The following is a 64502-nucleotide window of genomic DNA, read 5'->3' on the forward strand; positions in this document are numbered from 1 at the left end:
TCTTATTTTTTTTGTTGTTGTTGTTGTTTTTCTTGCTGTTCTTGTTCTTGTTGTTCTTGTTGTTCTTGCTGGTCATGTTATTCTTGTTGCTCTTGTTGTTGTTGTTGTTGTTGTTGTTGTCCTTGTTGTTCTTGTTGTTCTTGTTGTTCTTGTTGTTCTTGTTGTTCTTGTTGTTCATGTTGTTCTTGTTGTTCTTGTTGTTCTTGTTGTTCTTGTTGTTCTTGTTGTTCTTGTTGTTCTTGTTGTTGTTATTGTTGTTGTTGTCCTTATTGTTCTTGTTGTTCTTGTTGTTCTTGTTGTTCTTGTTGTTGTTGTTCTTGTTGTACTTGTTGTTCTTGTTGTTCTTGTTGTTCTTGTTGTTTTTGCTGTTCATGTTGTTCTTGTTGTTCTTCTTGTTGTTGTTCTAGTTGTCGTTGTTGTTGTTGTTGTCCTTGTTGTTCTTGTTGTTGTTGTCCTTGTTGTTCTTGTTGTTCTTGTTGTTCTTGTTGGTCTTGTTGCTCTTGTTGATCTTGTTGTTCTTGTTGTTCTTGTTGTTATTGTTGCTCTTGTTGCTCTTGTTGCTCTTGTTGCTGTTGTTGTTCTTGTTGTTCTGGTTGTTGATGTTCTTGTTGTTCTTGTTGTTCTGGTTGTTGATGTTCTTGTTGTTCTTGTTGTTCTTGATGTTCTTGTTGTTCTTGTTGTTCTTGTTGTTCTTGTTGTTCTTGTTGTTCTTGTTCTTCTTGTTGTTCTTGTTGTTCTTGTTGTTCTTGTTCTTCTTGTTGTTCTTGTTGTTCTTGTTGTTCTTACTGTTCATGTTGTTCTTGTTGTTGTTGTTGATGATGTTCTTCTTGTTGTTCTTGTTGTTCTTGTTGTTCTTACTGTTCATGTTGTTCTTCTTGTTGTTGTTGATGATGTTGTCCTTGTTGTTCTTGTTGTTGTTGTCCTTGTTGTTCTTGTTGTGCTTGTTGTTCTTGTTGCTCTTGTTGTTCTCGTTGTTCTTGTTGTTCTTGTTGTTGTTCTTGTTGTTCTTGTTGTTCTCGTTGTTCTCGTTGTTCTCGTTGTTCTCGTTGTTCTTGTTGTTCTCGTTGTTCTTGTTGTTCTTGTTGTTCTTGTTGTTCTTGTTGTTCTTGTTGTTCTTGTTGTTCTTGTTGTTCATGTTGTTCTTGTTGTTCTTCTTGTTGTTGTTCTAGTTGTTCATGTTGTTGTTGTTCTGGTTGTTCTTGTTGTTCTTGTTGTTCCGGTTGTTCTTGTTGTTCTTGTTCTTGTTCTTGTTGTTCTTGTTTTTCTTGCTGTTCATGTTGTCTTGTTGTCCTTGTTGTTCTAGTTGTTCTTGTTGTTCTTGTTGTTCTTGGTGTTCTTGTTGTTCTTGTTGTTGTTGTTCTAGTTGTCCTTGTTGTTGTTGTTCTGGTTGTTCTTGTTGTTCTTGTTGTTCCGGTTGTTCATGTTGTTGTTCTTGTTGTTGTTGTTGTTCTTATTTTTGTTGTTGTTGTTGTTGTTTTTCTTGCTGTTCTTGTTCTTGTTGTTCTTGTTGTTCTTGCTGGTCATGTTATTCTTGTTGCTCTTGTTGTTGTTGTTGTTGTTGTTGTTGTCCTTGTTGTTCTTGTTGTTCTTGTTGTTCTTGTTGGTCTTGTTGCTCTTGTTGATCTTGTTGTTCTTGTTGTTCTTGTTGTTATTGTTGCTCTTGTTGCTCTTGTTGCTCTTGTTGCTGTTGTTGTTCTTGTTGTTCTGGTTGTTGATGTTCTTGTTGTTCTTGTTGTTCTTGATGTTCTTGTTGTTCTTGTTGTTCTTGTTGTTCTTGTTGTTCTTGTTGTTCTTGTTCTTCTTGTTGTTCTTGTTGTTCTTGTTGTTCTTGTTGTTCTTGTTCTTCTTGTTGTTCTTGTTGTTCTTGTTGTTCTTACTGTTCATGTTGTTCTTGTTGTTGTTGTTGATGATGTTCTTCTTGTTGTTCTTGTTGTTCTTGTTGTTCTTACTGTTCATGTTGTTCTTCTTGTTGTTGTTGATGATGTTGTCCTTGTTGTTCTTGTTGTTGTTGTCCTTGTTGTTCTTGTTGTGCTTGTTGTTCTTGTTGTTCTTGTTGTTCTTGTTGTTCTTGTTGTTCTTGTTGTTCTTGTTGTTCTTGTTGTTCTTGTTGTTCTTGTTGTTCTTTTTGTTCTTGTTGTTCTTGTTGTTCTTGTTGATCTTGTTGATCTTGTTGATCTTGTTGATCTTGTTGATCTCGTTGATCTCGTTGTTCTCGTTGTTCTCGTTGTACTCGTTGTTCTCGTTGTTCTCGTTGTTCTCGTTGTTCTCGTTGACCTCGTTGTTCTCGTTGTTCTTGTTGTTCTCGTTGTTCTCGTTATTCTCGTTGTTCTCGTTGTTCTCGTTGTTCTCGTTGTTCTTGTTGTTCTTGTTGTTCTTGTTGTTCTTGTTGTTCTTGTTGTTCTTGTTGTTCTTGTTGTTGTTGCTGTTGTTGTTCCTGTTGTTCTTGTTGTTCTTGTTGCTCTTGTTGCTCTTGTTGTTCTTGTTGTTCTTGTTGTTCTTGTCGCACTTGTTGCTCTTGTTGCTCTTGTTGCTCTGGTTGTTGATGTTCTTGTTGTTAATGTTGTTGTTGTTCTTGCTGTTCTTGTTGTTGTTGTTCTTGTTGTTCTTGTTGTTCTTGTTGATCTTGTTGTCCTTGTTGCTCTCGTTGCTGTTGTAGTTCTTGTTGTTCTGGTTGTTGTTGTTCTTGTTGTTCTTCTTGTTCTTGTTCTAGATGTTCTTGTTGTTGTTGTTCTGGTTTTTCTAGTCGTTCTTGTTGTTCCGGTTGTTCTTGTTGTTCTTGTTGTTCTTTTTGCTTTTGTTGTTCTTGCTGTTCTTGTTGTTCTTGTTGTTCTTGTTGTTCTTGTTGCTCTTGTTGCTCTTGCTGCTCTTGTTGCTCTTGTTGCTGTAGTTGTTCTTTTTGTTCTGGTTGTTGTTGTTCTTGTTGTAGTTGTTGTTTTTGTCCTTGTCCTTGTTGTTCTTGTTGTTGTTGTCCTTGTTGTTCTTGTTGTGCTTGTTGATCTTGTTGTTCTTGTTGTTCTTGTTGTTCTTGTTGCTCTTGTTGCTCTTGTTGCTCTTGTTGCTCTTGTTGCTCTTGTTGTTCTCGTTGTTCTTGTTGTTCTTGTTGTTGTTCTTGTTGCTCTTGTTGCTCTGGTTGTTGATGTTCTTGTTGTTCTCGTTGTTCTCGTTGTTCTCGTTGTTCTCGTTGTTCTCGTTGTTCTTGTTGTTCTTGTTGTTCTTGTTGTTCTTGTTGTTCTTGTTGTTCTTGTTGTTCTTGTTGTTCTTGTTGTTCTTGTTGTTCTTGTTGTTCTTGTTGTTCTTGTTGTTCTTGTTGTTCTTGTTGTTCTTGTTGTTCTTGTTGTTCTTGTTGTTCTTGTTGTTCTTGTTGTTCTTGTTGTTCATGTTGTTCTTGTTGTTCTTCTTGTTGTTGTTCTAGTTGTTCTTGTTGTTGTTGTTCTGGTTGTTCTTGTTGTTCTTGTTGTTCCGGTTGTTCTTGTTGTTCTTGTTCTTGTTCTTGTTGTTCTTGTTTTTCTTGCTGTTCATGTTGTCTTGTTGTCCTTGTTGTTCTAGTTGTTCTTGTTGTTCTTGTTGTTCTTGTTGTTGTTGTTCTAGTTGTCCTTGTTGTTGTTGTTCTGGTTGTTCTTGTTGCTCTTGTTGTTCCGGTTGTTCATGTTGTTGTTCTTGTTGTTGTTGTTCTTATTTTTTGTTGTTGTTGTTGTTGTTTTTGTTGCTGTTCTTGTTCTTGTTGTTCTTGTTGTTCTGGTTGTTCTTGTTGTTCTTGTTGTTCCGGTTGTTCATGTTGTTGTTCTTGTTGTTGTTGTTCTTATTTTTTTTGTTGTTGTTGTTGTTTTTCTTGCTGTTCTTGTTCTTGTTGTTCTTGTTGTTCTTGCTGGTCATGTTATTCTTGTTGCTCTTGTTGTTGTTGTTGTTGTTGTTGTTGTCCTTGTTGTTCTTGTTGTTCTTGTTGTTCTTGTTGTTCTTGTTGTTCTTGTTGTTCATGTTGTTCTTGTTGTTCTTGTTGTTCTTGTTGTTCTTGTTGTTCTTGTTGTTCTTGTTGTTCTTGTTGTTGTTATTGTTGTTGTTGTCCTTATTGTTCTTGTTGTTCTTGTTGTTCTTGTTGTTCTTGTTGTTGTTGTTCTTGTTGTACTTGTTGTTCTTGTTGTTCTTGTTGTTCTTGTTGTTTTTGCTGTTCATGTTGTTCTTGTTGTTCTTCTTGTTGTTGTTCTAGTTGTCGTTGTTGTTGTTGTTGTCCTTGTTGTTCTTGTTGTTGTTGTCCTTGGTGTTCTTGTTGTGCTTGTTGTTCTTGTTGATCTTGTTGTTCTTGTTGCTCTTGTTGCTCTTGTTGTTCTTGTTGCTCTTGTTGTTCTTGTTGTTCTTGTTGTTATTGTTGCTCTTGTTGCTCTTGTTGCTCTTGTTGCTGTTGTTGTTCTTGTTGTTCTGGTTGTTGATGTTCTTGTTGTTCTTGTTGTTCTTGATGTCCTTGTTGTTCTTGTTGTTCTTGTTGTTCTTGTTGTTCTTGTTGTTCTTGTTCTTCTTGTTGTTCTTGTTGTTCTTGTTGTTCTTGTTCTTCTTGTTGTTCTTGTTGTTCTTGTTGTTCTTACTGTTCATGTTGTTCTTGTTGTTGTTGTTGATGATGTTCTTCTTGTTGTTCTTGTTGTTCTTGTTGTTCTTACTGTTCATGTTGTTCTTCTTGTTGTTGTTGATGATGTTGTCCTTGTTGTTCTTGTTGTTGTTGTCCTTGTTGTTCTTGTTGTGCTTGTTGTTCTTGTTGTTCTTGTTGTTCTTGTTGTTCTTGTTGCTCTTGTTGCTCTTGTTGTTCTCGTTGTTCTTGTTGTTCTTGTTGTTGTTCTTGTTGTTCTTGTTGTTCTCGTTGTTCTCGTTGTTCTCGTTGTTCTCGTTGTTCTCGTTGTTCTTGTTGTTCTCGTTGTTCTTGTTGTTCTTGTTGTTCTTGTTGTTCTTGTTGTTCTTGTTGTTCTTGTTGTTCTTGTTGTTCTTGTTGTTCATGTTGTTCTTGTTGTTCTTCTTGTTGTTGTTCTAGTTGTTCATGTTGTTGTTGTTCTGGTTGTTCTTGTTGTTCTTGTTGTTCCGGTTGTTCTTGTTGTTCTTGTTCTTGTTCTTGTTGTTCTTGTTTTTCTTGCTGTTCATGTTGTCTTGTTGTCCTTGTTGTTCTAGTTGTTCTTGTTGTTCTTGTTGTTCTTGGTGTTCTTGTTGTTCTTGTTGTTGTTGTTCTAGTTGTCCTTGTTGTTGTTGTTCTGGTTGTTCTTGTTGTTCTTGTTGTTCCGGTTGTTCATGTTGTTGTTCTTGTTGTTGTTGTTGTTCTTATTTTTGTTGTTGTTGTTGTTGTTTTTCTTGCTGTTCTTGTTCTTGTTGTTCTTGTTGTTCTTGCTGGTCATGTTATTCTTGTTGCTCTTGTTGTTGTTGTTGTTGTTGTTGTTGTCCTTGTTGTTCTTGTTGTTCTTGTTGTTCTTGTTGGTCTTGTTGCTCTTGTTGATCTTGTTGTTCTTGTTGTTCTTGTTGTTATTGTTGCTCTTGTTGCTCTTGTTGCTCTTGTTGCTGTTGTTGTTCTTGTTGTTCTGGTTGTTGATGTTCTTGTTGTTCTTGTTGTTCTGGTTGTTGATGTTCTTGTTGTTCTTGTTGTTCTTGATGTTCTTGTTGTTCTTGTTGTTCTTGTTGTTCTTGTTGTTCTTGTTGTTCTTGTTCTTCTTGTTGTTCTTGTTGTTCTTGTTGTTCTTGTTCTTCTTGTTGTTCTTGTTGTTCTTGTTGTTCTTACTGTTCATGTTGTTCTTGTTGTTGTTGTTGATGATGTTCTTCTTGTTGTTCTTGTTGTTCTTGTTGTTCTTACTGTTCATGTTGTTCTTCTTGTTGTTGTTGATGATGTTGTCCTTGTTGTTCTTGTTGTTGTTGTCCTTGTTGTTCTTGTTGTGCTTGTTGTTCTTGTTGTTCTTGTTGTTCTTGTTGTTCTTGTTGTTCTTGTTGTTCTTGTTGTTCTTGTTGTTCTTTTTGTTCTTGTTGTTCTTGTTGTTCTTGTTGATCTTGTTGATCTTGTTGATCTTGTTGATCTTGTTGATCTCGTTGATCTCGTTGTTCTCGTTGTTCTCGTTGTACTCGTTGTTCTCGTTGTTCTCGTTGTTCTCGTTGTTCTCGTTGACCTCGTTGTTCTCGTTGTTCTTGTTGTTCTCGTTGTTCTCGTTATTCTCGTTGTTCTCGTTGTTCTCGTTGTTCTCGTTGTTCTTGTTGTTCTTGTTGTTCTTGTTGTTCTTGTTGTTCTTGTTGTTGTTGTTGTTCTTGTTGTTGTTGCTGTTGTTGTTCCTGTTGTTCTTGTTGTTCTTGTTGCTCTTGTTGCTCTTGTTGTTCTTGTTGTTCTTGTTGTTCTTGTCGCACTTGTTGCTCTTGTTGCTCTTGTTGCTCTGGTTGTTGATGTTCTTGTTGTTAATGTTGTTGTTGTTCTTGCTGTTCTTGTTGTTGTTGTTCTTGTTGTTCTTGTTGTTCTTGTTGATCTTGTTGTCCTTGTTGCTCTCGTTGCTGTTGTAGTTCTTGTTGTTCTGGTTGTTGTTGTTCTTGTTGTTCTTCTTGTTCTTGTTCTAGATGTTCTTGTTGTTGTTGTTCTGGTTTTTCTAGTCGTTCTTGTTGTTCCGGTTGTTCTTGTTGTTCTTGTTGTTCTTGTTGTTCTTGTTGCTTTTGTTGTTCTTGCTGTTCTTGTTGTTCTTGTTGTTCTTGTTGTTCTTGTTGCTCTTGTTGCTCTTGTTGCTCTTGTTGCTCTTGTTGCTCTTGTTGCTCTTGTTGCTGTAGTTGTTCTTTTTGTTCTGGTTGTTGTTGTTCTTGTTGTAGTTGTTGTTTTTGTCCTTGTCCTTGTTGTTCTTGTTGTTGTTGTCCTTGTTGTTCTTGTTGTGCTTGTTGATCTTGTTGTTCTTGTTGTTCTTGTTGTTCTTGTTGCTCTTGTTGCTCTTGTTGCTCTTGTTGCTCTTGTTGTTCTCGTTGTTCTTGTTGTTCTTGTTGTTGTTCTTGTTGCTCTTGTTGCTCTGGTTGTTGATGTTCTTGTTGTTCTCGTTGTTCTCGTTGTTCTCGTTGTTCTCGTTGTTCTCGTTGTTCTTGTTGTTCTTGTTGTTCTTGTTGTTCTTGTTGTTCTTGTTGTTCTTGTTGTTCTTGTTGTTCTTGTTGTTCTTGTTGCTCTTGTTGTTCTTGTTGTTCTTGTTGTTCTTGTTGTTCTTGTTGTTCTTGTTGTTCTTGTTGTTCTTGTTGTTCTTGTTGTTCTTGTTGTTCTTGTTGTTCTTGTTGTTCTTGTTGTTCTTGTTGTTCTTGTTGTTCATGTTGTTCTTGTTGTTCTTCTTGTTGTTGTTCTAGTTGTTCTTGTTGTTGTTGTTCTGGTTGTTCTTGTTGTTCTTGTTGTTCCGGTTGTTCTTGTTGTTCTTGTTCTTGTTCTTGTTGTTCTTGTTTTTCTTGCTGTTCATGTTGTCTTGTTGTCCTTGTTGTTCTAGTTGTTCTCGTTGTTCTTGTTGTTCTTGTTGTTCTTGTTGTTCTTGTTGTTCTTGTTGTTCTTGTTGTTCTTGTTGTTCTTGTTGTTCTTGTTGTTCTTGTTGTTCTTGTTGTTCTTGTTGTTCTTGTTGTTCTTGTTGTTCTTGTTGTTCTTGTTGTTCTTGTTGTTCTTGTTGTTCTTGTTGTTCTTGTTGTTCATGTTGTTCTTGTTGTTCTTCTTGTTGTTGTTCTAGTTGTTCTTGTTGTTGTTGTTCTGGTTGTTCTTGTTGTTCTTGTTGTTCCGGTTGTTCTTGTTGTTCTTGTTCTTGTTCTTGTTGTTCTTGTTTTTCTTGCTGTTCATGTTGACTCGTTGTCCTTGTTGTTCTAGTTGTTCTTGTTGTTCTTGTTGTTCTTGTTGTTGTTGTTCTAGTTGTCCTTGTTGTTGTTGTTCTGGTTGTTCTTGTTGCTCTTGTTGTTCCGGTTGTTCATGTTGTTGTTCTTGTTGTTGTTGTTCTTATTTTTGTTGTTGTTGTTGTTGTTTTTCTTGCTGTTCTTGTTCTTGTTGTTCTTGCTGGTCATGTTATTCTTGTTGCTCTTGTTGTTGTTGTTGTTGTTGTTGTTGTCCTTGTTGTTCTTGTTGTTCTTGTTGTTCTTGTTGTTCTTGTTGTTCTTGTTGTTCATGTTGTTCTTGTTGTTCTTGTTGTTCTTGTTGTTCTTGTTATTCTTGTTGTTCTTGTTGTTCTTGTTGTTCTTGTTGTTCTTGTTGTTGTTATTGTTGTTGTTGTCCTTATTGTTCTTGTTGTTCTTGTTGTTCTTGTTGTTCTTGTTGTTCTTGTTGTTGTTGTTCTTGTTGTACTTGTTGTTCTTGTTGTTCTTGTTGTTCTTGTTGTTTTTGCTGTTCATGTTGTTCTTGTTGTTCTTCTTCTTGTTGTTCTAGTTGTCGTTGTTGTTGTTGTTGTCCTTGTTGTTCTTGTTGTTGTTGTCCTTGGTGTTCTTGTTGTGCTTGTTGTTCTTGTTGATCTTGTTGTTCTTGTTGTTCTTGTTGCTCTTGTTGCTCTTGTTGCTCTTGTTGCTGTTGTTGTTCTTGTTGTTCTGGTTGTTGATGTTCTTGTTCTTCATGTTGTTGTTATTCTTGTTGTTCTTGTTGTTGTTGTTGTTGCTCTTGCTGTTCTTGTTGTTCTTGTTGTTGTTATTGTTGTTGTTGTCCTTGTTGTTCTTGTTGTTCTTGTTGTTCTTGTTGTTCTCGTTGTTTTTGTTGTTCTTGTTGTTGTTGTTCTTGTCGTTGCGGTTCTTGTTGTTCCTGTTGTTGTTGTTGTTCTTGTTGTTCTTCTTGTTGTTGTTCATGTGGTTCTTGTTCTTGTTGTCCTTGTTGTTCTTTCTGTACTTGTTGTTTTTGTTGTTGTTGTTGTTGTTGTTGTTGTTGTCCTTGCCGTTCTTGTTGTTCTTGTTGTTCTTGTTGGTCTTGTTGCTCTTGTTGATCTTGTTGTTCTTGTTGTTCTTGTTGTTATTGTTGCTCTTGTTGCTCTTGTTGCTCTTGTTGCTCTTGTTGCTGTTGTTGTTCTTGTTGTTCTGGTTGTTGATGTTCTTGTTGTTCTTGTTGTTCTTGATGTTCTTGTTGTTCTTGTTGTTCTTGTTGTTCTTGTTGTTCTTGTTCTTCTTGTTGTTCTTGTTGTTCTTGTTGTTCTTGTTCTTCTTGTTGTTCTTGTTGTTCTTGTTGTTCTTACTGTTCATGTTGTTCTTGTTGTTGTTGTTGATGATGTTCTTCTTGTTGTTCTTGTTGTTCTTGTTGTTCTTACTGTTCATGTTGTTCTTCTTGTTGTTGTTGATGATGTTGTCCTTGTTGTTCTTGTTGTTGTTGTCCTTGTTGTTCTTGTTGTGCTTGTTGTTCTTGTTGTTCTTGTTGTTCTTGTTGTTCTTGTTGTTCTTGTTGTTCTTGTTGTTCTTGTTGTTCTTGTTGTTCTTGTTGTTCTTGTTGTTCTTGTTGTTCTTTTTGTTCTTGTTGTTCTTGTTGTTCTTGTTGATCTTGTTGATCTTGTTGATCTTGTTGATCTTGTTGATCTCGTTGATCTCGTTGTTCTCGTTGTTCTCGTTGTACTCGTTGTTCTCGTTGTTCTCGTTGTTCTCGTTGTTCTCGTTGACCTCGTTGTTCTCGTTGTTCTTGTTGTTCTCGTTGTTCTCGTTGTTCTCGTTGTTCTCGTTGTTCTCGTTGTTCTCGTTGTTCTTGTTGTTCTTGTTGTTCTTGTTGTTCTTGTTGTTCTTGTTGTTGTTGTTGTTCTTGTTGTTGTTGCTGTTGTTGTTCCTGTTGTTCTTGTTGTTCTTGTTGCTCTTGTTGCTCTTGTTGTTCTTGTTGTTCTTGTTGTTCTTGTTGTTCTTGTTGCACTTGTTGCTCTTGTTGCTCTTGTTGCTCTGGTTGTTGATGTTCTTGTTGTTAATGTTGTTGTTGTTCTTGCTGTTCTTGTTGTTGTTGTTCTTGTTGTTCTTGTTGTTCTTGTTGATCTTGTTGTCCTTGTTGCTCTCGTTGCTGTTGTAGTTCTTGTTGTTCTGGTTGTTGTTGTTCTTGTTGTTCTTCTTGTTCTTGTTCTAGATGTTCTTGTTGTTGTTGTTCTGGTTTTTCTTGTCGTTCTTGTTGTTCCGGTTGTCCTGTTGTTCTTGTTGTTCTTGTTGCTTTTGTTGTTCTTGCTGTTCTTGTTGTTCTTGTTGTTCTTGTTGTTCTTGTTGCTCTTGTTGCTCTTGTTGCTCTTGTTGCTTTTGTTGCTCTTGTTGCTGTAGTTGTTCTTTTTGTTCTGGTTGTTGTTGTTCTTGTTGTAGTTGTTGTTTTTGTCCTTGTCCTTGTTGTTCTTGTTGTTGTTGTCCTTGTTGTTCTTGTTGTGCTTGTTGATCTTGTTGTTCTTGTTGTTCTTGTTGTTCTTGTTGCTCTTGTTGCTCTTGTTGCTCTTGTTGCTCTTGTTGTTCTCGTTGTTCTTGTTGTTCTTGTTGTTGTTCTTGTTGTTCTTGTTGTTGTTCTTGTTGTTCTTGTTGTTCTCGTTGTTCTCGTTGTTCTCGTTGTTCTCGTTGTTCTCGTTGTTCTCGTTGTTCTTGTTGTTCTCGTTGTTCTTGTTGTTCTTGTTGTTCTGGTTGTTCTTGTTGTTCTTGTTGTTCCGGTTGTTCATGTTGTTGTTCTTGTTGTTGTTGTTCTTATTTTTGTTGTTGTTGTTGTTGTTTTTCTTGCTGTTCTTGTTCTTGTTGTTCTTGTTGTTCTTGCTGGTCATGTTATTCTTGTTGCTCTTGTTGTTGTTGTTGTTGTTGTTGTTGTCCTTGTTGTTCTTGTTGTTCTTGTTGTTCTTGTTGTTCTTGTTGTTCTTGTTGTTCATGTTGTTCTTGTTGTTCTTGTTGTTCTTGTTGTTCTTGTTGTTCTTGTTGTTCTTGTTGTTGTTATTGTTGTTGTTGTCCTTATTGTTCTTGTTGTTCTTGTTGTTCTTGTTGTTCTTGTTGTTGTTGTTCTTGTTGTACTTGTTGTTCTTGTTGTTCTTGTTGTTCTTGTTGTTTTTGCTGTTCATGTTGTTCTTGTTGTTCTTCTTGTTGTTGTTCTAGTTGTCGTTGTTGTTGTTGTTGTCCTTGTTGTTCTTGTTGTTGTTGTCCTTGGTGTTCTTGTTGTGCTTGTTGTTCTTGTTGATCTTGTTGTTCTTGTTGCTCTTGTTGCTCTTGTTGTTCTTGTTGCTCTTGTTGTTCTTGTTGCTCTTGTTGTTCTTGTTGTTGTTCTTGTTGTTCTTGTTTTTGTTGTTCTTGTTGCTGTTGTTCTTGTCGTTGTGGTTCTTGTTGTTCCTGTTGTTGTTGTTGTTGTTCTTGTTGTTCTTGTTGTTGTTGTTCATGTGGTTCTTGTTGTTGTTGCTCTTGCTGTTCTTGATCTTGTTGTCCTTGTTGTTCTTTCTGTTCTTGTTGTTCTTGTTGTTGTTGTTGTTCTTGCTGTTCTTGTTGTAGTTGTTGTTCTTGTTGCTCTTGTTGTTCTTGTTGTTGTTCTTGTTGTTCTTGTTGTTCCTGTTGCTCTTGTTGCTCTTGTTGCTCTTGTTGCTCCTGTTGCTCTTGTTGGGCTCGTTGTTTTTGTTTTTCTAGTTGTTCTTGTTGTTCTTGTTGTTCTTCTTCTTGTTGTTGTTCTTGGTGTTCTTCTTCTTGTTGTTGTTCTTGTTGTTCTTGTTGTTCTTGTTGTTCTTGTTGTTCTTGTTGTTCTTGTTGTTCTTGTTGTTCATGTTGTTCTTGTTGTTGTTCTAGTTGTTCTTGTTGTTGTTGTTCTGGTTGTTCTTGTTGTTCCGGTTGTTCATGTTGTCGTTCTTGTTGTTGTTGTTGTTCTTATTTTTGTTGTTGTTGTTGTTGTTTTTCTTGCTGTTCTTGTTCTTGTTGTTCTTGTTGTTCTTGCTGGTAATGTTGTTCTTGTTGTTCTTGTTGTTGTTGTTGTCGTTGTCCTTGTTGTTCTTGTTGTTCTTGTTGTTCTTGTTGTTCTTGTTGCTCTTGTTGTTCTTGTTGTTCTTGTTGTTCTTGTTGTTCTTGTTGTTCTTGTTGTACTTGTTGTTCTTGTTGTTCTTGTTGTTCTTGTTGTTCTTGTTGTTCTTGTTGTTCTTGTTGTTCTTGTTGTTTTTGTTGTTCTTGTTGTTGTTGTTGTTGTTCTTGTTGTTGTTCTAGTTGTTCTTGTTGTTGTTGTTCTGGTTGTTCTTGTTGTTCTTGTTGTTCTTGTTGCTCTTGTTGCTCTTGTTGCTCTTGTTGCTGTTGTTGTTCTTGTTGTTCTGGTTGTTGATGTTCTTGTTCTTCATGTTGTTGTTGTTCTTGTTGTTCTTGTTGTTGTTGTTGTTGCTCTTGCTGTTCTTGTTGTTCTTGTTGTTGTTATTGTTGTTGTTGTCCTTGTTGTTCTTGTTGTTCTTGTTGTTCTTGTTGTTCTTGTTGTTCTTGTTGTTCTTACTGTTCATGTTGCTCTTGTTGTTGTTGTTGATGATGTTGCGCTTGTTGTTCGTGTTGTTCTCGTTGTTCTCGTTGTTCTCGTTGTTCTTGTTGTTCTTGTTGTTGTTCTTGTTGTTCTTGTTGTTCTTGTTGTTGTTCTTGTTGTTCTTGTTGTTCTCGTTGTTCTCGTTGTTCTCGTTGCTCTCGTTGCTCTCGTTGTCCTCGTTGTCCTCGTTGTTCTCGTTGTTCTCGTTGGTCTCGTTGTTCTCGTTGTTCTCGTTGTTCTCGTTGTTCTCGTTGTTCTCGTTGTTCTCGTTGTTCTCGTTGTTCTCGTTGTTCTCGTTGTTCTCGTTGTTCTCGTTGTTCTCGTTGTTCTTGTTGTTCTTGTTGTTCTTGTTGTTCTTGTTGTTCTTGTTGTTCTTGTTGTTCTTGTTGTTCTTGTTGTTCTTGTTGTTCTTGCTGTTGTTGTTCTTGTTGTTGTTGTTGATCTTGCTGTTGTTGTTGTTGCACTTGCTGTTCTTGTTGTTCTTGTTGTTGTTGTGCTTGTTGTTCTTGTTGTTCTTGTTGTTCTTGTTGTTCTTGCTGTTCTTGTTGTTCTTGCTGTTCTTGTTGTTCTTATTGTTCTTGTTGCTCTTGTTGTTCTTGTTGTTCTTGTTGTTCCTGTTCTCGTTGTTGTTCTTGTTGTTCTTGTTGCTCTTGTTGTTCTTGTTGTTCTTGTTGTTCTTGTTGCTCTTGTTGTTCTTGTTGTTCTTGTTGTTCTTGTTGTTCTTGTTGTTCTTGTTGTTCTTGTTGTTCTCGTTGTTCTTGATGTTCTCGTTGTTCTCGTTGTTCTCGTTGTTCTCGTTGTTGTTCTCGTTGTTCTCGTTGTTCTCGTTGTTCTCGTTGTTCTCGTTGTTCTCGTTGTTCTCGTTGTTCTCGTTGTTCTCGTTGTTCTCGTTGTTCTCGTTGTTCTCGTTGTTCTCGTTGTTCTCGTTGTTCTCGTTGTTCTCGTTGTTCTCGTTGTTCTCGTTGTTCTCGTTGTTCTCGTTGTTCTCGTTGTTCTCGTTGTTCTCGTTGTTCTCGTTGTTCTCGTTGTTCTCGTTGTTCTCGTTGTTCTCGTTGTTCTCGTTGTTCTCGTTGTTCTCGTTGTTCTCGTTGTTCTCGTTGTTCTCGTTGTTCTTGTTGTTCTTGTTGTTCTTGTTGTTCTTGTTGTTCTTGTTGTTCTTGTTGTTCTTCTTGTTCTTGTTGGCCTTGTTCTTCTTGTTGTTCTATTTGTTTTTGTTGATCTTGTTGCTCTTGTTGTTCTTGTTGTTGTTCTTGTTGATCTTGTTGTTCTTGCTGTTCTTGTTGTTCTTGCTGTTCTTGTTGTTCTCGTTGTTCTCGTTGTTCTCGTTGTTCTCGTTGTTCTCGTTGTTCTCGTTGTTCTCGTTGTTCTCGTTGTTCTCGTTGTTCTTGTTGTTCTTGTTGTTCTTGTTGTTCTTGTTGCTCTTGTTGCTCTTGTTGCTCTTGTTGATCTTGTTGCTCTTGTTGCACTTGTTGCTCTTGTTGCTCTTGTTGCTCTTTTTGCTCTTGTTGGGCTTGTTGTTCTTGTTTTTCTTGTTGTTCTTGTTGTTCTTGTTGTTCTTGTTGTTCTTGTTGTTCTTGTTGTTCTTGTTGTCCTTGTTTTTGTTGTTCTTGTTGTTGTTGTTGTTCTTGCTGTTCTTGTTCTTGTTTTTCTTGCTGTTCATGCTGTTCTTGCTGTTCATGTTGTTATTGTTGTTGTTGTTGTCCTTGTTGTTCTTGTTGTTCTTGTTGTTCTTGTTGTTCTTGTTGTTCTTGTTGTTCTTGTTGTTCTTGTTGTTCTTGTTGTTCTTGTTATTCTTGCTGTTCTTGTTCTTGTTGTTCTTGTTGCTCTTGTTGTTGTTGTTCTACTTGTTCTTGTTGTTGTTGTTGTTCTTGTTGTTCTTGTTGTTCTTGTTCTTCTTGTTGGGCTTGTTGTTCTTGTTGTTCTTGTTGTTCTTGCTGTTGTTGTTCTTGTTGTTGTTGTTGATCTTGTTGTTGTTGTTGTTGCACTTGCTGTTCTTGTTGTTCTTGTTGTTGTTCTTGTTGTTGTTGTGCTTGTTGTTCTTGTTGTTCTTGTTGTTCTTGTTGTTCTTGCTGTTCTTGTTGTTCTTGCTGTTCTTGTTGTTCTTATTGTTCTTGTTGCTCTTGTTGTTCTTGTTGTTCTTGTTGTTCCTGTTCTCGTTGTTGTTCTTGTTGTTCTTGTTGCTCTTGTTGTTCTTGTTGTTCTTGTTGTTCTTGTTGTTCTTGTTGTTCTTGTTGTTCTTGTTGTTCTTGTTGTTCTTGTTGTTCTTGTTGTTCTTGTTGTTCTTGTTGTTCTTGTTGTTCTTGTTGTTCTTGTTGTTCTTGTTGTTCTTGTTGTTCTTGTTGTTCTTGTTGTTCTTGTTGTTCTTGTGGTTGTTGTTGTTGTTGTCCTTGTTGTTCTTGTTGTTCTTGTTATTCTTGTTGTTCTTGTTGTTCTTGTTGTTCTTGTTGTTGTTGTTCTAGTTGTTCTTGTTGTTGTTGTTGTTGTTCTTGTTGTCCTTGTTGTTGTTGTAGTTCTTGTTGTTCTTGTTGTTCTTGTTGTTCTTGTTGTTCTTGTTGTTTTTGTTGATCTTGTTGTTCTTGTTGTTCTTGTTGCTCTTGTTGTTCTTGTTGTTCTTGTTGTTGTTCTTGTTGTTGTTGTTGTTCTTGTTGTTGTTGTTGTTCTTGCTGTTCTTGTTGTAGTTGTTGTTCTTGTCCTTGTTGTTCTTGTGGTTCTTGTTGTTCTTGTTGTTCTTATTGTTCTTGTCGTTCTTGTTGTTCTTGCTGGTCATGTTGATCTTGTTGTTCTTGTTGTTCCTGTTGTTCTTGTTGTTCTAGTTGTTCTTGTTGTTCTTGTTGTTCCGGTTGTTCCGGTTGTTCTTGTTGTTCTTGTTGTTCTTGTTGTTCTTGTTGTTCTCGTTGTTCTCGTTGTTCTCGTTGTTCTTGTTGTTCTTGTTGTTCTTGTTGTTCTTGTTGTTCTTGTTGCTCTTGTTGCTCTTGTTGTTCTTGTTGTTCTTGTTGTTCTTGTTGTTCTTGTTGTTCTTGTTGTTCTTGTTGTTCTTGTTGTTCTTGATGTTCTTGATGTTCTCGTTGTTCTCGTTGTTGTTCTCGTTGTTCTCGTTGTTCTCGTTGTTCTCGTTGTTCTCGTTGTTCTCGTTGTTCTCGTTGTTCTCGTTGTTCTCGTTGTTCTCGTTGTTCTCGTTGTTCTCGTTGTTCTCGTTGTTCTCGTTGTTCTCGTTGTTCTCGTTGTTCTCGTTGTTCTCGTTGTTCTCGTTGTTCTCGTTGTTCTCGTTGTTCTCGTTGTTCTTGTTGTTCTTGTTGTTCTTGTTGTTCTTGTTGTTCTTGTTGTTCTTGTTGTTCTTGTTGTTCTTGTGGTTCTTGTTGTTCTTGTTGTTCTTGTTGTTCTTGTTGTTCTTGTTGTTCTTGTTGTTCTTGTTGTTCTTGTTGTTCTTCTTGTTCTTGTTGGCCTTGTTCTTCTTGTTGTTCTATTTGTTTTTGTTGATCTTGTTGCTCTTGTTGTTCTTGTTGTTGTTCTTGTTGATCTTGTTGTTCTTGCTGTTCTTGTTGTTCTTGCTGTTCTTGTTGTTCTCGTTGTTCTCGTTGTTCTCGTTGTTCTCGTTGTTCTCGTTGTTCTCGTTGTTCTCGTTGTTCTCGTTGTTCTCGTTGTTCTCGTTGTTCTTGTTGTTCTTGTTGTTCTTGTTGTTCTTGTTGCTCTTGTTGCTCTTGTTGCTCTTGTTGATCTTGTTGCTCTTGTTGCACTTGTTGCTCTTGTTGCTCTTGTTGCTCTTTTTGCTCTTGTTGGGCTTGTTGTTCTTGTTTTTCTTGTTGTTCTTGTTGTTCTTGTTGTTCTTGTTGCTCTTGTTGTTCTTGTTGTTCTTGTTGTTCCTGTTGTTCTTGTTGTTCTTGTTGTTCTTGTTGTCCTTGTTTTTGTTGTTCTTGTTGTTGTTGTTGTTCTTGCTGTTCTTGTTCTTGTTTTTCTTGCTGTTCATGCTGTTCTTGCTGTTCATGTTGTTATTGTTGTTGTTGTTGTTGTCCTTGTTGTTCTTGTTGTTCTTGTTGTTCTTATTGTTCTTGTTGTTCTTGTTGTTCTTGTTGTTCTTGTTGTTCTTGTTGTTCTTGTTGTTCTTGTTGTTCTTGTTATTCTTGCTGTTCTTGTTCTTGTTGTTCTTGTTGCTCTTGTTGTTGTTGTTCTACTTGTTCTTGTTGTTGTTGTTGTTCTTGTTGTTCTTGTTGTTCTTGTTCTTCTTGTTGGGCTTGTTGTTCTTGTTGTTCTTGTTGTTCTTGCTGTTGTTGTTCTTGTTGTTGTTGTTGATCTTGTTGTTGTTGTTGTTGCACTTGCTGTTCTTGTTGTTCTTGTTGTTGTTCTTGTTGTTGTTGTGCTTGTTGTTCTTGTTGTTCTTGTTGTTCTTGTTGTTCTTGTTGTTCTTGCTGTTCTTGTTGTTCTTGCTGTTCTTGTTGTTCTTATTGTTCTTGTTGCTCTTGTTGTTCTTGTTGTTCTTGTTGTTCCTGTTCTCGTTGTTGTTCTTGTTGTTCTTGTTGCTCTTGTTGTTCTTGTTGATCTTGTTGTTCTTGTTGTTCTTGTTGTTCTTGTTGTTCTTGTTGTTCTTGTTGTTCTTGTTGTTCTTGTTGTTCTTGTTGTTCTTGTTGTTCTTGTTGTTCTTGTTGTTCTTGTTGTTCTTGTTGTTCTTGTTGTTCTTGTTGTTCTTGTTGTTCTTGTTGTTCTTGTTGTTCTTGTTGTTCTTGTGGTTGTTGTTGTTGTTGTTGTCCTTGTTGTTCTTGTTGTTCTTGTTATTCTTGTTGTTCTTGTTGTTCTTGTTGTTCTTGTTGTTGTTGTTCTAGTTGTTCTTGTTGTTGTTGTTGTTGTTCTTGTTGTCCTTGTTGTTGTTGTAGTTCTTGTTGTTCTTGTTGTTCTTGTTGTTCTTGTTGTTTTTGTTGATCTTGTTGTTCTTGTTGTTCTTGTTGCTCTTGTGTTCTTGTTGTTCTTGTTGTTGTTCTTGTTGTTGTTGTTGTTCTTGTTGTTGTTGTTGTTCTTGCTGTTCTTGTTGTAGTTGTTGTTCTTGTCCTTGTTGTTCTTGTGGTTCTTGTTGTTCTTGTTGTTCTTATTGTTCTTGTTGTTCTTGTTGTTCTTGCTGGTCATGTTGATCTTGTTGTTCTTGTTGTTCCTGTTGTTCTTGTTGTTCTAGTTGTTCTTGTTGTTCTTGTTGTTCCGGTTGTTCTTGTTGTTCTTGTTGTTCTTGTTGTTCTTGTTGTTCTTGTTGTTCTTGTTGTTCTCGTTGTTCTTGTTGTTCTTGTTGTTCTCGTTGCTCTCGTTGTTCTCGTTGTTCTCGTTGCTCTCGTTGTTCTCGTTGTTCTCGTTGTTCTCGTTGTTGTTCTTGTTGTTCTCGTTGTTCTCGTTGTTCTCGTCGTTCTCGTTGTTCTCGTTGTTCTCGTTGTTCCCGTTGTTCTCGTTGTTCTCGTTGTACTCGTTGTTCTCGTTGTTCTCGTTGTTCTCGTTGTTCTCGTTGTTGTTCTTGTTGTTCTCGTTGTTCTCGTTGTTCTCGTCGTTCTCGTTGTTCTCGTTGTTCTCGTTGTTCCCGTTGTTCTCGTTGTTCTCGTTGTTCTCGTGGTTCTCGTTGTTCTCGTTGTTCTCGTTGTTCTCGTTGTTCTCGTTGTTCTCGTTGTTATCGTTGTTCTCTTTGTTCTCGTTGTTCTCGTTGTTCTCGTTGTTCTCGTTGTTCTTGTTGTTCTTGTTGTTCTTGTTGTTCTTGGTGTTCTTGTTGTTCTTGTTGTTCTTGTTGTTCTTGTTGTTCTTGTTGTTTTTGTTGTTCATGTTGTTCTTGTTGTTGTTCTTGTTGTTGTTCTAGTGGTCCTTGTTGTTGTTGTTCTGATTGTTCTTGTTGTTCTTGTTGTTCCGGTTGTTCTTGTTGTTCTTGTTCTTGTTGTTCTTGTTGTTCTTGCTGTTCATGTTGTCTTGTTGTACTTGTTGTTCTAGTTGTTCTTGTTGTTCTTGTTGTTCTTGCTGTTCTTGTTCTTGTTGTTCTTGTTGTTCTTGTTGTTGCGGTTGTTCTTGTTGTTCTTGTTGTTCTAGATGTTCTTGTTGCTCTTGTTGTTCTTCTTGTTCTTCTTGTTCTTCTTGTTCTTCTTGTTCTTGTTGTTCTTGTTGTTGTTATTGTTGTTGTTGTCCTTGTTGTTCTTGTTGTTCTTGTTGTTCTTGTTGTTCTTGTTGTTCTCGTTGTTATTGTTGTTGTTGTCCTTGTTGTTCTTGTTGTTCTTGTTGTTCTTGTTGTTCTTGTTGTTCTTGTTGTTTTTGTTGTTCATGTTGTTCTTGTTGTTGTTCTTGTTGTTGTTCTAGTGGTCCTTGTTGTTGTTGTTCTGATTGTTCTTGTTGTTCTTGTTGTTCCGGTTGTTCTTGTTGTTCTTGTTCTTGTTGTTCTTGTTGTTCTTGCTGTTCATGTTGTCTTGTTGTACTTGTTGTTCTAGTTGTTCTTGTTGTTCTTGTTGTTCTTGCTGTTCTTGTTCTTGTTGTTCTTGTTGTTCTTGTTGTTGCGGTTGTTCTTGTTGTTCTTGTTGTTCTAGATGTTCTTGTTGCTCTTGTTGTTCTTCTTGTTCTTCTTGTTCTTCTTGTTCTTCTTGTTCTTGTTGTTCTTGTTGTTGTTATTGTTGTTGTTGTCCTTGTTGTTCTTGTTGTTCTTGTTGTTCTTGTTGTTCTTGTTGTTCTTGTTGTTCTTGTTGTTCTTGTTGTTCTTGTTGTTCTTGTTGTTCTTGTTGTTCTTGTTGTTCTTGTTGTTCTTGTTGTTCCTGTTGTTCTTGTTGTTCCTGTTGTTCTTGTTGTTCTTGTTGTTCTTGTTGTTCTTGTTGTTCTTGTTGTTCTTGTTGTTCTTGTTGTTTTTGCTGTTCATGTTGTTCTTGTTTTTGTTGTTCTTGTTGTTGTTGTTCTTGTCGTTGTGGTTCTTGTTGTTCCTGTTGTTGTTGTTGTTCTTGTTGTTCTTGTTGTTGTTGTTCATGTGGTTCTTGTTGTTGTTGCTCTTGCAGTTCTTGTTCTTGTTGTCCTTGTTGTTCTTTCTGTTCTTGTTGTTGTTGTTGTTGTTGTTGTCCTTGCCGTTGTTGTTGTTCTTGCTGCTCTTGTTGCTCTTGTTGATCTTGTTGTTCTTGTTGTTCTTGTCGTTCTTGTTGCTCTTGTTGCTTTTGTTGCTCTTGTTGCTGTTGTTGTTGTTGTTGCTCTTGTTGCTGTTGTTGTTGTTGTTGTTGTTGATCTTGCTGTTCTTGTTCTTGTTGTTCTTGTTGTTCTTGTTGTTCTTGCTGGTCATGTTGATCTTGTTGTTGTTGTTGTTGTTGTTGTTGTTGTCCTTGTTGTTCTTGTTGTTCTTGTTGTTCTTGTTGTTCTGGTAGTTCTTGTTGCTCTTGTTGTTCCTGTTGTTCTTGTTGTTCTAGTTGTTCTTGTTGTTCTTGTTGTTCCGGTTGTTCTTGTTGTTCTTGTTGTTCTTGTTGTTCTTGTTGTTCTCGTTGTTCTTGTTGTTCTCGTTGTTCTCGTTGCTCTCGTTGTTCTCGTTGTTGTTCTTGTTGTTCTCGTTGTTCTCGTTGTTCTCGTTGTTCTCGTTGTTCTCGTTGCTCTCGTTGTTCTCGTTGTTCTCGTTGCTCTCGTTGTTCTCGTTGTTCTCGTTGTTCTCGTTGTTCTCGTTGTTCTCGTTGTTCTCGTTGTTCTCGTTGTTCTCGTTGTTCTCGTTGTTCTTGTTGTTCTTGTTGTTCTTGTTGTCCTTGTTGTTCTTGTTGTTCTTGTTGTTCTTCTTCTTGTTGTTGTTCTTGCTGTTCTTGTTGTTCTTGTTGTTCTTGTTGTTCTTGTTGTTCTTGTTGTTCTTGCTGTTCTTGTTGATCTTGTTGTTCTTGCTGTTCTTGTTGTTCTTGCTGTTCTTGTTGTTCTCGTTGTTCTCGTTGTTCTCGTTGTTCTCGTTGTTCTCGTTGTTCTCGTTGTTCTCGTTGTTCTCGTTGTTCTCGTTGTTCTCGTTGTTCTCGTTGTTCTCGTTGTTCTCGTTGTTCTCGTTGTTCTTGTTGTTCTTGTTGCTCTTGTTGCTCTTGTTGTTCTTGTTGTTCTTGTTGTTCTTGTTGTTCTTGTTGTTCTTGTTGTTCTTGTTGTTCTTGTTGTTCTTGATGTTCTTGATGTTCTCGTTGTTCTCGTTGTTGTTCTCGTTGTTCTCGTTGTTCTCGTTGTTCTCGTTGTTCTCGTTGTTCTCGTTGTTCTCGTTGTTCTCGTTGTTCTCGTTGTTCTTGTTGTTCTTGTTGTTCTTGTTGTTCTTGTTGTTCTTGTTGTTCTTGTTGTTCTTGTTGTTCTTCTTGTTCTTGCTGTTCTTCTTGTTCTTGTTGGCCTTGTACTTCTTGTTGTTCTATTTGTTTTTGTTGATCTTGTTGCTCTTGTTGTTCTTGTTGTTGTTCTTGTTGATCTTGTTGTTCTTGCTGTTCTTGTTGTTCTTGCTGTTCTTGTTGTTCTCGTTGTTCTCGTTGTTCTCGTTGTTCTCGTTGTTCTCGTTGTTCTCGTTGTTCTCGTTGTTCTCGTTGTTCTCGTTGTTCTTGTTGTTCTTGTTGTTCTTGTTGTTCTTGTTGCTCTTGTTGCTCTTGTTGCTCTTGTTGATCTTGTTGCTCTTGTTGCACTTGTTGCTCTTGTTGCTCTTGTTGCTCTTTTTGCTCTTGTTGGGCTTGTTGTTCTTGTTTTTCTTGTTGTTCTTGTTGTTCTTGTTGTTCTTGTTGTTCTTGTTGTTCTTGTTGTTCTTGTTGTTGTTGTTCGTGTAGTTCTTGTTGTTCTTGTTGTTGTTGTTGTCCTTGTTTTTGTTGTTCTTGTTGTTGTTGTTCTTGCTGTTCTTGTTCTTGTTGTTCTTGCTGTTCTTGCTGTTCTTGCTGTTCATGTTGTTATTGTTGTTGTTGTTGTTGTCCTTGTAGTTCTTGTTGTTCTTGTTGTTCTTGTTGTTCTTGTTGTTCTTGTTGTTCTTGTTGTACTTGTTGTTCTTGTTGTTCTTGTTGTTCTTGTTGTTCTTGTTGTTGTTGTTATTCTTGCTGTTCTTGTTCTTGTTGTTCTTGTTGCTCTTGTTGTTCTTGTTGTTCTTGTTGATCTTGTTGTTCTTGTTGTTCCTGTTTGCTCTTGTTGCTCTTGTTGCTCTTGTTACTCTTGTTGCTCTTGTTGCTCTTGTTGCTGTTGTTGCTCTTGTTGTTGTTGTTGTTGTTGTTGTTGTTCTTGTTGTTCTTGTTGTTCTTGTTGCTCTTGTTGCTCTTGTTGCTCTTGTTGATCTTGTTGCTCTTGTTGCTCTTGTTGCTCTTGTTGCTCTTTTTGCTCTTGTTGGGCTTGTTGTTCTTGTTTTTCTTGTTGTTCTTGTTGTTCTTGTTGTTCTTGTTGCACTTGCTGTTCTTGTTGTTCTTGTTGTTGGTATTGTTGTTGTTGTGCTTGTTGTTCTTGTTGTTCTTGTTGCTCTTGTTGTTCTTGATGTTCTTGTTGTTCTTGTTGTTCCGGTTGTTCTTGTTGTTCTTGTTGTTCTTGTTGTTCTTGTTGTTCTTGTTGTTCTTGTTGTTCTTGTTGTTCTTGTTGTTCTTGTTGTTCTTGTTGTTCTTGTTGTTCTTGTTGTTCTTGTTGTTCTTGTTGTTCTTGTTGTTCTTGTTGTTCTTGTTGTTCTTGTTGTTCTTGTTGTTCTCGTTGATCTCGTTGTTGTTCTTGTTGTTCTCGTTGTTCTCGTTGTTCTCGTTGTTCTCGTTGTTCCCGTTGTTCTCGTTGTTCTCGTTGTTCTCGTTGTTCTCGTTGTTCTCGTTGTTCTTGTTGTTCTTGTTGTTCTTGTTGATCTTGTTGTCCTTGTTGTTCTTGTTGTTCTTGTTGCTCTTGTTGAACTTGTTGTTTTTGTTGATCTTGTTGTTCTTGTTGTTCTTTTTGATCTTGTTGATCTTGGTGTACTTGTTGTTCCTGTTGTTCTTGTTGTTCTTGGTGTTCTTGTTGTTCTTCTTGTTCTAGTTGTTGTTGTTGTTGTTCTTGTTGTTGTTCTTGTTGTTCTTCTTGTTGTTCTTCTTGTTCTTGTTGTTCTTCTTGTTGTTCTTGTTGTTCTTGTTGTTCTTGTTGTTCTTGTTGTTCTTGTTGTTCTTGTTGTTCTTGGTGTTCTTGTTGTTCTTGTTTTTCTTGTTGTTCTTGTTGTTCTTGTTGTTCTTGTTGTTCTTGTTGTTCTTGTTGTTCTTGTTGTTCTTGTTGTTCTTGTTGTTCTTGCTGTTCTTGTTGTAGTTGTTGTTGTTGTAGTTCTTGTTGTTCTTGTTGTTCTTGTTGTTCTTGTTGTTCTTGTTGTTCTTGTTGTCCTTGTTGTTCTTGTTGTTCTTGTTGCTCTTGTTGATCTTGTTGTTTTTGTTGATGTTGTTGTTCTTGTTGTTCTTGTTGATCTTGTTGATCTTGGTGTACTTGTTGTTCCTGTTGTTCTTGTTGTTCTTGGTGTTCTTGTTGTTCTTCTTGTTCTAGTTGTTGTTGTTGTAGTTCTTGTTGTTGTTCTTGTTGTTCTTCTTGTTGTTCTTCTTGTTCTTGTTGTTCTTCTTGTTGTTCTTGTTGTTCTTGTTGTTCTTGTTGTTCTTGTTGTTCTTGTTGTTCTTGTTGTTCTTGGTGTTCTTGTTGTTCTTGTTTTTCTTGTTGTTCTTGTTGTTCTTGTTGTTCTTGTTGTTCTTGTTGTTCTTGTTGTTCTTGTTGTTCTTGTTGTTCTTGTTGTTCTTGTTGTTCTTGTTGTTCATGTTGTTCTTGTTGTTCTTGTTGTTCTTGCTGTTCTTGTTGTAGTTGTTGTTGTTGTAGTTCTTGTTGTTCTTGTTGTTCTTGTTGGTCTTGTTGTTCTTGTTGTCCTTGTTGCTCTTGTTGTTCTTGTTGTTCTTGTGGTTTTTGTTGATCTTGTTGTTCTTGTTGTTGTTGTTGTTCTTGCTGTTCTTGTTGTAGTTGTTGTTGTTGTCCTTGTTGTTGTTGTAGTTCTTGTTGTTCTTGCTGTTCTTGTTGTTCTTGTTGTTCTGGTTGTTCTCGTTGTTCTCGTTGTTCTCGTTGTTCTCGTTGTTCTCGTTGTTCTCGTTGTTCTCGTTGTTCTCGCTGTTCTCGTTGTTCTTGTTGTTCTTGTTGTTCTTGGTGTTCTTGGTGTTCTTGTTGTTCTTCTTGTTCTAGTTGTTGTTGTTGTTGTTCTTGTTGTTGTTCTTGTTGTTCTTCTTGTTCTTGTTGTTCTTCATGTTGTTCTTGTTGTTCTTCTTGTTGTTCTTGTTGTTCTTGTTGTTCTTCTTGTTGTTCTTGTTGTTCTTGTTGTTCTTGTTGTACTTGTTGTTCATGTTGTTCATGTTGTTCTTGTTGTTCTTGTCGTTCTTGTCGTTCTTGTTGTTCTTGTTGTTCTTGTTGTTCTTGTTGTTCTTGTTGTTCTTGTTGTTCTTGTTGTTCTTGTTGTTCTTGTTGTTCTTGTTGTTCTTGTTGTTCTTGTTGTTCTTGTTGTTCTTGTCGTTCTTGTTGTTCTTGTTGTTCTTGTTGTTCTTGTTGTTCTTGTTGTTCTTGTTGTTCTTGTTGTTCTTGTTGTTCTTGTTGTTCTTGTTGTTCTTGTTGTTCTTGTTGTTCTTGTTGTTCTTGTTGTTCTTGTTGTTCTTGTTGTTCTTGTTGTTCTTGTTGTTCTTGCAGTTCTTGTTGTAGTTGTTGTTGTTGTAGTTCTTGTTGTTCTTGTTGTTCTTGTTGTTCTTGTTGTTCTTGTTGTTCTTGTTGTTGTTGTTGTTCTTGCTGTTCTTGTTGTAGTTGTTGTTGTTGTCCTTGTTGTTGTTGTAGTTCTTGTTGTTCTTGCTGTTCTTGTTGTTCTGGTTGTTCTCGTTGTTCTCGTTGTTCTCGTTGTTCTCGTTGTTCTCGTTGTTCTCGTTGTTCTCGTTGTTCTCGTTGTTCTTGTTGTTCTTGTTGTTCTTGGTGTTCTTGGTGTTCTTGTTGTTCTTCTTGTTCTAGTTGTTGTTGTTGTTGTTCTTGTTGTTGTTCTTGTTGTTCTTCTTGTTGTTCTTCTTGTTCTTGTTGTTCTTCTTGTTGTTCTTGTTGTTCTTCTTGTTGTTATTGTTGTTCTTGTTGTTCTTGTTGTTGTTCTTGTTGTTCTTGTTGTTCTTGTTGTACTTGTTGTTCATGTTGTTCTTGTTGTTCTTGTCGTTCTTGTTGTTCTTGCTGTTCTTGTTGTAGTTGTTGTTGTTGTCCTTGTTGTTGTTGTAGTTCTTGTTGTTCTTGTTGTTCTTGTTGTTCTTGTTGTTCTTGTTGTTCTTGTTGTTCTTGTTGTTCTTGTTGTTCTTGTTGTCCTTGTTGTTCTTGTTGCTCTTGTTGATCTTGTTGTTTTTGTTGATCTTGTTGATCTTGGTGTACTTGTTGTTCCTGTTGTTCTTGTTGTTCTTGGTGTTCTCGTTGTTCTTCTTGTTCTAGTTGTTGTAGTTGTTGTTCTTGTTGTTGTTCTTGTTGTTCTTGTTGTACTTGTTGTTCATGTTGTTCTTGTTGTTCTTGTCGTTCTTGTTGTTCTTGCTGTTCTTGTTGTAGTTGTTGTTGTTGTCCTTGTTGTTGTTGTAGTTCTTGTTGTTCTTGTTGTTCTTGTTGTTCTTGTTGTTCTTGTTGTTCTTGTTGTTCTTGTTGTTCTTGTTGTTCTTGTTGTTCTTGTTGTCCTTGTTGTTCTTGTTGCTCTTGTTGATCTTGTTGTTTTTGTTGATCTTGTTGATCTTGGTGTACTTGTTGTTCCTGTTGTTCTTGTTGTTCTTGGTGTTCTCGTTGTTCTTCTTGTTCTAGTTGTTGTAGTTGTTGTTCTTGTTGTTGTTCTTGTTGTTCTTGTTGTTCTTCTTGTTCTTGTTGTTCTTCTTGTTGTTCTTGTTGTTCTTGTTGTTCTTGTTGTTCTTGTTGTTCTTGTTGTTCTTGTTGTTCTTGTTGTTCTTGTTGTTCTTGTTGTTCTTGTTGTTCTTGTTGTTCTTGTTGTTCTTGTTGTTCTTGTTGTTCTTGTTGTTCTTGTTGTTCTTGTTGTTCTTGTTGTTCTTGTTGTTGTTGTTGTCCTTGTTGTTGTTGTAGTTCTTGTTGTTCTTGTTGTTCTTGTTGTTCTTGTTGTTCTTGTTGTTCTTGTTGTTCTTGTTGATCTTGTTGTTCTTGTTGTTCTTGTTGTTCTTGTTGTCCTTGTTGTTCTTGTTGCTCTTGTTGATCTTGTTGTTTTCGTTGATCTTGTTGTTCTTGTTGTTCTTGTTGTTTTTGTTGATCTTGTTGTTCTTGTTGTTCTTGTTGTTCTTGTTGTTCTTGTTGTTCTTGTTGTTCTTGTTGTTCTTGTAGTTCTTGCTGTTCTTGTTGTTCTTGTTGTTCTTGTTGTTCTTGTTGTTCTTGTTGTTCTAGTTGTTCTTGTTGCTCTTGTTGTTCTCGTTGTTCTCGTTGTTGTTCTCGTTGTTCTCGTTGTTCTCGTTGTTCTCGTTGTTCTCGTTGTTCCCGTTGTTCTCGTTGTTCTCGTTGTTCTCGTTGTTCTCGTTGTTCTCGTTGTTCTCGTTGTTCTCGTTGTTCTCGTTGTTCTCGTTGTTCTCGTTGTTCTTGTTGTAATTGTTGTTCTTGTTGTTCTTGTTGTTGTTGTTGTTGTTCTTGCTGTACTTGTTGTAGTTGTTGTTGTTGTCCTTGTTGTTGTTGTAGTTCTTGTTGTTCTTGTTGTTCTTGTTGTTCTTGTTGTTCTTGTTGTTCTTGTTCTTGTTGTTCTTGTTGTTCTTGTTGTCCTTGTTGTTCTTGTTGCTCTTGTTGATCTTGTTGTTTTCGTTGATCTTGTTGTTCTTGCTGTTCTTGTTGTTCTTGTTGTTCTGGTTGTTCTCGTTGTTCTCGTTGTTCTCGTTGTTCTCGTTGTTCTCGTTGTTCTCGTTGTTCTCGTTGTTCTCGTTGTTCTTGTTGTTCTCGTTGTTCTTGTTGTTCTTGTTGTTCTTGGTGTTCTTGGTGTTCTTGTTGTTCTTCTTGTTCTAGTTGTTGTTGTTGTTGTTCTTGTCGTTGTTCTTGTTGTTGTTCTTGTTGTTCTTCTTGTTCTTGTTGTTCTTCTTGTTGTTCTTGTTGTTCTTCTTGTTGTTCTTGTTGTTCTTGTTGTTCTTGTTGTTCTTCTTGTTGTTCTTGTTGTTCTTGTTGTTCTTGTTGTTCTTGTTGTTCATGTTGTTCTTGTTGTTCTTGTTGTTCTTGTTGTTCTTGTTGTTCTTGTTGTTCTTGTTGTTCTTGTTGTTCTTGTTGTTCTTGTTGTTCTTGTTGTTCTTGTTGTTCTTGTTGTTCTTGTTGTTCTTGTTGTTCTTGTTGTTCTTGTTGTTCTTGTTGTTCTTGTTGTTCTTGTTGTTCTTGTTGTTCTTGTTGTTCTTGTTGTTCTTGTTGTTCTTGTTGTTCTTGTTGTTCTTGTTGTTCTTGTTGCTCTTGCTGTTCTTGTTGTAGTAGTTGTTGTTGTAGTTCTTGTTGTTCTTGTTGTTCTTGTTGTTCTTGTTGTTCTTGTTGTCCTTGTTGTTCTTGTTGTTCTTGTTGTTCTTGTTGTTCTTGTTGTTCTTGTTGCTCTTGTTGTTCTTGTTGTTCTTCTTGTTCTTCTTGTTCTTGTTGTTCTTGTTGTTGTTATTGTTGTTGTTGTCCTTGTTGTTCTTGTTGTTCTTGTTGTTCTTGTTGTTCTTGTTGTTCTTGTTGTTCTTGTTGTTCTTGTTGTTCTTGTTGTTCTTGTTGTTCTTGTTGTTCTTGTTGTTCTTGTTGTTCTTGTTGTTTTTGCTGTTCATGTTGTTCTTGTTGTTCTTCTTGTTGTTGTTCTAGTTGTCCTTGTTGTTGTTGTTGTTGTCCTTGTTGTTCTTGTTGTTGTTGCCCTTGTTGTTCTTGTTGTTCTTGTTGTTCTTGTTGTTCTTGTTGTTCTTGTTGATCTTTTTGTTCTTGTTGTTCTTGTTGTTCTTGTTGTTCTTGTTGCTCTTGTTGTTCTTGTTGTTCTTGTTGTTCTTGTTGTTGTTGTTGTTCTTGTTGTTGTTCTTGTTGTTCTTGTTCTTGTTGTTCTTGTTGTTCTGGTTGTTCTTGTTGTTCTTGTTGTTCTTGTTGTTCTTGTTGTTCTTGTTGTTCTTGTTGCTCTTGTTGTTCTTGTTGTTCTTCTTGTTCTTCTTGTTCTTGTTGTTCTTGTTGTTGTTATTGTTGTTGTTGTCCTTGTTGTTCTTGTTGTTCTTGTTGTTCTTGTTGTTCTTGTTGTTCTTGTTGTTCTTGTTGTTCTTGTTGTTCTTCTTGTTCTTGTTGGCCTTGTTCTTCTTGTTGTTCTATTTGTTTTTGTTGATCTTGTTGCTCTTGTTGTTCTTGTTGTTGTTCTTGTTGATCTTGTTGTTCTTGCTGTTCTTGTTGTTCTTGCTGTTCTTGTTGTTCTCGTTGTTCTCGTTGTTCTCGTTGTTCTCGTTGTTCTCGTTGTTCTCGTTGTTCTCGTTGTTCTCGTTGTTCTCGTTGTTCTCGTTGTTCTTGTTGTTCTTGTTGTTCTTGTTGTTCTTGTTGTTCTTGTTGTTCTTGTTGCTCTTGTTGCTCTTGTTGCTCTTGTTGATCTTGTTGCTCTTGTTGCACTTGTTGCTCTTGTTGCTCTTGTTGCTCTTTTTGCTCTTGTTGGGCTTGTTGTTCTTGTTTTTCTTGTTGTTCTTGTTGTTCTTGTTTTTCTTGTTGTTCTTGTTGTTCTTGTTGTCCTTGTTTTTGTTGTTCTTGTTGTTGTTGTTGTTCTTGCTGTTCTTGTTCTTGTTTTTCTTGCTGTTCATGCTGTTCTTGCTGTTCATGTTGTTATTGTTGTTGTTGTTGTTGTCCTTGTTGTTCTTGTTGTTCTTGTTGTTCTTGTTGTTCTTGTTGTTCTTGTTGTTCTTGTTGTTCTTGTCGTTCTTGTTGTTCTTGTTGCTCTTGTTATTCTTGCTGTTCTTGTTCTTGTTGTTCTTGTTGCTCTTGTTGTTGTTGTTCTACTTGTTCTTGTTGTTGTTGTTGTTCTTGTTGTTCTTGTTGTTCTTGTTCTTCTTGTTGGGCTTGTTGTTCTTGTTGTTCTTGTTGTTCTTGCTGTTGTTGTTCTTGTTGTTGTTGTTGATCTTGTTGTTGTTGTTGTTGCACTTGCTGTTCTTGTTGTTGTTGTTGTTGTTCTTGTTGTTGTTGTGCTTGTTGTTCTTGTTGTTCTTGTTGTTCTTGTTGTTCTTGCTGTTCTTGTTGTTCTTGCTGTTCTTGTTGTTCTTATTGTTCTTGTTGCTCTTGTTGTTCTTGTTGTTCTTGTTGTTCCTGTTCTCGTTGTTGTTCTTGTTGTTCTTGTTGCTCTTGTTGTTCTTGTTGTTCTTGTTGTTCTTGTTGTTCTTGTTGTTCTTGTTGTTCTTGTTGTTCTTGTTGTTCTTGTTGTTCTTGTTGTTCTTGTTGTTCTTGTTGTTCTTGTTGTTCTTGTTGTTCTTGTTGTTCTTGTTGTTCTTGTGGTTGTTGTTGTTGTTGTCCTTGTTGTTCTTGTTGTTCTTGTTATTCTTGTTGTTCTTGTTGTTCTTGTTGTTCTTGTTGTTGTTGTTCTAGTTGTTCTTGTTGTTGTTGTTGTTGTTCTTGTTGTCCTTGTTGTTGTTGTAGTTCTTGTTGTTCTTGTTGTTCTAGTTGTTCTTGTTGTTCTTGTTGTTCCGGTTGTTCTTGTTGTTCCGGTTGTTCTTGTTGTTCTTGTTCTTGTTGTTCTTGTTGTTCTTGCTGTTCATGTTGTCTTGTTGTACTTGTTGTTCTAGTTGTTCTTGTTGTTCTTGTTGTTCTTGCTGTTCTTGTTCTTGTTGTTCTTGTTGTTCTTGTTCTTGTTGTTCTTGTTGTTCCGGTTGTTCTTGTTGTTCTTGTTGTTCTAGATGTTCTTGTTGCTCTTGTTGTTCTTCTTGTTCTTCTTGTTCTTCTTGTTCTTCTTGTTCTTCTTGTTCTTCTTGTTCTTCTTGTTCTTGTTGTTCTTGTTGTTGTTATTGTTGTTGTTGTCCTTGTTGTTCTTGTTGTTCTTGTTGTTCTTGTTGTTCTTGTTGTTCTTGTTGTTCTTGTTGTTCTTGTTGTTCTTGTTGTTCTTGTTGTTCTTGTTGTTCTTGTTGTTCTTGTTGTTCTTGTTGTTCTTGTTGTTCTTGTTGATCTTGTTGTTCTTGTTGTTCTTGTTGTTCTTGTTGTCCTTGTTGTTGTTGTTGATGTTGTCCTTGTTGTTCTTGTTGTTGTTGTTGTTCTTGTTGTTCTTGTTCTTGTTGTTCTTGTTGTTCCGGTTGTTCTTGTTGTTCTTGTTGTTCTAGATGTTCTTGTTGCTCTTGTTGTTCTTCTTGCTCTTCTTGTTCTTCTTGTTCTTCTTGTTCTTGTTGTTCTTGTTGTTGTTATTGTTGTTGTTGTCCTTGTTGTTCTTGTTGTTCTTGTTGTTCTTGTTGTTCTTGTTGTTCTTGTTGTTCTTGTTGTTCTTGTTGTTCTTGTTGTTCTTGTTGTTCTTGTTGTTCTTGTTGTTCTTGTTGTTCTTGTTGTTCTTGTTGTTCTTGTTGTTCTTGTTGTTCTTGTTGTTCTTGTTGTTCTTGTTGTTTTTGCTGTTCATGTTGTTCTTGTTGTTCTTCTTGTTGTTGTTCTAGTTGTCCTTGTTGTTGTTGTCCTTGTTGTTCTTGTTGTTGTTGTCCTTGTTGTTCTTGTTGTTCTTGTTGTTCTTGTTGATCTTGTTGTTCTTGTTGCTCTTGTTGCTCTTGTTGTTCTTGTTGCTCTTGTTGTTCTTGTTGTTGTTCTTGTTGTTCTTGTTTTTGTTGTTCTTGTTGTTGTTGTTCTTGTCGTTGTGGTTCTTGTTGTTCCTGTTGTTGTTGTTGTTCTTGTTGTTCTTGTTGTTGTTGTTCATGTGGTTCTTGTTGTTGTTGCTCTTGCAGTTCTTGTTCTTGTTGTCCTTGTTGTTCTTTCTGTTCTTGTTGTTGTTGTTGTTGTTGTCCTTGCCGTTGTTGTTGTTCTTGCTGCTCTTGTTGCTCTTGTTGATCTTGTTGTTCTTGTTGTTCTTGTCGTTCTTGTTGCTCTTGTTGCTTTTGTTGCTCTTGTTGCTGTTGTTGTTGTTGTTGCTCTTGTTGCTGTTGTTGTTGTTGTTGTTGATCTTGCTGTTCTTGTTCTTGTTGTTCTTGTTGTTCTTGTTGTTCTTGCTGGTCATGTTGATCTTGTTGTTGTTGTTGTTGTTGTTGTTGTTGTTGTTGTTGTCCTTGTTGTTCTTGTTGTTCTTGTTGTTCTTGTTGTTCTGGTAGTTCTTGTTGCTCTTGTTGTTCCTGTTGTTCTTGTTGTTCTAGTTGTTCTTGTTGTTCTTGTTGTTCCGGTTGTTCTTGTTGTTCTTGTTGTTCTTGTTGTTCTTGATGTTCTTGTTGTTCTTGTTGTTCTCGTTGTTCTTGTTGTTCTCGTTGTTCTCGTTGCTCTCGTTGTTCTCGTTGTTGTTCTTGTTGTTCTCGTTGTTCTCGTTGTTCTCGTTGTTGTTCTTGTTGTTCTCGTTGTTCTCGTTGTTCTCGTTGTTCTCGTTGCTCTCGTTGTTCTCATTGTTCTCGTTGCTCTCGTTGTTCTCGTTGTTCTCATTGTTCTCGTTGTTCTCGTTGTTCTCGTTGTTCTCGTTGTTCTCGTTGTTCTCGTTGTTCTCGTTGTTCTCGTTGTTCTCGTTGTTCTCGTTGTTCTCGTTGTTCTTGTTGTAATTGTTGTTCTTGTTGTTGTTGTTGTTGTTGTTGTTGTTCTTGTTGTTCTTGTTGTTCTTGTTGTTCTTGTTGTTCTTGTTGTTCTTGCTGTTCTTGTTGTTCTTGTTGTTCTTGTTGTTCTTGTTGTTCTTGTTGTTCTTGATGTTCTTGATGTTCTCGTTGTTCTCGTTGTTGTTCTCGTTGTTCTCGTTGTTCTCGTTGTTCTCGTTGTTCTCGTTGTTCTCGTTGTTCTCGTTGTTCTCGTTGTTCTCGTTGTTCTCGTTGTTCTCGTTGTTCTCGTTGTTCTCGTTGTTCTCGTTGTTCTCGTTGTTCTCGTTGTTCTCGTTGTTCTCGTTGTTCTTGTTGTTCTTGTTGTTCTTGTTGTTCTTGTTGTTCTTGTTGTTCTTGTTGTTCTTGTTGTTCTTGTTGTTCTTGTTGTTCTTGTTGTTCGTGTTGTTCTTCTTGTTCTTGTTGGCCTTGTTCTTCTTGTTGTTCTATTTGTTTTTGTTGATCTTGTTGCTCTTGTTGTTCTTGTTGTTGTTCTTGTTGATCTTGTTGTTCTTGCTGTTCTTGTTGTTCTTGCTGTTCTTGTTGTTCTTGTTGTTCTTGTTGTTCTTGTTGTTCTTGTTGTTCTTGTTGTTCTTGTTGTTCTTGTTGTTCTTGTTGTTCTTGTTGTTCTTGTTGTTCTTGTTGTTCTTCTTGTTCTTGTTGGCCTTGTTCTTCTTGTTGTTCTATTTGTTTTTGTTGATCTTGTTGCTCTTGTTGTTCTTGTTGTTGTTCTTGTTGATCTTGTTGTTCTTGCTGTTCTTGTTGTTCTTGCTGTTCTTGTTGTTCTCGTTGTTCTCGTTGTTCTCGTTGTTCTCGTTGTTCTCGTTGTTCTCGTTGTTCTCGTTGTTCTCGTTGTTCTCGTTGTTCTCGTTGTTCTCGTTGTTCTTGTTGTTCTTGTTGTTCTTGTTGTTCTTGTTGTTCTTGTTGCTCTTGTTGCTCTTGTTGCTCTTGTTGATCTTGTTGCTCTTGTTGCACTTGTTGCTCTTGTTGCTCTTGTTGCTCTTTTTGCTCTTGTTGGGCTTGTTGTTCTTGTTTTTCTTGTTGTTCTTGTTGTTCTTGTTGTTCTTGTTGTTCTTGTTGTTCTTGTTGTCCTTGTTTTTGTTGTTCTTGTTGTTGTTGTTGTTCTTGCTGTTCTTGTTCTTGTTTTTCTTGCTGTTCATGCTGTTCTTGCTGTTCATGTTGTTATTGTTGTTGTTGTTGTTGTCCTTGGTGTTCTTGTTGTTCTTGTTGTTCTTGTTGTTCTTGTTGTTCTTGTTGTTCTTGTTGTTCTTGTTGTTCTTGTTGTTCTTGTTGCTCTTGTTATTCTTGCTGTTCTTGTTCTTGTTGTTCTTGTTGCTCTTGTTGTTGTTGTTCTACTTGTTCTTGTTGTTGTTGTTGTTCTTGTTGTTCTTGTTGTTCTTGTTCTTCTTGTTGGGCTTGTTGTTCTTGTTGTTCTTGTTGTTCTTGCTGTTGTTGTTCTTGTTGTTGTTGTTGATCTTGTTGTTGTTGTTGTTGCACTTGCTGTTCTTGTTGTTCTTGTTGTTGTTCTTGTTGTTGTTGTGCTTGTTGTTCTTGTTGTTCTTGTTGTTCTTGTTGTTCTTGCTGTTCTTGTTGTTCTTGCTGTTCTTGTTGTTCTTATTGTTCTTGTTGCTCTTGTTGTTCTTGTTGTTCTTGTTGTTCCTGTTCTCGTTGTTGTTCTTGTTGTTCTTGTTGCTCTTGTTGTTCTTGTTGTTCTTGTTGTTCTTGTTGTTCTTGTTGTTCTTGTTGTTCTTGTTGTTCTTGTTGTTCTTGTTGTTCTTGTTGTTCTTGTTGTTCTTGTTGTTCTTGTTGTTCTTGTTGTTCTTGTTGTTCTTGTTGTTCTTGTTGTTCTTGTTGTTCTTGTTGTTCTTGTTGTTCTTGTTGTTCTTGTTGTTCTTGTGGTTGTTGTTGTTGTTGTCCTTGTTGTTCTTGTTGTTCTTGTTATTCTTGTTGTTCTTGTTGTTCTTGTTGTTCTTGTTGTTGTTGTTCTAGTTGTTCTTGTTGTTGTTGTTGTTGTTCTTGTTGTCCTTGTTGTTGTTGTAGTTCTTGTTGTTCTTGTTGTTCTTGTTGTTCTTGTTGTTCTTGTTGTTCTTGTTGTTTTTGTTGATCTTGTTGTTCTTGTTGTTCTTGTTGCTCTTGTTGTTCTTGTTGTTCTTGTTGTTGTTCTTGTTGTTGTTGTTGTTCTTGTTGTTGTTGTTGTTCTTGCTGTTCTTGTTGTAGTTGTTGTTCTTGTCCTTGTTGTTCTTGTGGTTCTTGTTGTTCTTGTTGTTCTTATTGTTCTTGTTGTTCTTGTTGTTCTTGCTGGTCATGTTGATCTTGTTGTTCTTGTTGTTCCTGTTGTTCTTGTTGTTCTAGTTGTTCTTGTTGTTCTTGTTGTTCCGGTTGTTCTTGTTGTTCTTGTTGTTCTTGTTGTTCTTGTTGTTCTTGTTGTTCTTGTTGTTCTTGTTGTTCTTGTTGTTCTTGTTGTTCTTGTTGTTCTTGTTGTTCTTGTTGTTCTTGTTGTTCTTGTTGTTCTTGGTGTTCTTGTTGTTCTTGTTGTTCTTGTTGTTCTTGTTGTTCTTGTTGTTCTTGTTGTTTTTGTTGTTCATGTTGTTCTTGTTGTTGTTCTTGTTGTTGTTCTAGTGGTCCTTGTTGTTGTTGTTCTGGTTGTTCTTGTTGTTCTTGTTGTTCCGGTTGTTCTTGTTGTTCTTGTTCTTGTTGTTCTTGTTGTTCTTGCTGTTCATGTTGTCTTGTTGTACTTGTTGTTCTAGTTGTTCTTGTTGTTCTTGTTGTTCTTGCTGTTCTTGTTCTTGTTGTTCTTGTTGTTCTTGTTCTTGTTGTTCTTGTTGTTCCGGTTGTTCTTGTTGTTCTTGTTGTTCTAGATGTTCTTGTTGCTCTTGTTGTTCTTCTTGTTCTTCTTGTTCTTCTTGTTCTTCTTGTTCTTCTTGTTCTTGTTGTTCTTGTTGTTGTTATTGTTGTTGTTGTCCTTGTTGTTCTTGTTGTTCTTGTTGTTCTTGTTGTTCTTGTTGTTCTTGTTGTTCTTGTTGTTCTTGTTGTTCTTGTTGTTCTTGTTGTTCTTGTTGTTCTTGTTGTTCTTGTTGTTCTTGTTGTTCTTGTTGTTCTTGTTGTTCTTGTTGTTCTTGTTGTTCTTGTTGTTTTTGCTGTTCATGTTGTTCTTGTTGTTCTTCTTGTTGTTGTTCTAGTTGTCCTTGTTGTTGTTGTTGTTGTCCTTGTTGTTCTTGTTGTTGTTGTCCTTGTTGTTCTTGTTGTTCTTGTTGTTCTTGTTGATCTTGTTGTTCTTGTTGCTCTTGTTGCTCTTGTTGTTCTTGTTGCTCTTGTTGTTCTTGTTGTTGTTCTTGTTGTTCTTGTTTTTGTTGTTCTTGTTGTTGTTGTTCTTGTCGTTGAGGTTCTTGTTGTTCCTGTTGTTGTTGTTGTTCTTGTTGTTCTTGTTGTTGTTGTTCATGTGGTTCTTGTTGTTGTTGCTCTTGCAGTTCTTGTTCTTGTTGTCCTTGTTGTTCTTTCTGTTCTTGTTGTTGTTGTTGTTGTTGTTGTCCTTGCCGTTGTTGTTGTTCTTGCTGCTCTTGTTGCTCTTGTTGATCTTGTTGTTCTTGTTGTTCTTGTCGTTCTTGTTGCTCTTGTTGCTTTTGTTGCTCTTGTTGCTGTTGTTGTTGTTGTTGCTCTTGTTGCTGTTGTTGTTGTTGTTGTTGATCTTGCTGTTCTTGTTCTTGTTGTTCTTGTTGTTCTTGTTGTTCTTGCTGGTCATGTTGATCTTGTTGTTGTTGTTGTTGTTGTTGTTGTTGTTGTTGTTGTTGTTGTTGTCCTTGTTGTTCTTGTTGTTCTTGTTGTTCTCGTTGTTCTCGTTGTTCTCGTTGTTCTCGTTGTTGTTCTTGTTGTTCTCGTTGTTCTCGTTGTTCTCGTTGCTCCCGTTGTTCTCGTTGTTCTCGTTGCTCTCGTTGTTCTCGTTGTTCTCGTTGTTCTCGTTGTTCTCGTTGTTCTCGTTGTTCTCGTTGTTCTCGTTGTTCTCGTTGTTCTCGTTGTTCTCGTTGTTCTCGTTGTTCTCGTTGTTCTCGTTGTTCTTGATGTTCTTGATGTTCTCGTTGTTGTTCTCGTTGTTGTTCTCGTTGTTCTCGTTGTTGTTCTCGTTGTTCTCGTTGTTCTCGTTGTTCTCGTTGTTCTCGTTGTTCTCGTTGTTCTCGTTGTTCTCGTTGTTCTCGTTGTTCTCGTTGTTCTCGTTGTTCTCGTTGTTCTCGTTGTTCTCGTTGTTCTCGTTGTTCTCGTTGTTCTCGTTGTTCTCGTTGTTCTCGTTGTTCTCGTTGTTCTCGTTGTTCTTGTTGTTCTTGTTGTTCTTGTTGTTCTTGTTGTTCTTGTTGTTCTTGTTGTTCTTGTTGTTCTTGTTGTTCTTGTTGTTCTTGTTGTTCTTGTTGTTCTTGTTGTTCTTGTTGTTCTTGTTGTTCTTGTTGTTCTTGTTGTTCTTCTTGTTCTTGTTGGCCTTGTTCTTCTTGTTGTTCTATTTGTTTTTGCTGATCTTGTTGCTCTTGTTGTTCTTGTTGTTGTTCTTGTTGATCTTGTTGTTCTTGCTGTTCTTGTTGTTCTTGCTGTTCTTGTTGTTCTCGTTGTTCTCGTTGTTCTCGTTGTTCTCGTTGTTCTCGTTGTTCTCGTTGTTCTCGTTGTTCTCGTTGTTCTTGTTGTTCTTGTTGTTCTTGTTGTTCTTGTTGCTCTTGTTGCTCTTGTTGCTCTTGTTGATCTTGTTGCTCTTGTTGCACTTGTTGCTCTTGTTGCTCTTGTTGCTCTTTTTGCTCTTGTTGGGCTTGTTGTTCTTGTTTTTCTTGTTGTTCTTGTTGTTCTTGTTGTTCTTGTTGTTCTTGTTGTTCTTGTTGTTCTTGTTGTTCTTGTTGTTCTTGTTGTTCTTGTTCTTGTTGTCCTTGTTTTTGTTGTTCTTGTTGTTGTTGTTGTTCTTGCTGTTCTTGTTCTTGTTTTTCTTGCTGTTCATGCTGTTCTTGCTGTTCATGTTGTTATTGTTGTTGTTGTTGTTGTCCTTGTTGTTCTTGTTGTTCTTGTTGTTCTTGTTGTTCTTGTTGTTCTTGTTGTTCTTGTTGTTCTTGTTGTTCTTGTTGTTCTTGTTGTTCTTGTTGTTCTTGTTATTCTTGCTGTTCTTGTTCTTGTTGTTCTTGTTGCTCTTGTTGTTGTTGTTCTACTTGTTCTTGTTGTTGTTGTTGTTCTTGTTGTTCTTGTTGTTCTTGTTCTTCTTGTTGGGCTTGTTGTTCTTGTTGTTCTTGTTGTTCTTGCTGTTGTTCTTGTTGTTGTTGTTGATCTTGTTGTTGTTGTTGTTGCACTTGCTGTTCTTGTTGTTCTTGTTGTTGTTCTTGTTGTTGTTGTGCTTGTTGTTCTTGTTGTTCTTGTTGTTCTTGTTGTTCTTGCTGTTCTTGTTGTTCTTGCTGTTCTTGTTGTTCTTATTGTTCTTGTTGCTCTTGTTGTTCTTGTTGTTCTTATTGTTCCTGTTCTCGTTGTTGTTCTTGTTGTTCTTGTTGCTCTTGTTGTTCTTGTTGTTCTTGTTGTTCTTGTTGTTCTTGTTGTTCTTGTTGTTCTTGTTGTTCTTGTTGTTCTTGTTGTTCTTGTTGTTCTTGTTGTTCTTGTTGTTCTAGATGTTCTTGTTGCTCTTGTTGTTCTTCTTGTTCTTCTTGTTCTTCTTGTTCTTCTTGTTCTTCTTGTTCTTGTTGTTCTTGTTGTTGTTATTGTTGTTGTTGTCCTTGTTGTTCTTGTTGTTCTTGTTGTTCTTGTTGTTCTTGTTGTTCTTGTTGTTCTTGTTGTTCTTGTTGTTCTTGTTGTTCTTGTTGTTCTTGTTGTTCTTGTTGTTCTTGTTGTTCTTGTTGTTCTTGTTGTTCTTGTTGTTCTTGTTGTTCTTGTTGTTTTTGCTGTTCATGTTGTTCTTGTTGTTCTTCTTGTTGTTGTTCTAGTTGTCGTTGTTGTTGTTGTTGTTGTCCTTGTTGTTCTTGTTGTTGTTGTCCTTGTTGTTCTTGTTGTTCTTGTTGTTCTTGTTGATCTTGTTGTTCTTGTTGCTCTTGTTGCTCTTGTTGTTCTTGTTGCTCTTGTTGTTCTTGTTGTTGTTCTTGTTGTTCTTGTTTTTGTTGTTCTTGTTGTTGTTGTTCTTGTCGTTGTGGTTCTTGTTGTTCCTGTTGTTGTTGTTGTTCTTGTTGTTCTTGTTGTTGTTGTTCATGTGGTTCTTGTTGTTGTTGCTCTTGCAGTTCTTGTTCTTGTTGTCCTTGTTGTTCTTTCTGTTCTTGTTGTTGTTGTTGTTGTTGTTGTCCTTGCCGTTGTTGTTGTTCTTGCTGCTCTTGTTGCTCTTGTTGATCTTGTTGTTCTTGTTGTTCTTGTCGTTCTTGTTGCTCTTGTTGCTTTTGTTGCTCTTGTTGCTGTTGTTGTTGTTGTTGCTCTTGTTGCTGTTGTTGTTGTTGTTGTTGATCTTGCTGTTCTTGTTCTTGTTGTTCTTGTTGTTCTTGTTGTTCTTGCTGGTCATGTTGATCTTGTTGTTGTTGTTGTTGTTGTTGTTGTTGTTGTTGTCCTTGTTGTTCTTGTTGTTCTTGTTGTTCTCGTTGTTCTCGTTGTTCTCGTTGTTCTCGTTGTTGTTCTTGTTGTTCTCGTTGTTCTCGTTGTTCTCGTTGCTCCCGTTGTTCTCGTTGTTCTCGTTGCTCTCGTTGTTCTCGTTGTTCTCGTTGTTCTCGTTGTTCTCGTTGTTCTCGTTGTTCTCGTTGTTCTCGTTGTTCTCGTTGTTCTCGTTGTTCTCGTTGTTCTCGTTGTTCTCGTTGTTCTCATTGTTCTCGTTGTTCTCGTTGTTCTTGTTGTAATTGTTGTTCTTGTTGTTGTTGTTGTTGTTGTTGTTGTTCTTGCTGTTCTTGTTGTTCTTGTTGTTCTTGTTGTTCTTGTTGTTCTTGTTGTTCTTGCTGTTCTTGTTGTTCTTGTTGTTCTTGTTGTTCTTGTTGTTCTTGTTGTTCTTGATGTTCTTGATGTTCTCGTTGTTCTCGTTGTTGTTCTCGTTGTTCTCGTTGTTCTCGTTGTTCTCGTTGTTCTCGTTGTTCTCGTTGTTCTCGTTGTTCTCGTTGTTCTCGTTGTTCTCGTTGTTCTCGTTGTTCTCGTTGTTCTCGTTGTTCTTGATGTTCTTGATGTTCTCGTTGTTCTCGTTGTTGTTCTCGTTGTTCTCGTTGTTGTTCTCGTTGTTCTCGTTGTTCTCGTTGTTCTCGTTGTTCTCGTTGTTCTCGTTGTTCTCGTTGTTCTCGTTGTTCTCGTTGTTCTCGTTGTTCTCGTTGTTCTCGTTGTTCTCGTTGTTCTCGTTGTTCTCGTTGTTCTCGTTGTTCTCGTTGTTCTCGTTGTTCTCGTTGTTCTTGTTGTTCTTGTTGTTCTTGTTGTTCTTGTTGTTCTTGTTGTTCTTGTTGTTCTTGTTGTTCTTGTTGTTCTTGTTGTTCTTGTTGTTCTTGTTGTTCTTGTTGTTCTTGTTGTTCTTGTTGTTCTTGTTGTTCTTGTTGTTCTTGTTGTTCTTCTTGTTCTTGTTGGCCTTGTTCTTCTTGTTGTTCTATTTGTTTTTGCTGATCTTGTTGCTCTTGTTGTTCTTGTTGTTGTTCTTGTTGATCTTGTTGTTCTTGCTGTTCTTGTTGTTCTTGCTGTTCTTGTTGTTCTCGTTGTTCTCGTTGTTCTCGTTGTTCTCGTTGTTCTCGTTGTTCTCGTTGTTCTCGTTGTTCTCGTTGTTCTTGTTGTTCTTGTTGTTCTTGTTGTTCTTGTTGCTCTTGTTGCTCTTGTTGCTCTTGTTGATCTTGTTGCTCTTGTTGCACTTGTTGCTCTTGTTGCTCTTGTTGCTCTTTTTGCTCTTGTTGGGCTTGTTGTTCTTGTTTTTCTTGTTGTTCTTGTTGTTCTTGTTGTTCTTGTTGTTCTTGTTGTTCTTGTTGTTCTTGTTGTTCTTGTTGTTCTTGTTGTTCTTGTTGTTCTTGTTGTTCTTGTTGTTCTTGTTGTCCTTGTTTTTGTTGTTCTTGTTGTTGTTGTTGTTCTTGCTGTTCTTGTTCTTGTTTTTCTTGCTGTTCATGCTGTTCTTGCTGTTCATGTTGTTATTGTTGTTGTTGTTGTTGTCCTTGTTGTTCTTGTTGTTCTTGTTGTTCTTGTTGTTCTTGTTGTTCTTGTTGTTCTTGTTGTTCTTGTTGTTCTTGTTGTTCTTGTTGTTCTTGTTGTTCTTGTTGTTCTTGTTATTCTTGCTGTTCTTGTTCTTGTTGTTCTTGTTGCTCTTGTTGTTGTTGTTCTACTTGTTCTTGTTGTTGTTGTTGTTCTTGTTGTTCTTGTTGTTCTTGTTCTTCTTGTTGGGCTTGTTGTTCTTGTTGTTCTTGTTGTTCTTGCTGTTGTTCTTGTTGTTGTTGTTGATCTTGTTGTTGTTGTTGTTGCACTTGCTGTTCTTGTTGTTCTTGTTGTTGTTCTTGTTGTTGTTGTGCTTGTTGTTCTTGTTGTTCTTGTTGTTCTTGTTGTTCTTGCTGTTCTTGTTGTTCTTGCTGTTCTTGTTGTTCTTATTGTTCTTGTTGCTCTTGTTGTTCTTGTTGTTCTTATTGTTCCTGTTCTCGTTGTTGTTCTTGTTGTTCTTGTTGCTCTTGTTGATCTTGTTGTTCTTGTTGTTCTTGTTGTTCTTGTTGTTCTTGTTGTTCTTGTTGTTCTTGTTGTTCTTGTTGTTCTTGTTGTTCTTGTTGTTCTTGTTGTTCTTGTTGTTCTTGTTGTTCTTGTTGTTCTTGTTGTTCTTGTTGTTCTTGTTGTTCTTGTTGTTCTTGTGGTTGTTGTTGTTGTTGTCCTTGCTGTTCTTGTTGTTCTTGTTATTCTTGTTGTTCTTGTTGTTCTTGTTGTTCTTGTTGTTGTTGTTCTAGTTGTTCTTGTTGTTGTTGTTGTTGTTCTTGTTGTCCTTGTTGTTGTTGTAGTTCTTGTTGTTCTTGTTGTTCTTGTTGTTCTTGTTGTTTTTGTTGATCTTGTTGTTCTTGTTGTTCTTGTTGCTCTTGTTGTTCTTGTTGTTCTTGTTGTTGTTCTTGTTGTTGTTGTTGTTCTTGCTGTTGTTGTTGTTCTTGCTGTTCTTGTTGTAGTTGTTGTTCTTGTCCTTGTTGTTCTTGTGGTTCTTGTTGTTCTTGTTGTTCTTATTGTTCTTGTTGTTCTTGTTGTTCTTGCTGGACATGTTGATCTTGTTGTTCTTGTTGTTCCTGTTGTTCTTGTTGTTCTAGTTGTTCTTGTTGTTCTTGTTGTTCCGGTTGTTCTTGTTGTTCTTGTCGTTCTTGTTGTTCTTGTTGTTCTTGTTGTTCTTGTTGTTCTTGTTGTTCTTGTTGTTCTTGTTGTTCTTGTTGTTCTTGTTGTTCTCGTTGTTCTCGTTGTTGTTCTTGTTGTTCTCGTTGTTCTCGTTGTTCTCGTCGTTCTCGTTGTTCTCGTTGTTCTCGTTGTTCCCGTTGTTCTCGTTGTTCTCGTTGTTCTCGTTGTTCTCGTTGTTCTCGTTGTTCTCGTTGTTCTCGTTGTTGTTCTTGTTGTTCTCGTTGTTCTCGTTGTTCTCGTCGTTCTCGTTGTTCTCGTTGTTCTCGTTGTTCCCGTTGTTCTCGTTGTTCTCGTTGTTCTCGTTGTTCTCGTTGTTCTCGTTGTTCTCGTTGTTCTCGTTGTTCTCGTTGTTCTCGTTGTTATCGTTGTTCTCGTTGTTCTCGTTGTTCTCGTTGTTCTCGTTGTTCTCGTTGTTCTTGTTGTTCTTGTTGTTCTTGTTGTTCTTGTTGTTCTTGTTGTTCTTGTTGTTCTTGTTGTTCTTGTTGTTCTTGTTGTTCTTGTTGTTTTTGTTGTTCATGTTGTTCTTGTTGTTGTTCTTGTTGTTGTTCTAGTGGTCCTTGTTGTTGTTGTTCTGGTTGTTCTTGTTGTTCTTGTTGTTCCGGTTGTTCTTGTTGTTCTTGTTCTTGTTGTTCTTGTTGTTCTTGCTGTTCATGTTGTCTTGTTGTACTTGTTGTTCTAGTTGTTCTTGTTGTTCTTGTTGTTCTTGCTGTTCTTGTTCTTGTTGTTCTTGTTGTTCTTGTTCTAGTTGTTCTTGTTCTTGTTGTTCTTGTTGTTCCGGTTGTTCTTGTTGTTCTTGTTGTTCTAGATGTTCTTGTTGCTCTTGTTGTTCTTCTTGTTCTTCTTGTTGCTCTTGTTGCTCTTGTTGTTCTTGTTGCTCTTGTTGTTCTTGTTGTTGTTCTTGTTGTTCTTGTTTTTGTTGTTCTTGTTGTTGTTGTTCTTGTCGTTGTGGTTCTTGTTGTTCCTGTTGTTGTTGTTGTTCTTGTTGTTCTTGTTGTTGTTGTTCATGTGGTTCTTGTTGTTGTTGCTCTTGCAGTTCTTGTTCTTGTTGTCCTTGTTGTTCTTTCTGTTCTTGTTGTTGTTGTTGTTGTTGTTGTCCTTGCCGTTGTTGTTGTTCTTGCTGCTCTTGTTGCTCTTGTTGATCTTGTTGTTCTTGTTGTTCTTGTCGTTCTTGTTGCTCTTGTTGCTTTTGTTGCTCTTGTTGCTGTTGTTGTTGTTGTTGCTCTTGTTGCTGTTGTTGTTGTTGTTGTTGTTGATCTTGCTGTTCTTGTTCTTGTTGTTCTTGTTGTTCTTGTTGTTCTTGCTGGTCATGTTGATCTTGTTGTTGTTGTTGTTGTTGTTGTTGTTGTTGTTGTTGTTGTTGTTGTCCTTGTTGTTCTTGTTGTTCTTGTTGTTCTTGTTGTTCTGGTAGTTCTTGTTGCTCTTGTTGTTCCTGTTGTTCTTGTTGTTCTAGTTGTTCTTGTTGTTCTTGTTGTTCCGGTTGTTCTTGTTGTTCTTGTTGTTCTTGTTGTTTTCGTTGTTCTTGTTGTTCTCGTTGTTCTCGTTGTTCTCGTTGTTCTCGTTGTTGTTCTTGTTGTTCTCGTTGTTCTCGTTGTTCTCGTTGTTCTCGTTGCTCTCGTTGTACTCGTTGTTCTCGTTGTTCTCGTTGTTCTCGTTGTTCTCGTTGTTCTCGTTGTTCTCGTTGTTCTCGTTGTTCTCGTTGTTCTCGTTGTTCTTGTTGTTCTTGTTGTTCTCGTTGTTCTCGTTGTTCTCGTTGTTCTCGTTGTTCTTGTTGTTCTTGTTGTTCTTGTTGTTCTTGTTGATCTTGTTGTTCTTGTTGATCTTGTTGCTCTTGTTGTTCTTGTTGTTCTTGTTGTTTTTGTTGATCTTGTTGCTCTTGTTGTTCTTGTTGTTATTCTTGTTGATCTTGTTGTTCTTGCTGTTCTTGTTGTTCTCGTTGTTCTCGTTGTTCTTGTTGTTCTTGTTGTTCTTGTTGTTCTCGTTGTTCTCGTTGTTCTCGTTGTTCTCGTTGTTCTCGTTGTTCTCGTTGTTCTTGTTGTTCTTGTTGTTCTTGTTGTTCTTGTTGCTCTTGTTGCTCTTGTTGCTCTTGTTGATCTTGTTGTTCTTGTTGCTCTTGTTGTTCTTGTTGCTCTTGTTGTTCTTGTTGCTCTTGTTGCTCTCGTCGTTGTTGTTCCCGTTGTTCTTGTTCTTGTTGTTCTTGTTGTTGTTGTTCCCATTGTTCTTGTTCTTGTTGTTGTTGTTGTTCTTGTTGTCGTTGTTGTCGTTGTTGTTGTTGTTGTTATTGTTGTTCTTGTTGTTCTTGTTGTTCTTGTTGTTTTTGTTGTTCTTGTTGCTCTTGTTGTTCTTGTTGTTCTTGTTGTTTTTCCTGTTCATGTTGTTCTTGTTGTTCTTCTTGTTGTTGTTCTAGTTGTCCTTGTTGTTGTTGTTGCCCTTGTTGTTCTTGTTGTTGTTGTCCTTGTTGTTCTTGTTGTTCTTGTTGTTCTTGTTGTTCTTGTTGTTCTTGTTGTTCTTGTTGTTCTTGTTGTTCTTGTTGTTCTTGTTGTTCTTGTTGCTCTTGTTGTTCTTGTTGTTCTTGTTGTTCTTGTTGTTTTTGTTGTTCTTGTTGTTCTTGTTGTTCTTGTTGTTCTTGTTGTTCTTGTTGTTGTTGTTGTTCTTGTTGTTTTTGTTGTTCTTGTTGTTGTTGTTCTTGTTGTTTTTGTTGTTCTTGTTGTTGTTCTTGTTGTTCTTGTTGCTCTTGTTGTTCTTGTTGTTCTTGTTGTTCTTGTTGTTCTTGTTGTTGTTGTTGTTATTGTTGTTCTTGTTGTCCTTGTTGTTCTTGTTGTTCTTGTTGTTCTTGTTGTTCTTGTTGTTCTTGTTGTTCTTGTTGTTCTTGTTGTTCTTGTTGTTCTTGTTATTCTTGCTGTTCTTGTTCTTGTTGTTCTTGTTGCTCTTGTTGTTGTTGTTCTACTTGTTCTTGTTGTTGTTGTTGTTCTTGTTGTTCTTGTTGTTCTTGTTCTTCTTGTTGGGCTTGTTGTTCTTGTTGTTCTTATTGTTCTTATTGTTCTTGTTGCTCTTGTTGTTCTTATTGTTCCTGTTCTCGTTGTTGTTCTTGTTGTTCTTGTTGCTCTTGTTGTTCTTGTTGTTCTTGTTGTTCTTGTTGTTCTTGTTGTTCTTGTTGTTCTTGTTGTTCTTGTTGTTCTTGTTGTTCTTGTTGTTCTTGTTGTTCTTGTTGTTCTTGTTGTTCTTGTTGTTCTTGTTGTTCTTGTGGTTCTTGTGGTTGTTATTCTTGTTGTCCTTGTTGTTCTTGTTATTCTTGTTGTTCTTGTTGTTCTTGTTGTTCTTGTTGTTCTTGTTGTTGTTCTAGTTGTTCTTGTTGTTGTTGTTCTTGTTGTCCTTGTTGTTGTTGTAGTTCTTGTTGTTCTTGTTGTTCTTGTTGTTCTTGTTGTTCTTGTTGCTCTTGTTGTTCTTATTGTTCCTGTTCTCGTTGTTGTTCTTGTTGTTCTTGTTGCTCTTGTTGCTCTTGTTGTTCTTGTTGTTCTTGTTGTTCTTGTTGTTCTTGTTGTTCTTGTTGTTCTTGTTGTTCTTGTTGTTCTTGTTGTTCTTGTTGTTCTTGTTGTTCTTGTTGTTCTTGTTGTTCTTGTTGTTCTTGTTGTTCTTGTTGTTCTTGTGGTTGTTGTTGTTGTTGTCCTTGTTGTTCTTGTTGTTCTTGTTATTCTTGTTGTTCTTGTTGTTCTTGTTGTTCTTGTTGTTGTTGTTCTAGTTGTTCTTGTTGTTGTTGTTGTTGTTCTTGTTGTCCTTGTTGTTGTTGTAGTTCTTGTTGTTCTTGTTGTTCTTGTTGTTCTTGTTGTTTTTGTTGTTCTTGTTGTTCTTGTTGTTCTTGTTGTTCTTGTTGTTCTTGTTGTTCTTCTTGTTCTTGTTGGCCTTGTTCTTCTTGTTGTTCTATTTGTTTTTGTTGATCTTGTTGCTCTTGTTGTTCTTGTTGTTGTTCTTGTTGTTCTTGCTGTTCTTGTTGTTCTTGCTGTTCTTGTTGTTCTCGTTGTTCTCGTTGTTCTCGTTGTTCTCGTTGTTCTCGTTGTTCTCGTTGTTCTCGATGTTCTCGTTGTTCTCGTTGTTCTCGTTGTTCTTGTTGTTCTTGTTGTTCTTGTTGTTCTTGTTGCTCTTGTTGCTCTTGTTGCTCTTGTTGATATTGTTGCTCTTGTTGCACTTGTTGCTCTTGTTGCTCTTGTTGCTCTTTTTGCTCTTGTTGGGCTTGTTGTTCTTGTTGTTCTTGTTGTTCTTGTTGTTCTTGTTGTTCTTGTTGTTCTTGTTGTCCTTGTTTTTGTTGTTCTTGTTGTTGTTGTTGTTCTTGCTGTTCTTGTTCTTGTTTTTCTTGCTGTTCATGCTGTTCTTGCTGTTCATGTTGTTATTGTTGTTGTTGTTGTTGTCCTTGTTGTTCTTGTTGTTCTTGTTGTTCTTGTTGTTCTTGTTGTTCTTGTTGTTCTTGTTGTTCTTGTTGTTCTTGTTGTTCTTGTTGTTCTTGTTGTTCTTGTTATTCTTGCTGTTCTTGTTCTTGTTGTTCTTGTTGCTCTTGTTGTTGTTGTTCTACTTGTTCTTGTTGTTGTTGTTGTTCTTGTTGTTCTTGTTGTTCTTGTTCTTCTTGTTGGGCTTGTTGTTCTTGTTGTTCTTGTTGTTCTTGCTGTTGTTCTTGTTGTTGTTGTTGATCTTGTTGTTGTTGTTGTTGCACTTGCTGTTCTTGTTGTTCTTGTTGTTGTTCTTGTTGTTGTTGTGCTTGTTGTTCTTGTTGTTCTTGTTGTTCTTGTTGTTCTTGCTGTTCTTGTTGTTCTTGCTGTTCTTGTTGTTCTTATTGTTCTTGTTGCTCTTGTTGTTCTTGTTGTTCTTGTTGTTCTTGTTGTTCTTGTTGCTCTTGTTGTTCTTGTTGTTCTTGTTGTTCTTGTTGTTCTTGTTGTTCTTGTTGTTCTTGTTGTTCTTGTTGTTCTTGTTGTTCTTGTTGTTCTTGTTGTTCTTGTTGTTCTTGTTGTCCTTGTTGTTCTTGTTGTTCTTGTTGTTCTTGTTGTTCTTGTTATTCTTGCTGTTCTTGTTCTTGTTGTTCTTGTTGCTCTTGTTGTTGTTGTTCTACTTGTTCTTGTTGTTGTTGTTGTTCTTGTTGTTCTTGTTGTTCTTGTTCTTCTTGTTGGGCTTGTTGTTCTTGTTGTTCTTATTGTTCTTGTTGCTCTTGTTGTTCTTATTGTTCCTGTTCTCGTTGTTGTTCTTGTTGTTCTTGTTGCTCTTGTTGTTCTTGTTGTTCTTGTTGTTCTTGTTGTTCTTGTTGTTCTTGTTGTTCTTGTTGTTCTTGTTGTTCTTGTTGTTCTTGTTGTTCTTGTTGTTCTTGTTGTTCTTGTTGTTCTTGTTGTTCTTGTTGTTCTTGTTGTTCTTGTTGTTCTTGTTGTTCTTGTTGTTCTTGTTGTTCTTGTGGTTCTTGTGGTTGTTATTCTTGTTGTCCTTGTTGTTCTTGTTATTCTTGTTGTTCTTGTTGTTCTTGTTGTTCTTGTTGTTCTTGTTGTTGTTCTAGTTGTTCTTGTTGTTGTTGTTCTTGTTGTCCTTGTTGTTGTTGTAGTTCTTGTTGTTCTTGTTGTTCTTGTTGTTCTTGTTGTTCTTGTTGCTCTTGTTGTTCTTATTGTTCCTGTTCTCGTTGTTGTTCTTGTTGTTCTTGTTGCTCTTGTTGCTCTTGTTGTTCTTGTTGTTCTTGTTGTTCTTGTTGTTCTTGTTGTTCTTGTTGTTCTTGTTGTTCTTGTTGTTCTTGTTGTTCTTGTTGTTCTTGTTGTTCTTGTTGTTCTTGTTGTTCTTGTTGTTCTTGTTGTTCTTGTTGTTCTTGTGGTTGTTGTTGTTGTTGTCCTTGTTGTTCTTGTTGTTCTTGTTATTCTTGTTGTTCTTGTTGTTCTTGTTGTTCTTGTTGTTGTTGTTCTAGTTGTTCTTGTTGTTGTTGTTGTTGTTCTTGTTGTCCTTGTTGTTGTTGTAGTTCTTGTTGTTCTTGTTGTTCTTGTTGTTCTTGTTGTTTTTGTTGTTCTTGTTGTTCTTGTTGTTCTTGTTGTTCTTGTTGTTCTTGTTGTTCTTGTTGCTCTTGTTGCTCTTGTTGCTCTTGTTGATATTGTTGCTCTTGTTGCACTTGTTGCTCTTGTTGCTCTTGTTGCTCTTTTTGCTCTTGTTGGGCTTGTTGTTCTTGTTGTTCTTGTTGTTCTTGTTGTTCTTGTTGTTCTTGTTGTTCTTGTTGTCCTTGTTTTTGTTGTTCTTGTTGTTGTTGTTGTTCTTGCTGTTCTTGTTCTTGTTTTTCTTGCTGTTCATGCTGTTCTTGCTGTTCATGTTGTTATTGTTGTTGTTGTTGTTGTCCTTGTTGTTCTTGTTGTTCTTGTTGTTCTTGTTGTTCTTGTTGTTCTTGTTGTTCTTGTTGTTCTTGTTGTTCTTGTTGTTCTTGTTGTTCTTGTTGTTCTTGTTATTCTTGCTGTTCTTGTTCTTGTTGTTCTTGTTGCTCTTGTTGTTGTTGTTCTACTTGTTCTTGTTGTTGTTGTTGTTCTTGTTGTTCTTGTTGTTCTTGTTCTTCTTGTTGGGCTTGTTGTTCTTGTTGTTCTTGTTGTTCTTGCTGTTGTTCTTGTTGTTGTTGTTGATCTTGTTGTTGTTGTTGTTGCACTTGCTGTTCTTGTTGTTCTTGTTGTTGTTCTTGTTGTTGTTGTGCTTGTTGTTCTTGTTGTTCTTGTTGTTCTTGTTGTTCTTGCTGTTCTTGTTGTTCTTGCTGTTCTTGTTGTTCTTATTGTTCTTGTTGCTCTTGTTGTTCTTGTTGTTCTTATTGTTCCTGTTCTCGTTGTTGTTCTTGTTGTTCTTGTTGCTCTTGTTGTTCTTGTTGTTCTTGTTGTTCTTGTTGTTCTTGTTGTTCTTGTTGTTCTTGTTGTTCTTGTTGTTCTTGTTGTTCTTGTTGTTCTTGTTGTTCTTGTTGTTCTTGTTGTTCTTGTTGTTCTTGTTGTTCTTGTTGTTCTTGTTGTTCTTGTTGTTCTTGTTGTTCTTGTTGTTCTTGTTGTTCTTGTGGTTGTTGTTGTTGTTGTCCTTGTTGTTCTTGTTGTTCTTGTTATTCTTGTTGTTCTTGTTGTTCTTGTTGTTCTTGTTGTTGTTGTTCTAGTTGTTCTTGTTGTTGTTGTTGTTGTTCTTGTTGTCCTTGTTGTTGTTGTAGTTCTTGTTGTTCTTGTTGTTCTTGTTGTTCTTGTTGTTCTTGTTGTTCTTGTTGTTCTTGTTGTTCTTGTTGTTCTTGTTGTTCTTGTTGTTCTTGTTGTTCTTGTTGTTCTTGTTGTTCTTGTTGTTCTTGTTGTTCTTGTTGTTCTTGTTGTTCTTGTTATTCTTGCTGTTCTTGTTCTTGTTGTTCTTGTTGCTCTTGTTCTTCTTGCTGTTCTTGTTGTTCTTATTGTTCTTGTTGCTCTTGTTGTTCTTGTTGTTCTTATTGTTCCTGTTCTCGTTGTTGTTCTTGTTGTTCTTGTTGCTCTTGTTGTTCTTGTTGTTCTTGTTGTTCTTGTTGTTCTTGTTGTTCTTGTTGTTCTTGTTGTTCTTGTTGTTCTTGTTGTTCTTGTTGTTCTTGTTGTTCTTGTTGTTCTTGTTGTTCTTGTTGTTCTTGTTGTTCTTGTTGTTCTTGTTGTTCTTGTTGTTCTTGTTGTTCTTGTTGTTCTTGTTGTTCTTGTTGTTCTTGTTGTTCTTGTGGTTGTTGTTGTTGTTGTCCTTGTTGTTCTTGTTGTTCTTGTTGTTCTTGTTGTTCTTGTTGTTCTTGTTGTTCTTGTTGTTCTTGTTGTTCTTGTTGTTCTTGTTGTTCTTGTGGTTGTTGTTGTTGTTGTCCTTGTTGTTCTTGTTGTTCTTGTTATTCTTGTTGTTCTTGTTGTTCTTGTTGTTCTTGTTGTTCTTGTTGTTGTTGTTCTAGTTGTTCTTGTTGTTGTTGTTGTTGTTCTTGTTGTCCTTGTTGTTGTTGTAGTTCTTGTTGTTCTTGTTGTTCTTGTTGTTCTTGTTGTTTTTGTTGATCTTGTTGTTCTTGTTGTTCTTGTTGCTCTTGTTGTTCTTGTTGTTCTTGTTGTTGTTCTTGTTGTTGTTGTTGTTCTTGTTGTTGTTGTTGTTCTTGTTGTTCTTGTTGTTCTTGTTGTTCTTGCTGGTCATGTTGATCTTGTTGTTCTTGTTGTTCCTGTTGTTCTTGTTGCTCTTGTTGTTCTTGTTGTTCTTGTTGTTGTTCTTGTTGTTGTTGTTGTTCTTGTTGTTCTTGTTGTTCTTGTTGTTCTTGCTGGTCATGTTGATCTTGTTGTTCTTGTTGTTCCTGTTGTTCTTGTTGTTCTAGTTGTTCTTGTTGTTCTTGTTGTTCCGGTTGTTCTTGTTGTTCTTGTTGTTCTTGTTGTTCTTGTTGTTCTTGTTGTTCTTGTTGTTCTTGTTGTTCTTGTTGATCTTGTTGTTCTTGTTGTTCTTGTTGTTCTTGTTGTTCTTGTTGTTCTCGTTGTTCTCGTTGTTGTTCTTGTTGTTCTCGTTGTTCTCGTTGTTCTCGTCGTTCTCGTTGTTCTCGTTGTTCTCGTTGTTCCCGTTGTTCTCGTTGTTCTCGTTGTTCTCGTTGTTCTCGTTGTTCTCGTTGTTCTCGTTGTTCTCGTTGTTGTTCTTGTTGTTCTCGTTGTTCTCGTTGTTCTCGTCGTTCTCGTTGTTCTCGTTGTTCTCGTTGTTCTCGTTGTTCTCGTTGTTCTCGTTGTTATCGTTGTTCTCGTTGTTCTCGTTGTTCTCGTTGTTCTCGTTGTTCTCGTTGTTCTTGTTGTTCTTGTTGTTCTTGTTGTTCTTGGTGTTCTTGTTGTTCTTGTTGTTCTTGTTGTTCTTGTTGTTCTTGTTGTTTTTGTTGTTCATGTTGTTCTTGTTGTTGTTCTTGTTGTTGTTCTAGTGGTCCTTGTTGTTGTTGTTCTGGTTGTTCTTGTTGTTCTTGTTGTTCCGGTTGTTCTTGTTGTTCTTGTTCTTGTTGTTCTTGTTGTTCTTGCTGTTCATGTTGTCTTGTTGTACTTGTTGTTCTAGTTGTTCTTGTTGTTCTTGTTGTTCTTGCTGTTCTTGTTCTTCTTGTTCTTGTTGTTCTTGTTCTTGTTGTTCTTGTTGTTCCGGTTGTTCTTGTTGTTCTTGTTGTTCTAGATGTTCTTGTTGCTCTTGTTGTTCTTCTTGTTCTTCTTGTTCTTCTTCTTCTTCTTGTTCTTCTTGTTCTTGTTGTTCTTGTTGTTGTTTTTGTTGTTGTTGTCCTTGTTGTTCTTGTTGTTCTTGTTGTTCTTGTTGTTCTTGTTGTTCTTGTTGTTCTTGTTGTTCTTGTTGTTCTTGTTGTTCTTGTTGTTCTTGTTGTTCTTGTTGTTCTTGTTGTTCTTGTTGTTCTTGTTGTTCTTGTTGTTCTTGTTGTTCTTGTTGTTCTTGTTGTTCTTGTTGTTCTTGTTGTTCTTGTTGTTCTTGTTGTTCTTGTTGTTCTTGTTGTTTTTGTTGATCTTGTTGTTCTTGTTGTTCTTGTTGCTCTTGTTGTTCTTGTTGTTCTTGTTGTTGTTCTTGTTGTTGTTGTTGTTCTTGTTGTTGTTGTTGTTCTTATTGTTCTTGTTGTTCTTGTTGTTCTTGCTGGTCATGTTGATCTTGTTGTTCTTGTTGTTCCTGTTGTTCTTGTTGCTCTTGTTGTTCTTGTTGTTCTTGTTGTTGTTCTTGTTGTTGTTGTTGTTCTTGTTGTTCTTGTTGTTCTTATTGTTCTTGTTGTTCTTGTTGTTCTTGCTGGTCATGTTGATCTTGTTGTTCTTGTTGCTCTTGTTGTTCCTGTTGTTCTTGTTGTTCTAGTTGTTCTTGTTGTTCTTGTTGTTCCGGTTGTTCTTGTTGTTCTTGTTGTTCTTGTTGTTCTTGCTGTTCTCGTTGTTCTTGTTGTTCTCGTTGTTCTCGTTGTTCTCGTTGTTCTCGTTGTTGTTCTTGTTGTTCTCGTTGTTCTCGTTGTTGTTCTTGTTGTTCTCGTTGTTCTCGTTGTTCTCGTCGTTCTCGTTGTTCTCGTTGTTCTCGTTGTTCCCGTTGTTCTCGTTGTTCTCGTTGTTCTCGTTGTTCTCGTTGTTCTCGTTGTTCTTGTTGTTCTCGTTGTTCTCGTTGTTCTCGTCGTTCTCGTTGTTCTCGTTGTTCTCGTTGTTCCCGTTGTTCTCGTTGTTCTCGTTGTTCTCGTTGTTCTCGTTGTTCTCGTTGTTCTCGTTGTTCTCGTTGTTGTTCTTGTTGTTCTCGTTGTTCTCGTTGTTCTCGTCGTTCTCGTTGTTCTCGTTGTTCTCGTTGTTCTCGTTGTTCTCGTTGTTCTCGTTGTTATCGTTGTTCTCGTTGTTCTCGTTGTTCTCGTTGTTCTCGTTGTTCTCGTTGTTCTTGTTGTTCTTGTTGTTCTTGTTGTTCTTGGTGTTCTTGTTGTTCTTGTTGTTCTTGTTGTTCTTGTTGTTCTTGTTGTTTTTGTTGTTCATGTTGTTCTTGTTGTTGTTCTTGTTGTTGTTCTAGTGGTCCTTGTTGTTGTTGTTCTGGTTGTTCTTGTTGTTCTTGTTGTTCCGGTTGTTCTTGTTGTTCTTGTTCTTGTTGTTCTTGTTGTTCTTGCTGTTCATGTTGTCTTGTTGTACTTGTTGTTCTAGTTGTTCTTGTTGTTCTTGTTGTTCTTGCTGTTCTTGTTCTTCTTGTTCTTGTTGTTCTTGTTGTTCTTGTTGTTCTTGTTGTTCTTGTTGTTCTTGTTGTTCTTGTTGTTCTTGTTGTTCTTGTTGTTCTTGTTGTTCTCGTTGTTCCCGTTGTTCTCGTTGTTCTCGTTGTTCTCGTTGTTCTCGTTGTTCTCGTTGTTCTCGTTGTTCTCGTTGTTGTTCTTGTTGTTCTCGTTGTTCTCGTTGTTCTCGTCGTTCTCGTTGTTCTCGTTGTTCTCGTTGTTCTCGTTGTTCTCGTCGTTCTCGTTGTTCTCGTTGTTCTCGTTGTTCTCGTTGTTCTCGTTGTTCTCGTTGTTATCGTTGTTCTCGTTGTTCTCGTTGTTCTCGTTGTTCTCGTTGTTCTCGTTGTTCTTGTTGTTCTTGTTGTTCTTGTTGTTCTTGGTGTTCTTGTTGTTCTTGTTGTTGTTGTTCTAGTTGTTCTTGTTGTTGTTGTTGTTGTTCTTGTTGTCCTTGTTGTTGTTGTAGTTCTTGTTGTTCTTGTTGTTCTTGTTGTTCTTGTTGTTTTTGTTGATCTTGTTGTTCTTGTTGTTCTTGTTGCTCTTGTTGTTCTTGTTGTTCTTGTTGTTGTTCTTGTTGTTGTTGTTGTTCTTGTTGTTGTTGTTGTTCTTGTTGTTCTTGTTGTTCTTGTTGTTCTTGCTGGTCATGTTGATCTTGTTGTTCTTGTTGTTCCTGTTGTTCTTGTTGCTCTTGTTGTTCTTGTTGTTCTTGTTGTTGTTCTTGTTGTTGTTGTTGTTCTTGTTGTTCTTGTTGTTCTTGTTGTTCTTGTTGTTCTTGCTGGTCATGTTGATCTTGTTGTTCTTGTTGTTCCTGTTGTTCTTGTTGTTCTAGTTGTTCTTGTTGTTCTTGTTGTTCCGGTTGTTCTTGTTGTTCTTGTTGTTCTTGTTGTTCTTGTTGTTCTTGTTGTTCTTGTTGTTCTTGTTGTTCTTGTTGATCTTGTTGTTCTTGTTGTTCTTGTTGTTCTTGTTGTTCTTGTTGTTCTCGTTGTTCTCGTTGTTGTTCTTGTTGTTCTCGTTGTTCTCGTTGTTCTCGTCGTTCTCGTTGTTCTCGTTGTTCTCGTTGTTCCCGTTGTTCTCGTTGTTCTCGTTGTTCTCGTTGTTCTCGTTGTTCTCGTTGTTCTCGTTGTTCTCGTTGTTGTTCTTGTTGTTCTCGTTGTTCTCGTTGTTCTCGTCGTTCTCGTTGTTCTCGTTGTTCTCGTTGTTCTCGTTGTTCTCGTTGTTCTCGTTGTTATCGTTGTTCTCGTTGTTCTCGTTGTTCTCGTTGTTCTCGTTGTTCTCGTTGTTCTTGTTGTTCTTGTTGTTCTTGTTGTTCTTGGTGTTCTTGTTGTTCTTGTTGTTCTTGTTGTTCTTGTTGTTCTTGTTGTTTTTGTTGTTCATGTTGTTCTTGTTGTTGTTCTTGTTGTTGTTCTAGTGGTCCTTGTTGTTGTTGTTCTGGTTGTTCTTGTTGTTCTTGTTGTTCCGGTTGTTCTTGTTGTTCTTGTTCTTGTTGTTCTTGTTGTTCTTGCTGTTCATGTTGTCTTGTTGTACTTGTTGTTCTAGTTGTTCTTGTTGTTCTTGTTGTTCTTGCTGTTCTTGTTCTTCTTGTTCTTGTTGTTCTTGTTCTTGTTGTTCTTGTTGTTCCGGTTGTTCTTGTTGTTCTTGTTGTTCTAGATGTTCTTGTTGCTCTTGTTGTTCTTCTTGTTCTTCTTGTTCTTCTTCTTCTTCTTGTTCTTCTTGTTCTTGTTGTTCTTGTTGTTGTTTTTGTTGTTGTTGTCCTTGTTGTTCTTGTTGTTCTTGTTGTTCTTGTTGTTCTTGTTGTTCTTGTTGTTCTTGTTGTTCTTGTTGTTCTTGTTGTTCTTGTTGTTCTTGTTGTTCTTGTTGTTCTTGTTGTTCTTGTTGTTCTTGTTGTTCTTGTTGTTCTTGTTGTTCTTGTTGTTCTTGTTGTTCTTGTTGTTCTTGTTGTTCTTGTTGTTCTTGTTGTTCTTGTTGTTTTTGTTGATCTTGTTGTTCTTGTTGTTCTTGTTGCTCTTGTTGTTCTTGTTGTTCTTGTTGTTGTTCTTGTTGTTGTTGTTGTTCTTGTTGTTGTTGTTGTTCTTATTGTTCTTGTTGTTCTTGTTGTTCTTGCTGGTCATGTTGATCTTGTTGTTCTTGTTGTTCCTGTTGTTCTTGTTGCTCTTGTTGTTCTTGTTGTTCTTGTTGTTGTTCTTGTTGTTGTTGTTGTTCTTGTTGTTCTTGTTGTTCTTATTGTTCTTGTTGTTCTTGTTGTTCTTGCTGGTCATGTTGATCTTGTTGTTCTTGTTGCTCTTGTTGTTCCTGTTGTTCTTGTTGTTCTAGTTGTTCTTGTTGTTCTTGTTGTTCCGGTTGTTCTTGTTGTTCTTGTTGTTCTTGTTGTTCTTGCTGTTCTCGTTGTTCTTGTTGTTCTCGTTGTTCTCGTTGTTCTCGTTGTTCTCGTTGTTGTTCTTGTTGTTCTCGTTGTTCTCGTTGTTCTCGTTGTTCTCGTTGCTCTCGTTGTTCTCGTTGTTCTCGTTGCTCTCGTTGTTCTCGTTGTTCTCGTTGTTCTCGTTGTTCTCGTTGTTCTCGTTGTTCTCGTTGTTCTCGTTGTTCTCGTTGTTCTCGTTGTTCTCGTTGTTCTTGTTGTTCTTGTTGTTCTTGTTGTTCTTGTTGTTCTTGTTGTTCTTGTTGTTCTTGATGTTCTTGATGGTCTCGTTGTTCTCGTTGTTGTTCTCGTTGTTCTCGTTGTTGTTCTCGTTGTTCTCGTTGTTCTCGTTGTTCTCGTTGTTCTCGTTGTTCTCGTTGTTCTCGTTGTTCTCGTTGTTCTCGTTGTTCTCGTTGTTCTCGTTGTTCTCGTTGTTCTCGTTGTTCTCGTTGTTCTCGTTGTTCTCGTTGTTCTTGTTGTTCTTGTTGTTCTCGTTGTTCTCGTTGTTCTCGTTGTTCTCGTTGTTCTTGTTGTTCTTGTTGTTCTTGTTGTTCTTGTTGATCTTGTTGTTCTTGTTGATCTTGTTGCTCTTGTTGTTCTTGTTGTTCTTGTTGTTCTTGTTGTTCTTGTTGTTCTTGTTGTTCTCGTTGTTCTCGTTGTTCTCGTTGTTCTCGTTGTTCTCGTTGTTCTCGTTGTTCTCGTTGTTCTCGTTGTTCTTGTTGTTCTTGTTGTTCTTGTTGTTCTTGTTGTTCTTGTTGTTCTTGTTGTTCTTCTTGTTCTTGTTGTTCTCGTTGTTCTTGTTGTTCTTGTTGTTCTTGTTGTTCTTGGTGTTCTTGTTGTTCTTGTTGTTCTTGTTGTTCTTGTTGTTCTTGTTGTTCTTGTTGTTTTTGTTGTTGATGTTGTTCTTGTTGTTGTTCTTGTTGTTGTTCTAGTGGTCCTTGTTGTTGTTGTTCTGGTTGTTCTTGTTGTTCTTGTTGTTCCGGTTGTTCTTGTTGTTCTTGTTCTTGTTGTTCTTGTTGTTCTTGCTGTTCATTTTGTCTTGTTGTACTTGTTGTTCTAGTTGTTCTTGTTGTTCTTGTTGTTCTTGCTGTTCTTGTTCTTGTTGTTCTTGTTGTTCTTGTTGTTCTTGTTGTTCTTGCTGGTCATGTTGATCTTGTTGTTCTTGTTGTTGTTGTTGTTGTTGTTGTTCTTGTTGTTCTTGTTGTTCTTGTTGTTCTTGTTGTTCTTGTTGTTCTTGTTGTTCTTGTTGTTCTTGTTGTTCTTGTTGTTCTTGTTGTTCTCGTTATTCTCGTTGTTCTCGTTGTTCTTGTTGTTCTTGTTGTTCTTGGTGTTCTTGGTGTTCTTGTTGTTCTTGTTGTTGTTCTTGTTGTTGTTGTTGTTCTTGCTGTTCTTGTTCTTGTTGTTCTTGTTGTTGTTGTCCTTGTTGTTCTTGTTGTTCCTGTTGTTCTTGTTGTTCTGGTAGTTCTTGTTGCTCTTGTTGTTCTAGTTGCTCTTGTTGTTCTAGTTGTTCTGGTTGTTCTCGTTGTTCTCGTTGTTCTCGTTGTTCTCGTTGTTGTTCTTGTTGTTCTCGTTGTTCTCGTTGTTCTCGTTGTTCTCGTTGTTCTCGTGTTCTCGTTGTTCTCGTTGTTCTCGTTGTTCTCGTTGTTCTCGTTGTTCTCGTTGTTCTCGTTGTTCTCGTTGTTCTCGTTGTTCTCGTTGTTGTTCTTGTTGTTCTCGTTGTTCTCGTTGTTCTCGTTGTTCTCGTTGTTCTCGTTGTTCTCGTTGTTCTCGTTGTTCTCGTTGTTCTCGTTGTTCTCGTTGTTCTCGTTGTTCTCGTTGTTCTCGTTGTTCTCGTTGTCCTCGTTGTTCTCGTTGTTCTTGTTGTAATTGTTGTTCTTGTTGTTGTTGTTGTTGTTGTTGTTGTTCTTGCTGTACTTGCTGTTCTTGCTGTTCTTGTTGTTCTTGTTGTTCTTGTTGTTCTTGCTGTTCTTGTTGTTCTCGTTGTTCTCGTTGTTCTTGTTGTTCTTGTTGTTCTTGTTGTTCTTGTTGCTCTTGTTGCTCTTGTTGCTCTTGTTGCTCTTGTTGCTCTTTTTGCTCTTGTTGCTCTTTTTGCTCTTGTTGGGCTTGTTGTTCTTGTTGTTCTTGTTGTTCTTGTTGTTCTTGTTGTTCTTGTTGTTCTTGTTGTTCTTGTTGTTCTTGTTGTTCTTGTTGTTCTTGTTGTTCTCGTTGTTCTCGTTGTTCCCGTTGTTCTCGTTGTTCTCGTTGTTCTCGTTGTTCTCGTTGTTCTCGTTGTTCTCGTTGTTCTCGTTGTTCTCGTTGTTCTCGTTGTTCTTGTTGTAATTGTTGTTCTTGTTGTTGTTGTTGTTGTTGTTGTTGTTCTTGCTGTACTTGCTGTTCTTGCTGTTCTTGTTGTTCTTGTTGTTCTTGTTGTTCTTGCTGTTCTTGTTGTTCTCGTTGTTCTCGTTGTTCTTGTTGTTCTTGTTGTTCTTGTTGTTCTTGTTGCTCTTGTTGATCTTGTTGTTTTTGTTGATCTTGTTGTTCTTGTTGTTGTTGTTGATCTTGTTGATCTTGGTGTACTTGTTGTTCCTGTTGTTCTTGTTGTTCTTGGTGTTCTTGTTGTTCTCCTTGTTCTCGTTGTTCTTGTTGTAATTGTTGTTCTTGTTGTTGTTGTTGTTGTTGTTGTTGTTCTTGCTGTTCTTGCTGTTCTTGCTGTTCTTGTTGTTCTTGTTGTTCGTGTTGTTCTTGCTGTTCTTGTTGTTCTCGTTGTTCTCGTTGTTCTCGTTGTTCTCGTTGTTCTCGTTGTTCTCGTTGTTCTCGTTGCTCTTGTTGTTCTTGTTGTTCTTGGTGTTCTTGGTGTTCTTGTTGTTCTTCTTGTTCTAGTTGTTGTTGTTGTTGTTCTTGTTGTTGTTCTTGTTGTTGTTCTTGTTGTTCTTCTTGTTGTTCTTCTTGTTGTTCTTCTTGTTCTTGTTGTTCTTCTTGTTGTTCTTGTTGTTCTTCTTGTTGTTCTTGTTGTTCTTCTTGTTGTTCTTGTTGTTCTTGTTGTTCTTGTTGTTCTTGTTGTTCTTGTTGTTCTCGTTGTTCTCGTTGTTGTTCTCGTTGTTCTCGTTGTTGTTCTTGTTGTTCTCGTTGTTCTCGTTGTTCTCGTTGTTCTCGTTGTTCTCGTTGTTCTCGTTGTTCTCGTTGTTCTCGTTGTTCTCGTTGTCCTCGTTGTTCTCGTTGTTCTTGTTGTAATTGTTGTTCTTGTTGTTGTTGTTGTTGTTGTTGTTGTTCTTGCTGTTCTTGCTGTTCTTGCTGTTCTTGTTGTTCTTGTTGTTCTTGTTGTTCTTGTTGTTCTTGTTGTTCTTGTTGTTCTCGTTGTTCTCGTTGTTCTTGTTGTTCTTGTTGTTCTTGTTGTTCTTGTTGCTCTTGTTGCTCTTGTTGCTCTTGTTGCTCTTGTTGCTCTTGTTGCTCTTTTTGCTCTTGTTGGGCTTGTTGTTCTTGTTTTTCTTGTTGTTCTTGTTGTTCTTGTTGTTCTTGTTGTTCTTGTTGTTCTTGTTGTTCTTGTTGTTCTTGTTGTTCTTGTTGTTCTTGTTGTTCTCGTTGTTCTTGTTGTTCTCGTTGTTCTCGTTGTTCCCGTTGTTCTCGTTGTTCTCGTTGTTCTCGTTGTTCTCGTTGTTCTCGTTGTTCTCGTTGTTCTCGTTGTTCTCGTTGTTCTTGTTGTAATTGTTGTTCTTGTTGTTGTTGTTGTTGTTGTTGTTGTTCTTGCTGTACTTGCTGTTCTTGCTGTTCTTGTTGTTCTTGTTGTTCTTGTTGTTCTTGCTGTTCTTGTTGTTCTCGTTGTTCTCGTTGTTCTTGTTGTTCTTGTTGTTCTTGTTGTTCTTGTTGCTCTTGTTGATCTTGTTGTTTTTGTTGATCTTGTTGTTCTTGTTGTTGTTGTTGATCTTGTTGATCTTGGTGTACTTGTTGTTCCTGTTGTTCTTGTTGTTCTTGGTGTTCTTGTTGTTCTCCTTGTTCTCGTTGTTCTTGTTGTAATTGTTGTTCTTGTTGTTGTTGTTGTTGTTGTTGTTGTTCTTGCTGTTCTTGCTGTTCTTGCTGTTCTTGTTGTTCTTGTTGTTCGTGTTGTTCTTGCTGTTCTTGTTGTTCTCGTTGTTCTCGTTGTTCTCGTTGTTCTCGTTGTTCTCGTTGTTCTTGTTGCTCTTGTTGTTCTTGTTGTTCTTGGTGTTCTTGGTGTTCTTGTTGTTCTTCTTGTTCTAGTTGTTGTTGTTGTTGTTCTTGTTGTTGTTCTTGTTGTTCTTCTTGTTGTTCTTCTTGTTGTTCTTCTTGTTCTTGTTGTTCTTCTTGTTGTTCTTGTTGTTCTTCTTGTTGTTCTTGTTGTTCTTCTTGTTGTTCTTGTTGTTCTTGTTGTTCTTGTTGTTCTTGTTGTTCTTGTTGTTCTTGTTGTTCTTGTTGTTCTCGTTGTTCTCGTTGTTGTTCTTGTTGTTCTCGTTGTTCTCGTTGTTCTCGTTGTTCTCGTTGTTCTCGTTGTTCTCGTTGTTCTCGTTGTTCTCGTTGTTCTCGTTGTTCTCGTTGTCCTCGTTGTTCTCGTTGTTCTTGTTGTAATTGTTGTTCTTGTTGTTGTTGTTGTTGTTGTTGTTGTTCTTGCTGTTCTTGCTGTTCTTGCTGTTCTTGTTGTTCTTGTTGTTCTTGTTGTTCTTGTTGTTCTTGTTGTTCTTGTTGTTCTTGTTGTTCTCGTTGTTCTCGTTGTTCCCGTTGTTCTCGTTGTTCTCGTTGTTCTCGTTGTTCTCGTTGTTCTCGTTGTTCTCGTTGTTCTTGTTGTTCTTGTTGTTCTTGCTGTTCTTGTTGTTCTTGTTGTTCTCGTTGTTCTCGTTGTTCCCGTTGTTCTCGTTGTTCTTGTTGTAATTGTTGTTCTTGTTGTTGTTGTTGTTGTTGTTGTTGTTGTTCTTGCTGTACTTGCTGTTCTTGCTGTTCTTGTTGTTCTCGTTGTTCTCGTTGTTCTTGTTGTTCTTGTTGTTCTTGTTGTAATTGTTGTTCTTGTTGTTGTTGTTGTTGTTGTTGTTGTTCTTGCTGTTCTTGCTGTTCTTGCTGTTCTTGTTGTTCTTGTTGTTCGTGTTGTTCTTGCTGTTCTTGTTGTTCTCGTTGTTCTCGTTGTTCTCGTTGTTCTCGTTGTTCTCGTTGTTCTTGTTGCTCTTGTTGTTCTTGTTGTTCTTGGTGTTCTTGGTGTTCTTGTTGTTCTTCTTGTTCTAGTTGTTGTTGTTGTTGTTCTTGTTGTTGTTCTTGTTGTTCTTCTTGTTGTTCTTCTTGTTGTTCTTCTTGTTCTTGTTGTTCTTCTTGTTGTTCTTGTTGTTCTTCTTGTTGTTCTTGTTGTTCTTGTTGTTCTTGTTGTTCTTGTTGTTCTTGTTGTTCTTGTTGTTCTCGTTGTTCTCGTTGTTGTTCTTGTTGTTCTCGTTGTTCTCGTTGTTCTCGTTGTTCTCGTTGTTCTCGTTGTTCTCGTTGTTCTCGTTGTTCTCGTTGCTCTCGTTGTTCTCGTTGTTCTCGTTGTTCTCGTTGTCCTCGTTGTTCTCGTTGTTCTTGTTGTAATTGTTGTTCTTGTTGTTGTTGTTGTTGTTGTTGTTGTTGTTCTTGCTGTTCTTGCTGTTCTTGCTGTTCTTGTTGTTCTTGTTGTTCTTGTTGTTCTTGTTGTTCTTGTTGTTCTTGTTGTTCTCGTTGTTCTCGTTGTTCTTGTTGTTCTTGTTGTTCTTGTTGTTCTTGTTGCTCTTGTTGCTCTTGTTGCTCTTGTTGCTCTTGTTGCTCTTTTTGCTCTTGTTGGGCTTGTTGTTCTTGTTTTTCTTGTTGTTCTTGTTGTTCTTGTTGTTCTTGTTGTTCTTGTTGTTCTTGTTGTTCTTGTTGTTCTTGTTGTTCTTGTTGTTCTTGTTGTTCTTGTTGTCCTCGTTGTTCTCGTTGTTCCCGTTGTTCTCGTTGTTCTCGTTGTTCTCGTTGTTCTCGTTGTTCTCGTTGTTCTCGTTGTTCTCGTTGTAATTGTTGTTCTTGTTGTTCTTGTTGTTGTTGTTGTTCTTGTTGTCCTTGTTGTTCTTGTTGCTCTTGTTGATCTTGTTGTTTTTGTTGATCTTGTTGTTCTTGTTGTTGTTGTTGATCTTGTTGATCTTGGTGTACTTGTTGTTCCTGTTGTTCTTGTTGTTCTTGGTGTTCTTGTTGTTCTTCTTGTTCTAGTTGTTGTTGTTGTTGTTGTTGTTCTTGTTGTTGTTCTTGTTGTTCTTCTTGTTGTTCTTCTTGTTCTAGTTGTTGTTGTTGTTGTTCTTGTTGTTGTTCTTGTTGTTCTTCTTGTTGTTCTTCTTGTTCTTGTTGTTCTTCTTGTTGTTCTTGTTGTTCTTCTTGTTGTTCTTGTTGTTCTTCTTGTTGTTCTTGTTGTTCTTGTTGTTCTTGTTGTACTTGTTGTTCATGTTGTTCTTGTTGTTCTTGTCGTTCTTGTTGTTCTTGTTGTTCTTGTTGTTCTTGTTGTTGTTCTTGCTGTTCTTGTTGTAGTTGTTGTTGTTGTAGTTCTTGTTGTTCTTGTTGTTCTTGTTGTTCTTGTTGTTCTTGTTGTTCTTGTTGTTCCTGTTGTTCTTGTTGTTCTAGTTGTTCTTGTTGTTCTTGTTGTTCCGGTTGTTCTTGTTGTTCTTGTTGTTCTTGTTGTTCTTGTTGTTCTTATTGTTCTTGTTGTTCTTGTTGTTCTTGTTGTTCTTGTTGTTCTTGTTGTTCTTGTTGTTCTTGTTGTTCTTGTTGTTCTTGTTGTTCTTGTTGTTCTTGTTGTTCTCGTTGTTCTCGTTGTTCACGTTGTTCTCGTTGTTCTCGTTGTTCACGTTGTTCTTGTTGTTCTTGTTGTTGTTGTTGTTGTTCTTGTTGTACTTGTTGTAGTTGTTGTTGTTGTCCTTGTTGTTGTTGTAGTTCTTGTTGTTCTTGTTGTTCTTGTTGTTCTTGTTGTTCTTGTTGTTCTTGTTGTTCTTGTTGTTCTTGTTGTTCTTGTTGTTCTTGTTGTTCTTGTTGTTCTTGTTGTCCTCGTTGTTCTCGTTGTTCCCGTTGTTCTCGTTGTTCTCGTTGTTCTCGTTGTTCTCGTTGTTCTCGTTGTTCTCGTTGTTCTCGTTGTAATTGTTGTTCTTGTTGTTCTTGTTGTTGTTGTTGTTCTTGTTGTCCTTGTTGTTCTTGTTGCTCTTGTTGATCTTGTTGTTTTTGTTGATCTTGTTGTTCTTGTTGTTGTTGTTGATCTTGTTGATCTTGGTGTACTTGTTGTTCCTGTTGTTCTTGTTGTTCTTGGTGTTCTTGTTGTTCTTCTTGTTCTAGTTGTTGTTGTTGTTGTTGTTGTTCTTCTTGTTGTTCTTGTTGTTCTTCTTGTTGTTCTTGTTGTTCTTGTTGTTCTTGTTGTACTTGTTGTTCATGTTGTTCTTGTTGTTCTTGTCGTTCTTGTTGTTCTTGTTGTTCTTGTTGTTCTTGTTGTTGTTCTTGCTGTTCTTGTTGTAGTTGTTGTTGTTGTAGTTCTTGTTGTTCTTGTTGTTCTTGTTGTTCTTGTTGTTCTTGTTGTTCTTGTTGTTCCTGTTGTTCTTGTTGTTCTAGTTGTTCTTGTTGTTCTTGTTGTTCCGGTTGTTCTTGTTGTTCTTGTTGTTCTTGTTGTTCTTGTTGTTCTTATTGTTCTTGTTGTTCTTGTTGTTCTTGTTGTTCTTGTTGTTCTTGTTGTTCTTGTTGTTCTTGTTGTTCTTGTTGTTCTTGTTGTTCTTGTTGTTCTTGTTGTTCTCGTTGTTCTCGTTGTTCACGTTGTTCTCGTTGTTCTCGTTGTTCACGTTGTTCTTGTTGTTCTTGTTGTTGTTGTTGTTGTTCTTGTTGTACTTGTTGTAGTTGTTGTTGTTGTCCTTGTTGTTGTTGTAGTTCTTGTTGTTCTTGTTGTTCTTGTTGTTCTTGTTGTTCTTGTTGTTCTTGTTGTTCTTGTTGTTCTTGTTGTTCTTGTTGTTCTTGTTGTTCTTGTTGTTCTTGTTGTTCTTGTTGTTCTTGTTGTTCTTGTTGTTCTTGTTGTTCTTGTTGTTCTTGTTGTTCTTGTTGTTCTTGTTGTTCTTGTTGTTCTTGTTGTTCTTGTTGTTCTTGTTGTTCTTGTTGTTCTTGTTGTTCTTGTTGTTCTTGTTGTTCTTGTTGTCCTTGTTGTTCTTGTTGTTCTTGCTGTTCTTGTGGTTTTTGTTGATCTTGTTGTTCTTGTTGTTCTTGTGGTTTTTGTTGATCTTGTGGTTTTTGTTGATCTTGTTGTTGTTGTTGTTGTTGTAGTTCTTGTTGTTCTTGCTGTTGTTGTTGTTCTTGCTGTTCTTGTTGTAGTTGTTGTTGTTGTCCTTGTTGTTGTTGTAGTTCTTGTTGTTCTTGCTGGTCATGTTGATCTTGTTGTTCTTGTTGTTCCTGTTGTTCTTGTTGTTCTAGTTGTTCTTGTTGTTCTTGTTGTTCCGGTTGTTCTTGTTGTTCTTGTTGTTCTTGTTGTTCTCGTTGTTCTCGTTGTTGTTCTTGTTGTTCTTGTTGTTCTCGTTGTTCTCGTTGTTCTTGTTGTCCTTGTTGTTCTTGTTGTTCTCGTTGTTGTTCTTGTTGTTCTTGTTGTTCTCGTTGTTGTTCTTGTTGTTCTCGTTGTTGTTCTTGTTGTTCTCGTTGTTCTCGTTGTTCTCGTTGTTGTTCTTGTTGTTCTCGTTGTTCTCGTTGTTCTCGTTGTTCTTGTTGTCCTTGTTGTTCTTGTTGTTCTTGTTGTTCTTGTGGATTTTGTTGATCTTGTTGTTCTTGTTGTTCTTGTTGTTCTTGTTGTTCTTGTGGTTTTTGTTGATCTTGTTGTTCTTGTTGTTCTTGTTGTTGTTGTTGTTCTTGCTGTTCTTGTTGTAGTTGTTGTTGTTGTCCTTGTTGTTGTTGTAGTTCTTGTTGTTCTTGCTGGTCATGTTGATCTTGTTGTTCTTGTTGTTCCTGTTGTTCTTGTTGTTCTAGTTGTTCTTGTTGTTCTTGTTGTTCCGGTTGTTCTTGTTGTTCTTGTTGTTCTTGTTGTTCTTGTTGTTCTTGTTGTTCTTATTGTTCTTGTTGTTCTCGTTGTTCTCGTTGTTCTTGTTGTTCTTGTTGTTCTTGTTGTTCTTGTTGCTCTTGTTGCTCTTGTTGCTCTTGTTGCTCTTGTTGCTCTTGTTGCTCTTTTTGCTCTTGTTGGGCTTGTTGTTCTTGTTTTTCTTGTTGTTCTTGTTGTTCTTGTTGTTCTTGTTGTTCTTGTTGTTCTTGTTGTTCTTGTTGTTCTTGTTGTTCTTGTTGTTCTTGTTGTTCTTGTTGTTCTTGTTGTTCTTGTTGTCCTCGTTGTTCTCGTTGTTCCCGTTGTTCTCGTTGTTCTCGTTGTTCTCGTTGTTCTCGTTGTTCTCGTTGTTCTCGTTGTTCTCGTTGTTCTCGTTGTTCTCGTTGTAATTGTTGTTCTTGTTGTTCTTGTTGTTGTTGTTGTTCTTGTTGTCCTTGTTGTTCTTGTTGCTCTTGTTGATCTTGTTGTTTTTGTTGATCTTGTTGTTCTTGTTGTTGTTGTTGATCTTGTTGATCTTGGTGTACTTGTTGTTCCTGTTGTTCTTGTTGTTCTTGGTGTTCTTGTTGTTCTTCTTGTTCTAGTTGTTGTTGTTGTTGTTGTTGTTCTTGTTGTTGTTCTTGTTGTTCTTCTTGTTGTTCTTCTTGTTCTAGTTGTTGTTGTTGTTGTTCTTGTTGTTCTTCTTGTTGTTCTTCTTGTTCTTGTTGTTCTTCTTGTTGTTCTTGTTGTTCTTCTTGTTGTTCTTGTTGTTCCTCTTGTTGTTCTTGTTGTTCTTGTTGTTCTTGTTGTACTTGTTGTTCATGTTGTTCTTGTTGTTCTTGTCGTTCTTGTTGTTCTTGTTGTTCTTGTTGTTCTTGTTGTTGTTCTTGCTGTTCTTGTTGTAGTTGTTGTTGTTGTAGTTCTTGTTGTTCTTGTTGTTCTTGTTGTTCTTGTTGTTCTTGTTGTCCTTGTTGTTCTTGTTGTTCTTGTTGTTCTTGTGGTTTTTGTTGATCTTGTTGTTCTTGTTGTTCTTGTTGTTGTTGTTGTTCTTGCTGTTCTTGTTGTAGTTGTTGTTGTTGTCCTTGTTGTTGTTGTAGTTCTTTGTGTTCTTGCTGTTCTTGTTGTTCTTGTTGTTCTGGTTGTTCTCGTTGTTCTCGTTGTTCTCGTTGTTCTCGTTGCTCTTGTTGCTCTTGTTGTTCTTGTTGTTCTTGGTGTTCTTGGTGTTCTTGTTGTTCTTCTTGTTCTAGTTGTTGTTGTTGTTGTTCTTGTTGTTGTTCTTGTTGTTCTTGTTGTTCTTCTTGTTGTTCTTCTTGTTCTTGTTGTTCTTGTTGTTGTTGTTCGTGTTGTTCTCGTTGTTCTCGTTGTTCTCGTTGTTCTCGTTGTTCTCGTTGTTCTCGTTGTTCTTGTTGTTCTTGTTGTTCTTGTTGTTCTTGTTGCTTTTGTTGCTCTTGTTGCTCTTGTTGATCTTGTTGCTCTTGTTGCACTTGTTGCTCTTGTTGCTCTTGTTGCTCTTTTTGCTCTTGTTGGGCTTGTTGTTCTTGTTTTTCTTGTTGTTCTTGTTGTTCTTGTTGTTCTTGTTGTTCTTGTTGTTCTTGTTGTTCTTGTTGTTGTTGTTCGTGTTGTTCTTGTTGTTCTTGTTGTTGTTGTTGTCCTTGTTTTTGTTGTTCTTGTTGTTGTTGTTCTTGGTGTTCTTGTTCTTGTTGTTCTAGCTGTTCTTGCTGTTCTTGCTGTTCATGTTGTTATTGTTGTTGTTGTTGTTGTCCTTGTAGTTCTTGTTGTTCTTGTTGTTCTTGTTGTTCTTGTTGTTCTTGTTGTTCTTGTTGTACTTGTTGTTCTTGTTGTTCTTGTTGTTCTTGTTGTTCTTGTTGTTGTTGTTATTCTTGCTGTTCTTGTTCTTGTTGTTCTTGTTGCTCTTGTTGTTCTTGTTGTTCTTGTTGATCTTGTTGTTCTTGTTGTTCTTGTTGCTCTTGTTGCTCTTGTTGCTCTTGTTACTCTTGTTGCTCTTGTTGCTCTTGTTGCTGTTGTTGCTCTTGTTGTTGTTGTTGTTGTTGTTGTTCTTGTTGTTCTTGTTGTTCTTAATGCTCTTGTTGCTCTTGTTGCTCTTGTTGATCTTGTTGCTCTTGTTGCTCTTGTTGCTCTTGTTGCTCTTGTTGCTCTTTTTGCTCTTGTTGGGCTTGTTGTTCTTGTTTTTCTTGTTGTTCTTGTTGTTCTTGTTG

This window comes from Megalopta genalis, chromosome 8, assembly GCF_051020955.1.
Source record: "Megalopta genalis isolate 19385.01 chromosome 8, iyMegGena1_principal, whole genome shotgun sequence".
Taxonomy (NCBI): Eukaryota; Metazoa; Arthropoda; class Insecta; order Hymenoptera; family Halictidae; genus Megalopta; species Megalopta genalis.